This window comes from Malania oleifera, chromosome 4, assembly GCF_029873635.1.
Source record: "Malania oleifera isolate guangnan ecotype guangnan chromosome 4, ASM2987363v1, whole genome shotgun sequence".
NCBI lineage: Eukaryota > Viridiplantae > Streptophyta > Magnoliopsida > Santalales > Ximeniaceae > Malania > Malania oleifera.
The window spans coordinates 112,348,402-112,420,490 of NC_080420.1; the positions used below are offsets into that span (position 1 = coordinate 112,348,402).

At 35.2% G+C, this 72,089-nt stretch overlaps 2 protein-coding genes across 12 annotated transcripts in view; one reads left to right on the forward strand and one right to left on the reverse strand.

Annotated features, from left to right (window-relative positions):
- Positions 1–5,124: 5,124 nt before the first annotated feature.
- LOC131153138 (F-box protein At4g12382-like) lies at positions 5,125–52,221 on the reverse strand. 11 transcript variants are annotated; one of them, XM_058105229.1, is made up of 7 exons: positions 52,108–52,221; positions 41,007–41,141; positions 40,235–40,286; positions 40,044–40,091; positions 39,654–39,725; positions 39,127–39,265; positions 5,125–5,391 (listed from the first exon to the last, which is right to left on the reverse strand). In XM_058105229.1, the coding sequence occupies exons 2-6, from the start codon at positions 41,073–41,075 to the stop codon at positions 39,189–39,191; spliced, it is 318 nt and encodes a 105-aa protein (XP_057961212.1). In that variant the 5' UTR covers positions 41,076–41,141; positions 52,108–52,221; the 3' UTR covers positions 5,125–5,391; positions 39,127–39,188. The 11 variants fall into 11 exon arrangements, with proteins under 11 accessions (XP_057961212.1, XP_057961209.1, XP_057961211.1 ...); XM_058105226.1 differs by having other exon boundaries at positions 40,912–41,141; XM_058105228.1 differs by having other exon boundaries at positions 40,044–40,106; positions 52,108–52,210.
- A 19,215-nt stretch (positions 52,222–71,436) lies between these two features.
- LOC131153140 (E3 ubiquitin-protein ligase ATL6) overlaps positions 71,437–72,089 on the forward strand; it is a 1,546-nt gene continuing 893 nt past the window's right edge. Inside the window, exon 1 of the mRNA XM_058105230.1 lies at positions 71,437–72,089. This exon is cut by the window's right edge and continues 893 nt beyond it. Coding sequence (XP_057961213.1) covers positions 71,533–72,089 — 557 coding nt within the window. The 5' untranslated portion in view covers positions 71,437–71,532.

Genomic DNA, 72,089 nt, shown 5'->3' on the forward strand with positions numbered 1-72,089 from the left:
AATCCTATTTTGGCTGGATGTTGGTATTGTTATTTAGGAGACCTTTAAAGTTTTGTCTTTTGTTTCTCCCTTTGATTATCTTGTAACCACGGTATTCCTCCGTCAAAAGTGAGGGTTTATCAATAAATAAATGGAGGTGCCGTCCTTCTTTAAAAAAATATAAAAATATAAAAATATATAAAAAAAAACAAAAACAAAACAAAATTAACCAATCAAATTTTAGTATGTTTTTAGAACATATCTAAATCGGGTCTTAAACCCTATTATTAAGTCATACCTAACATTATCTAAATGGAATCGCACCTGCTATCTCTTTAATCTCTCTACCTCACTTTTCTCTAGCTCCTACAATGCAATACATCTCTACGTCTTTTTTTCCTTTTTTCTTTTCAACTCCCTTTCGCCTCTCCTCTTTGCCATTGAATAAATCTCAATTCACCATTCACCAATATTGACTCTCTACTTCTATATCTATGCTCCCATCCTCATTTATCCCTTTACTCCTTTAAATTTGGTGCAATCAGCACTCTTTCATGCAACAATATAATCCATTATTGTTGTTTCCAATAAATAGTTTCCAAAGTGAACATTGGAAATTTCTCTCAAGTGTTAGAAGTGGAATGGGATCGTTACACTAATCCCCGCCAAAGCTTTAGGGTAGATACCATATTCCAAAGGAGATAACCTAATAAAATAAGGAGATCAAAAAGAAGGAAATCGTAGAAATCATAGAAATATCGCAGGAGGGAGAAAAAACGTAGGTGAAAAGAGCTATATTAAAAGGAAAGGAAAGAGAAAGAACAAAATACGTTAAGGACATATGAAAAAGAGAGAGAGAGAGAGAGAGAGAGAGAGAGAGAGAAAGAGATATATATATATGAAAACTAAGGTGTAGTCCCAAGAGAGGGGTGAATTGGGTTTTAAAATTTTTCTTTTAAATCTTTTTAATTAATTCTTGACTTCTTTGTTTGATTTAAACACAGCACAAGCTTAATTCTTTATCTAATCCACAACCACACAATCAAACCAACACTTGAATAAACAAGCAATCCTCAAAACTAATATTCAACAAAACATTCACTCTTCCCAAAATTCAGAATTCAAATAAACTCTTAGTTAATTTATCTTTGGGTGTTAACTAATCAACGTACTCTCTTTGAGGTTTCCGCAAAGTATTGATCAATTAACGTACTCCTTTTCGGTTTTCACAATCCCAAATCAAAATTAAACTTTAAGTTTACTTAATTTTCAAATTTACGTAGTATATATGATTAAGAAATTAAATCATCCACACAGTTTATATGTGCTGAAAATAAAGAGAGAAAGGGAAAAAGAGAAACACTGGGTTTTTATGAGGTTCGGCTTATCCCCAGCCTACGTCCTTGCCTTTGGCAAACCGCCAAAGATTTCCGTTATATCATTTCCTTTGTCGGGTAGAACAACACCATTTACACACTCTTTCAGTAGGTTAGAGCCCGCCTCTCCAAGTGATATCCCCTCATTCGGTCACTCCTTCAATTAGGCTAGAGTCCGCCTCTCTAAGCGATACCCACGCTTAGCCAACGATCCAAACACCTTGGAATCGTCAAAATCACTACTAGACAACAAAATGATAGTTGCGTACAAGAACACTCTCTTAAAGAGCAGATTAGTACAAATTCAAAGTTATATACTTCAAAGCAATTCAAATATGAAATTCATATTAAAGCTCACCGAATGGTTCTTTCAATGGATAAAAGAATTCAAATTTGTAGCACAAGATTGGTGATTTAGAATCAGTAAAACCTCAGTAAATTTCATGCACAAGATGAGAGTAAAAGAGCCTTTGAGTGTTGAGAGCAATTGAGGGCGTTTGAATGCTAAATTTGATTCTTGGTTATTGAATTAATTGATCTTAAGGGGTATTTATAGATTTAGAAAAGTATCTAACTTGTTCCCCAAGTTTACTTGGAGTAGTATTCAAGTTTTGAACAAGTTTGAGCTCTAAGCAACCTATTTTTTCAAAAATATGTCCGTTATAAAATTTAAAATCTGCCGCGTGGCAGTAGCCTGAGGGGTTCTCGTCAGTTGTCTATCCATGAATTACATAGATAAAATACACAGGCAGTAGGGTGGTAGTCGCCTGTCACCTTGGGGTCAGGCGCCTGTCACTAAGATTCCCTATTTTAAAAAATGGGTAGAAGGGTGACAATAGCCTAATGAAACCTCGTCAAGCTTCTCATTTTGCACCATCGGGCGTTTGTCAAGACCCAGACAGTAGTCTGACGACTTTCTATCTGTATATTTTAAAAGCCTTTAAAGTGGCAATCTACTGACCATGTTCAGTCAGGCGTCTGTCAAGTAAAAATCCTGACATTTAAATATGTTTGTATTCTCTCTCTTTGCTTCTTAATTCTTGGAATATCAATTTGTTTTCTTTGAAAAATATGATCCAAGTTTTAAAATTAAGGTTTCTAGGTCTCTTCATTCCTAATGAGCTTCAAAATGAAATTTCATAATTTGAAAATACTCAAAGTACTTACAATACGTCTCTTATTGACTCTCTTCATTTATTTGATTTCTCTTTGTTGCTGAGCTTCAATGATCCTTTGAGCTTTTATTCTTGAAGTTTTGTCTTTAATATCAATGCTCTCATGATCTTCAAGCTTTATCTTTGAATTCATGCTTTAAGTATTCCATGCTAAGCTTTCATTTGATTTTCTTTCTTTGGAATACAAGCTTTTGAGTTCCTGAATTTTCAATATTGATCACTTGAGTTGATATGAGCTTTCAATGTTCTTGTGATCTTTTAGTCTTTCCATGTTAGTCTCTTGAGCTTTCAGAATTGATCACTCATCCTCATGAAGTATGTTTTTATTTCAATATTTGAAATATCACAACTTTTAAGAACATTAAATAACCTTACTTTGTTATCATCAAAATCAAAAGTTGTAAGCCTTGGATAGGCCAACAATATATATATATATATATATATAGGCATTATGGAATGTTGTATTAAGTAGTAGGCTAGTTTGAATATTAGGTTGAAACCTTTTTTTTACAGTTCATACACAATTCAAGTTAGACTTGGAGTAACAATCTATCCCCAAATTAAGCCCCAAGCATAGGGTCTCCTTCACTATTGACACTTTATTACAGTAGACCTTGATTCATTTCCTTCTTTCTAAATGAGTTGCATTTGGAATGTTCCTAGGGTCAAATTCATACTTTTTGTGTGCCTAGAAATTGTTTGCTTCAGCTTCTCATCACCTAGTGTTAAGATTGTGTGGCTTAGAATGTGCTTCCTTGTGGATTGAGGCATTATTCACCTTGTTATAATTAGGGCAATATCTTGCCTAGGCAAATGAAATCCAAGCAACAAGGATTGTTATATTTCTACTTGACTCACCTTACTATTCGTATGTTACCATGGCGACATTTTGTAGGTGAACAAGTCTAAAACTTATCTTTTTTTTGCCCACCTTTTTTGAATCGCTTATGTAACACCTCACCTACATGATGTTTATCTTGTGCCTCGTTTGGGTGACCCTCCAGCTAGTCATCACTAGGTGACTAAGTGACAAGAGGTTTGCCTTGTTTGGGTGAGATTGCCTTATGCTTAGGCAATAATCGTCATTTGCCTTGTCTAGTAGCTTTCCATGTAATTTCTCAAGTGACTGTCATGCTTAGGCAATGTTTGGCCCACTTGGCTCGGGCAACCACATTTGCTCATTTCATGGTCGAGTCTTTTACAAAATGCCACCAAGCATACCTCACATCACATTTTAATGACGCGCACAAAAAATTGCACAAATAATAGTTAATACTAAATACTTCATGGCACTCCTTTGACCTAGCTTGTTCAACAAAATTGTAACTTCTTGCTTTATATCGTGATATATATCGAGCTCTAATATTGTTCTTTTGCATTTTCTGTATTTTCTGAAAGCTAATTTGTATTCTAAAATGCAAATTGTTTTTTCTTGAAGTATTGATGTTAAGCTTTTGTATTTTGCAATTAATAGTCTTCAAAAAGCAAAATTGACGTGCAAGTGATCTATGTTTTGATGACATTTTTTTGTTAGATTTTGTTAATGCAAAATGCTAATTTTTATACGTGCTATAGTATTTTCTTATAATTTTCAAGTTCGTACTTCAAAAAATCTTATACAATGTTTGCCATATTGGATATTCTAGTATATACATAGCAAAATAATCATATTTACCCTTAGTGCTTTGTTGCTCAAATGATTAGTTCCAACACTAATTCAATCTCTTGAGTAATGATGAAGCAATCCAAGTTCTATCGCAATTATGCAAAAATGGAGATCAATAAATCATTACAATTCCTTATCACCTTACCTTTGATGGTATGTCATAGGTCTTTATATAATAGTAGTAGGGGCCCTATCAATCATGCATGGGAAACTTAAAAGATTTTCTCCTATCAAAGAATGTGTGTATCAACACTAAAGTAATTTAGAAATTAGTACTAGCAATTAACTTTATCATCCAATGAATTCACATACATATACAACTTTATATATGTCATTGGGCCACATTAGATCTCTTTTGGGAGATGTAAGTCCCCTTTTGGAAACATGTAGTGACATTTCCAACATTCCCACTTGGCCCAACAAGTGGATGATAAAACATAATAACTATATTGGCCACATAAGAACACTTACCCAAATTCCATCTAGTACAGAAAACTCCCACTTAATTAGAAACTATCAATAGCACAATCGTAGCAGTTATACTCTTTAATCAAATACTCTTCCCATGTATTACAATGATTGACATTCTGTAAGTAATGGATGAGGCTGATTTACTCTTTATGAACGAACTTTATGACACTCCCAATGGATATTAAAAATAATAATGCAATTACATTTTATGCATATTTAGATTAATTAGAAGATTGCAGCCACATTAGTCATTTCCCAACTTGTGAAAATAATTTGATTTCGTTTTGACATATGAAATGAAATAAATGTATATAATTAAAAATCATGCACAAATCAAGTGATAAAAAAATCATTACGTCTTAATGACAGTTCCTTGATATTAAATGCCGAGAATAAGGCCACTGTATACAAATAATTCTAAAATAAAATTGACAAGAAATGTTTATAAGAAACCCAATTTTATGAACAAAACATTATCCACGATAAAATATAAGAAGTCATTTAAAAGTAGCATTTACAAGATTAATGAAGGAATTCAAAATGAAATTATGTGAATGGCTAATTATAAGTAGATCCTACTTTACCATATGTAAACCACATCCCTCCCTAAAACTAAAGGTAGAAAAACAAAGATACAGAAACATACTTGAAAACATTACCAATGAGGCAATGATCATCTAAACTTGTTCCATCATCCCCCAGAAGCTCTTCCAAACACCTTTGCCTTCATAACAAATACAACAAAAAGTTAATTTATGAATTTGTTTACTTATCTTAATTCAGAAAAATGAAGGCCAGATTAATAAACCCCACACAGATATTATGAGAAGTTAACATTTAAATAGCAATATATACGAAGTAAGATATGCATGAAGACATCAAACTACCACAGAGTTTGGGCATTTGTATGTCAATCTTATGTGCAGAAGTATACAACTAAGCCAGCAAAGATAGTGAATTATTTAAGAAACAAAGAATACAGTGATCAGACGGATGTTGACAAAGTTTAGCAAGCATTGTCTAAATTTCAGCTGACCCTTCACTCCACTCTAGAACAAGAACAACGCTAATCATTAAGGAACGATCACCAATAAACAATTTGGTCACTGAAAAGATGCAAGAAAATGAAATATAAGTCAAAATGCTAAATTGGACTCTCCATTCCTGACATTTCCATTGTTTGAGATCCTGGAAAACTAAAACCTCCCAGGTCTAATAGAGCAGCTAGGATTGTTGAGGTGGGCTTTTTCATTATCAGCAAACAGAATTAGATGAAATGCAAAGATCTTAAAGTTTCTATTTCTCGTTCCAATCATTTTGTTCCTTCTGTTCAGTTTTATCAGCAGCCAAATGGAGGTCAATGGATCGACTCAAACCTCTAATTTGAAAATTTAATGAACTCAATAATTTATCAAATATAAATCAAATATTAAACCAAACGAGTTAATTATTGACCTGGTTGAAGATACCATGATTTTACAAGAATGTTGATTTGCAAAGGAATATACACAAGGTTTTAGAGTTCCTTTGTTCCCCTATTATGTGCAACGCGTGTTTTTAGGCTCATTATATGCAGTAAAACAATAGAGTTTCTTGCTTATTTCTATAACTTTCAGCTGTTAGATTCTTGAATATATACCTTCTATAGTAAAATAATATTCATCATTAATACAGAAAACCACACGGTAAAACCACAATTGTTATATAAGTGGCACACTCAATAGTGCTACTGCAATTCTTCATGGGTTTCAATATTATGGGGACGTAACAGCAGAAGCTTCCCTTTATTTGGTCAATGATTCTGGAAATTAGGACCATCCATGTTTGCAAATGACATTAGGAGTCAATCCTTCAATCCAGTGAAGCTATCATTGGAACACAAATGTAAGACACCAGGTATGACTGCAATTATTTGCTGTAACTTATTTCTGATCGGAAGAGTCAATGAAGAATATCAGAGGAGTTGAAGTTGTCGAAAAAAGTAATGAGAGAAGAGACGAGGGAAACAGCAAGTACGAGAGGTGGGATGACAGTGTGTTGATGGAGATGGGGATGGTGATGCATTTTAAGTGTAAGCCAACTGGGAGTTTGGTCATGGTTGATATCAATTTATGAATATGAAACAAGTTGTCGCTGCCCGTGACCAGGAAAAAGTTACGATACTTTTAAAAGCTAATTCTCCTAATTGCAGTGAGGGAGCCCTAAAAATAACAGCACGATAAGATGTTGGCCTTACAAGGCTTAAAATCTTGTTATCTTGTTTTGATGCTAACAAACATGTGGAACTTAACGTATTTGTGTGAGTAATGTTATCTCAGGGCTCGTATATGAGAAAACAAGGTCAAAGTGCTCACAATAATCAAATGAAGCTTAAAAGAGTCAAAACATGGATTTAAAGATGATATTTTAAAGTTTGAAGAAAATAAGGACATGGATGATAAGCCAAAGAAAAGTGAGAAGTCAAAAGAGCAAAAGAAAAGCAAAGAGAAAGAGCTCAAAGAAAGACAAAGCATGAAGACTCAAGAACCTAGAATGTGAAAAGTCTTAGAAGTCTTCATGTAAGTACTTTAATGTTTAAATATAGTTTGAAATATTATGAAGCTCTTAAGTTGATTTCTTGGACCTAGATAACTTTTAACATATTTGGAAAATATTTTTATAAGGTCAAAAATTGTTTCAAAAAAATTAGAATCATTTTTGGAATGAAAAACACCAAAAAGAGGATTTCCCAATTGCTGTCATTTTTCATACATCCACATTGAGGTGCAATTTTCTCTATCAAAAACTCCTTATTTTAAAAAGTGTTCAACATGAAAGTTGTAGGATTTTCTCTTAGCTTTCTTTTGACATCAAGAACACCTAATTTGAAGTTGAATAGAAAAAGTTATGACTAAAATACTGAAGCAGGGTTGAAGCTGTCAGCCAACTGAACACTGTTCACAGTGGAACATCAGAAGACTAAACTGGACACTTCGGTCGTCTGACCCTTAAACCTCGATCGTCTGAAGATATCTTCAGTTGACTGAAGATTAAGTTTAGTCATCTGAAGTTTTTGCTAAAGGTTTTTTAAAGAGGCAGAACCACCTCAGACGATTGAACTCGAAAGTTCAAACGTCTGAACACTGTTAACGGTCATATTTTTTAAAAGTGTTTAAATCCAAACTTATATTTCTTGTACTCCAAACTTTTTAAAAAATTGGGAAATACTCCAAGTAAACTTGGGCAACAAGAAAACCCTTTTGAAAGCTTATAAATACATGGTTTTGCAAATCAAAATACACCATGAATTGAAAAATCCGTTTGAGAAGCTAAAAGCACTCTTGTTCTTACAAAGTTCTTTTGTTCACTCATTGCAAAACTCTTTTGCTGAGATATTCTGAAGTGATGATCCTTCCTTATCTGAATTCCTACTGCTAATCCTTATCTAAGAAGGATATTGGTGAATTCTACACTTGGGTTTCATTCTATTTCATATTGATATTTCTACATTAAAGTATATAGTGCTGAAATTATACTAACTTGCTCTTTGTGAGAGTATATTTGTACGCAGATTATATCTTGTTTCTTGTAATTCTTGGATGTTCCAAGGATTGTTTGGATCGTTGACTAAGCAAGGGGATATTGCTTAGAGAGGTGGGCTCTAGCCTATTTGAAGGAGTGACCGAACAAGGGTACATCGTTTGGAAAGGCGGACTCTAGCCTATCGAAGGAGTGTGCAAAGGTTTGTTTCGCCGGTAAAGGAACAGGTTTAGTGAATCCTTTGGTGGTTGCCAAAGGCGAGGACGTAGGTTGGGTATAAGCCGAACCTCGTAAAAATCCCGGTCTCACTCTATCTTTCCCTTGCTCTTTATTTTCAGTACATATACAACTGCGTTGATGTTTTAAATATCTAAATCATACAAACTACGTAATATGGAAGTTAAATAAACTTAAGGTTTAATTTTAATTTGGGATTGCGGAAATCGAAAGGGAGTACGTTGGTTGATCAAACTTTTGCGGAAACCTCAAAAGGAAATACGTTGGTTGGTTAACACCCAAAGAAAAATTAACCAAGAGGTTATTTAAATTCTGAGTTGTTTGGGATTTGAGTTGTGGATTGCATTGGAGAAACCATTTCATATATACAAGGCTTGATTCAAATTTATATACCTGGGCTAACAACAAAAGCTATATTATGATTGAATGGTTTAAAATTTGATATTGAGTAGTTTGTGTTTATATTTCAAAGAGTGTTGAATCTTGCAAATTTCCATCAATCTAAATTGTACTACAGGTAACTTGTGCTTGGCAAATCATTTGGTTGTTTGTTTTCAAATTGTGGTTGATTGATTACTTGAATGATTGAATAGTTGTGTGGTTGTGGATTAAATAAAGGAACTAAGTTCTTGTGTGATTGGTAAATTAAACAAACAAGTCTAAAATTGATTAATCAAGAAGAAGTGCTCATAGGAATTAAAAGAAAGTTTTAAAATCCAATTCACCCCCACTCTTGGGACTACACCTTGCTTTTCATACGACTTTATAGATTTTCTTTAACCGTGGCTGCAGTTACACAATAATTCGGCAAAGTTTCCAGCAGAATATTCTAGTTTTGGAAATCAATTTCTAAAGAAAAAAGTTATGTGGTTTGACTTCGATATCACCATTTCAAATTCCAAATCACTTCCTTTTTTCTTTTCTTTTTTCTTGTTGAACAAGGAGCCTATTAAAGCTCTAACTATACAAGTGTTTTGACACAAATTACTTCTCAATTATTAACACTGCTATATATTAATCAATCAAACTGAACTCTTAACTATTTATGTAAGAGGGCAAGCAGTCCCATACGCTTACCGTAATCTCATGAATGCCCTAAACACTAGGCTCAAAGTGCAACAAGTGAATAGATACAAGCACCCAACCTCCAAGTCTAGAAATCATGAAAAGCAGTAGAGCTGCACAGCTTTATTTCATTAAAAATAATAATAAAATATATAAAAATTGCACTATTTCTCTCAATACCAATGTCATCATTTGTGCTTTTGACACAGAAATTTCATTGAAGATCGAAGAAAGGAGATCAGGCCTGGGTGAAAAACTATGCCTAACCTAGAAAAGAGGAGAATATGGAAGCTCTTAACAGCCAAAAATGTACATATAAAAGATTATATATATATATAAAACAAATTATTTACATTTTAGTGATTTTACATGTATATATACATATATGTATATAATTGATTACAAACATAGCAGAATTACATATAACATATAATATATATAATAGGAGGAAAAAACAAAATTATATCATATATAACATCCTAATATGTACATATGTACACACACACATAACAGATTATATATATAAATGAAACATATATCAAACAGATTATATATATCTGAAAACAATGTTTTAAAAGGCGAAGGCGTAAGCCGAGGCATTTTAACCCTCGAAAGGTGAGGCGTAAGCCTTAAGGCGTTGGGACGTAAGCCTTTTGAGAATTTGTTTTTTAAGATAAAAATTTGTTAAATAAATTATATATATTTAAAATAAAGTAATATTTAAGAAAATCATAATTATAATGTAAAAAAGAAAAACTAGATGTACTTTGTAAAATACTTGTTGGTCATTCAAAAATTGCTAACTTGAATACATGACATAAATCATGACAAGAGATAGTTATACCATTACAAAGTTCAAACTATTTTCATGACATAAGATTCAAGCCCAGTTATTTTGGAAAGGATGAGGTTCAAGAGTTTTAGAAATAAACTCATATTATGACATTCCTTTTGTACAAACATGTAGTTAAAATTTTCTAACCAATTCTAACTTGAGAATCACACACCCAAAATGCACAAGTTTCAACTAAAAAGGTGCAAAAGGTGTGCTTTTTTGTAAAAATGCGTAAGCCTCAGCATGTACTACGTTAGCCTTTTTGGAATTTGGTATTTTAGATTGAGCCTCAAGGTATTTTAAGCATGCCTTGCCTTGAGGCGAGCCTCGATTGAGCCTTTTAAAACACTGATCTGAAAAAACAGAATTATATAACAGAAAACTGCAAAATTGTGTAACAGATTATACAGTACGTATAATATAAAACATATTATACATATAAAATCTTGCATATGTAACAGATTTTGTGTGTGTGTGTGTGGCAGGAAAAAAAAAAAAAAAAGGATGGTCCGTTTAGCTGTGGAAAATATTTTCCTTTTTCCATTTTTTAGTTTTCCAATGAAATATATAAATTTTAGTCAATTTTTAGTTTATTAAGATTGGTATTAAAAAATAGAAAATAAAGAGTTTGTTTAAATGTGCAAAATAATTTTTCTTTTTTTGTTTCTAGATTTCAAAATACTTATAAGAAAGACAAATTGTTTTTAATTTTCCAAAAATCATATAATGTAATATTTCGGATCATGGATTTTGAGGCTTGAATTTGGAATTGTGGATTTAAAAGAAACTATATATATAACCAACACAAATTAAACTCCAAGATCCAAATTCCATGCTCCTATATGCAAAGTAAGAGTTAGAAATCTAGAAAAATAATAAAAACATATTGTCCAAGTTTTCTATATAAATTTGGAAAATTGAAGAACAACTAAACAAGATGGCATTTTTTGTAATTATTTGAAAAATTAGAAATGAAAAATAAAACTATTTTCACAAGCAAATAGTGTCAAAATTGTTAATTATCATTTATTTATTTCACACAAATGTTGTAAAAATGAATAATTAGCTAAAAAAATTTTAAATTAATTTTTTGGAAAAATAGAATGGAAAATAAAAATAGTTTTCCACAACTAAAGGAGCCTGAAGGGTTTTAAGCAAACAAAACAAGAGTTTGAGTTTCCTACACTAAAAGCCATTCTTCCCATCACAGATTTAGGAGGAAGCTACTTCTATATAAACAGAAAAACCAGATTACTTTATTACCTATATACTATACTAATTTCAGCTTCACTTGTGAAGCTTTACCAAAAATTAGTAGGTTTAGGTTAGAACAAGGAGGGCTCACAAAACAAGCACTGTTTAATCTTACACAAGATCCTAAAACTAAGGGTAGAAAATGTATTCTCTTATCTTTTTGGCTTTAAAATTTTTCTGATAGTGATGTCTGTCGAGAATTTGTGGACAGAATGTGTGCTTGCACCCCTGGGAGAAACCATTTATGAGCCAACTGTTGCAGACTCCTTAAGTGGGCTGCTACAAAGGCAGCATTGATGGGTCGAGTAGTTGACTGCTATAGAAGAGGCAGAACTAGAGCCGCTTAATTTTTGAATGCATGGGAAAACCTGCTGGATGAATCAAATGAATTTACTAAAGATGAACATGCAAGCACGCTGCTGGATGCATGACTTAGGCAGCTGAGATACTTTCATGATTGAAACTTTCCAAAGTCAGAAGATACTGCCTAATAGAGACAGGACACTCTTTCTGCAGAAGAAGAAGCTATTGATTGTGACAAAGAGAACTAAGAAAAGAAAAAGTATAAGAAAGGATGTGAGTGAGAAGAAAACAAGAGCCACTGAGAGTGGAATGGGGAATATGCTTGCTGATACACACATAAATTGGCCTTGATAAATTCAACAATAACCATCTCCTGGTTTTCACACATTATTTATAAGAAAGCCTATTTAATAACACAAGAAAATACATATATACTCCTAAAACTACAAACATACCCCTAAAATACACAAATATTACAAAAAGGCCCCAGAAAACATAATCCTCCTACTACAATTAAACTAAACACACCTAGTAAACAACTAAGTAAGCACATTTGGGTTAAGGACCCAGTAATCTATTGACCCTTGATCCATCCAAACACCCGTTTCTCATCCCACATCAGCATTAGTTCAATAGAAAAGAACCCACTAAGTGTTAGTGTAAAGGTTTAAATAAGTAAAACATAAATTTATTAACAAAAAATGAAGCAAACAAGAGAACTATAATTTTAACCTGCTGCTAGATATTGAAGTTTTTTTCAATTGAGAAGCAAGATTGAGAACTTGCTTACAAAAAAATAGAAAAGAAAAGAGAAGTAAAAGAAACAAGATAGAGAACTACTCTAGGCACCGGTGAACTTATGTTTACTTATTAGGCATTAAGCAGATATGGCAAAAGTTAATTGTCTTTAAAAAAATAATTAAATAAGAAAATAAACGAACAAAAGAACAAACAAAAAACTATAAAAAAAAATCAAAAATTACCTGCATGATCAACTCAAGAGATAAGTTCTATCTCAAATCTACCAAAATTTTCAAAGCATAAAGTCAATCCATGAGCATCTATTGGGTATTGGGTGTATCAAGAAAGAGAACATACAATCATCATGAGGATACTAAAACGTTAAAAAAGAAAAAGCAAAATCAAAAGCAAAAATAAAAGTATAAAAATAAAATTAAAATTAAAAATAAAAAAGTTGAAACAATCCAAGAAAATCCCTCTTTAATCCCTTCCCATCATAATTCACCAAACACTTCAAATTCGCTAATTCCCTCTAACCCTTCTTCGCCTAAGATTCACCACCATCGAGCTAACTTCATTCTTCGATGATAAAACAATGTGAGGCCCAAGTTATCCAACAAATGCTGAGTTTGAATGTCTTTCTCAACATATTCTTGAACTGGAGTGGGAATTCCATCTTTTATCTTCCGTTCTTTAGAAACATTATACTCAAAAATATTAATTCCATCTAAACCTTCAAGAGGAGGAGGCGGCACATAAGATAAATCCTTGAGACAATCAAAAGAGGAGGTGGGAGAATATCCTTGCTGCTTCCGAATTTTATCTAAAAGTAAACCCTTCTCACATTCAAAACTACTACTGCCTAGCTATCATCCTCCGAAACATTCCCCCCCCCCCCCCCCCCCTGCCTTTTAATAGTTTTTTTTTTTTTAATCATCAGAAGAACCCTGATTATCTTCAAAATGCTTCCTCTTTCCTCTTTTCAAAACACAATTGCACTTCCATTTGACAAGCGTAAACCTTTCGACTCTTCAAATTCTCCCAATTGACTTCCTTATCATCTGAATTCCCTTTTGAACCAACAATAACGTCCCCATTTTCACCTCCACAAGAATTAAAATTTTTAGGAAGATCCCCCAAACTCAATCCTAGAATCCTGCCTACTATCATTCTTCTCCAGAATAGGAGACTTACCACTCCCTAGAAAATTAGTAGAATTTTTAGCAACCCATGTATCTTACTCCGCCTTCATTTCTTTTTTGTTTTCAAGCAACTGCTTCTCTCCCCTTGGCCACCATAGATCTTGTTTGAAGACAATCTAAGTTCTAAAACACACATCTTTCTTATGTTCTGAGGAAAGATTAGTTCCCGCAGCCTCATAGCTTTTCATAAGGCCTTCTTTTTTACTTCTGCCCAACCAATTGGCCCGACTGCAATTTATTCTGCTCTTGGACCTCCTTAACAAATAGGCCCATCAGAAATTTTAATAGGCCTTTATTGCTCTCAAACAGCTGGCCCATGTCTATATTAATCGTCAGAAACCAAGACCCATCCTACCCAACTTTCATCATCCCATCTTCCATGCAGAAAACCCTAGCCACCTCTGGTCTAGCCTCCTTCACCGGAACCTTCTAAGCAGCATCCATTGATCATGTAGAGTTTTCTCCTTTTGCATCCTACCTCTGCATCAAACACACACCACCTCCAACACGTGCTTGGGGATCAAGCAAACTCCATCCTTAAGAAACAACTGGGCTCCATCATTAGGAATCAGGCAAGCACCAAATTTTGGAATTGAATGAACTCCATTATCATCGATTTTTCCTGATGCTATTTGACTCCAGGATCAATTCTCATTACTCTTTTTGCCATCAACTCCATCAGTGTCTGCCATACAAGAGCTCAACAAAGCGCCAAACTGTTCCCCAAACCAAAACCACCCATTGCCTTTAGATCCTTCAAAGACAAAGACAGAGTATTTTTGCCTCTCCAACTTTGCCTTAATTCCAGGAACTTCCCTGCCCTCATCGCATGAATCACCATCCAATAATCAACAAAACCCACCCAAAAGCTACAAAAACCCTTTTTATTAAACTTCCAGCAAGAGATTGAGAACCCCTGTGAGAACCATTTTACTGCAGCTGAGGAAAATTGGACTCAACTATTACGCTGCCAATTCTTCTTGAGAACAAACAAAACTCCGACTTCCTACTTTATATAATCTCAAATCAAAGGATTTCCCTTTGTTCTAGACTGAATGAACCCCCATCATCAAAGCTATCAGCACATGGTCTACACTGAGAGTAAAGAGAATTATTGAAATTCCTTTGAGCGAGAGAGAGAACTATTACATCTTACTAGCTCCTAGAAAAAACTCACAATGGCATCGGAGCAATATTCAGGAAGCATTAGTGCAGCGTAGGTGATGCAGCTTTCGTTGTTGGAGCAACGTCGCCTCTAAGCGTCCATTGAGCAAAGACCCAAATACTTCAACCCTTCGAGAACTTGGATTTGAACCTTTGAAAGAGAAAATGATACTCCAACAAAGAAGAGGCTTTGACCCTAGCCACGATCAATGTTGAGAAGGCCTGAGATGTCCAGAAAACAAGGTGACAAAGGCTAGGAGCAATGGGAGGTTGGGAGAAAGGTTCAATGAGGATTGTGAATCTGCTAGGGCTCCAACAAAGCTCCTCTGGTTTTCAATAGGGGCAACATCCTTGTTTAACAGCAGCTCTTAAAAAAAGTTCTTATGGTACTAATCACTTACATAAATGCATATATAAAAAAGTGTTTTTTGGCATGTTCCTATGCTTATTGAAAAAAAAAAAAAAAAAGAACCGTTGCTTGGTGGTGCATAGCCATGGCTTCTTCACCTCTATCCCTAATGGATATTAATTTATTAGTTAGAAATTAGCAATGAATTATATAAAAATATGTTTTTTTACATTAACAAAAACTTCATTAAGGCAAGACTAAAAACATTACAAAGTAAGGAGGATAAATGAATTATAGGAAATATTAAGAAACTAATAATGTTATAAACATAAATTAATATAATAAATCATAAACTATTTTATAATATTAGTAGTTAATAGGAAATAATTAAAATATTCTTAAATAATCTTCAATTAATTCTTGTTAGCAGCATCAATTTTCCTGCATCAAAGGGTATTTTTCAAGCAGTTGTCTTCACCTTTTTCGTTTCAGCCACCCACGAGATCTTCTCCTCTCTTATTATTTCTTTTCTTATTATTGTTATTAATATACTTTTTTTTTCAATAGTTGGTTAGTTGTGATGATTTTGTTTTTAGGATTTGTAGGTTTAATATTTGTTTTTTGTGTTTTTGAGTTTTCATTTGCAAGTCTTGGAATATAACAAATTTTATTTGTTATTTATTTTCAAAAAGTATTGTTGCGTGGATTTTAGTCTATAGCTTGGATGCACACTCAAAACTGTATACTTTAAATTTTATTTTATTTTTTTTTGTAATGCATTGTATTGTGTGAGTAGTTTCTAATAGTTGTAGGGTGTAACTTAGAAAACCGTCTTTGTGAAATAAGTTTGTTAAAACAAAAAAAAAAAAAAAAACACAAACGTGTACTTCGCCTGTGTAACACAAAGTCTTTGTACACATAGCTGGTTCCAAGCCCGGATAAAGGAGCAAGGTTTGTGTTAGGTAGCTAACAACCAACATAAAACTTTGTCAGATCTTTTTATCATGTATTCTTACCAAAATCACCTAGATCAAGGGAATAGACCAGGTCAGTATAAAAGGGGGAGGGTTAATAAGTTAGTACAAGAAACTAAGATAAGATTAGCAACTTCAAATGTAGGGACTCTTACAGGAAAAAGCATAGAAATAGAGGAAATAATGTTTAGAAGGAAAATTAATTTAGTATTCCTTCAAGAGAAAAAATGGGTAGGAGAGAAAGCCGGGGAAATTGAAAAATCAAGATTTAAACTTTGGTATACTGGCAAAGAGAAACATAAAAATGAGGTGGGCATTATTGTAGATAGAGATCTAAAAGACAATGTAGCAGATGTTAAAAGAATAGAGGATAAGATCATTACAATCATGTTAGTTTTAGGCCTAGAGATAGTAAACGCCATTAGTGCATATGCTCCCCAAATAGGCTTAGTAAAAAACCTAAAAAGACAATTTTGGGAAGATATGGATAGTATTTTACAAGGAATTCCGATGTCTAAAAAGACATTCATGGGAGCTAATTTGAATGGTTGGGGAGGATAATATAGGATATAAGATAATACATGGAGGTCATGGATATGGAGATAAAAATGAGTCCAGTGATACAATCTTATATTTTGCCATGTCTTACAATTTGATTATATTGAATACTTGCTTTATAAAAAAGAGGAAAAGAACACTTAAAAACTTTCAAAAGTAAGTACAATAAAAGCCAAATAGATTTTCTTTTAACTAAAAATAGGGACCGTTTATCTTGTAAGGATTGTAAAATTATTCTAGGTGAAAATTTCGCTATGCAACATAGAATCTTCGTGTTAGTACATATTAAAGAATGGAAGAGAAGGAGTAGCATAAATCAATACAAGAGAACTAGATGGTGGGACTTGAAGGGAGATAATATAGTAAAATTCGTAGATAAAATGAACAAAGAGTGTGATTGGACAATAAGGGAGAAGGTTGATGCAAATATTGTTTGGAATAAAATGGCGAATTCTATCGTAAGGATAGCAAAAGAAGTTTTAGGTGAGTCTAAAGGAAGATACTTAGTAAATAAAGTTGGTGGTGGGATAAAGAAGTCCAAAAAGTCATGAAGACAAAAAGAAATTGATCTAAGATATGGCAAAATTGTAGAAATAAAGAAAATCTTGAAAAATATAAAGAAGCAAAAAAAAAAAATGCAAAAAAAGACTATCAATGAAGCTAAACATAGAGCTTATGATACTTTATATACTAAGCTATATACGAAAGAAGGGAAAAAAAAAAAAAAGACATTTATAGACATGCTAAAGCTAGAGAAAGAAAATACAAAGATTTAGGTATTGTAAAATGTATAAAGGATGAGAATGATAATGTCTTAATTAGAGAAGAACACATAAAAGAAAGGTGGCGGAGATACTTTGTTAAGTTGTTCAATGAAAACCAAAATGAAAGATTGAACTTGGAAGTGACAAATGAAGAGAAGATTAAAAATAGGAGATTTATTCGTAAAATTTGAGTCCTTGAAGTTAAGATGGTATTAAAAAGGACGAAAAGTGGGAAATCTATAGAACCAAATAAAATACTAATTGAAGTTTGGAAATGTTTAAGGGATAAAGGAATTATTTGGTTAACTAATCTATTCAATAATATTATTAAAATTAAGAAAATGTTAGAAGAATGGAGGAAAAGTACGTTAGTACCTATATATAAAAACAAAGATGACATTCAAAAGTGTAATAACTATCATGGAATTAAGATTATGAGTCATACGATGAAATTAAGGGAAAGGGTAATTGAAAACGGAATAAGATTAGAAACAAAGATTGCAAAAAATCAATTTTGGTTTTATGCCTATCAACAACAGAAGTTATTTATCTTTTAAGAAGTTCAATGGAAAAGTTTAGGAAAAAGGAAGAATGACTTCAATATGATTTTTATTGATCTAGAGAAAGCTTATGATAGAATACCTAGGGAAGTGCACTGGTGGGTATTAGAAAAGAAGGGAGTTTGCAGTAGATATACGGAGGTCATTAAAGGATATGTAAGATAGAATAATGATTAGCGTCAGGTTCATAGGAGGAGAGTCTAGAGAGTTCCTAATCTCAATAGGTGTTCATCAAGGTTCTTCTTTGGGTACTTATCTTATTACTTTAATAATTGATGAAATTACTAGGAATGTTCAAGATGAGATCCCTTAGTATATATTGTTTGCAGATGATATCGTGTTGATTGATGATAGTAGGAGCAGAGTGGAATCTAAGTTAGAACTTTGGACAGCCACATTAGAGTCTAAAGGGTGTAGGATAAGTAGGAATAAGATTGAATATATGAAATGTAATTTCTGTAATGTAAGGAGTAGCAACAGAGAGAAAATTAACTTGAATAATCAAGAGATTAATAGCACCGATATATTTAGATATCTTAGATCTATTATGCAAGTTGAAGGGGGAATTGAAGAATATGTAATACATAGAACTACGACAAGTTGGGTAAAATGGAGGAGTGCGTCATGTGTGTTGTGTGGTCGTAAAATACCTTTAAAATTAAAATGAAAATTTTAGAAGACGGTCATGAGGTCAGCTATGCATTATGGATCAAAATGCTGGGCAACTAAGAAACAACAAATACAAAGAATGAAAGTTGCTGAGATATATATGCTAAGGTGGATAAGTGGTTTAAAATTAAAAGATAAAGTAAGAAATGAACATATACACAAAAATTTAGGCATAGCACCGGTTGAAAACAAGATAAGGGAGGGACGACTTAAATGGTTTGGACATTTAAAACATAGGCCTAGCAAAGCACCTATGAGGAGTGAGCTAGTTCTGGTTTTTGGCATGAAAAGAGGGGTAGGACTAAAATTACTTGGAATGAGGTAGTGAGGAAGGATTCAATAGCTCTTAATCTAATAGAGGAAAATGTTCTAGATCAGGTGAATTGGCGTAAAGGATTCATGTAGCCGACCCCATCTAGTGCGACTTAAGGCTTGCTATTATTGTAGGAAATAATTAAAATGTTAACTAACATAAACATTAATTAAACTATTAATTAAAAAAATATTTAAAATGTTAATTGAAATATTATTTATAAATGCTAATTTATTTAATAATATTAGTACAAAAAAAAAGGGGCAGCCCGGTGCATAAAGCTCCCGCGTATGCGGGGTCAGTGAAGGGGCGGACCACAACAGGTTTATAGTACGCAACCTTACCTTACATTTTTGCAAGATGTTGTTTCCACACCTCGAACCCGTGACCTCTAGATCACACGGCGACAACCTTACCGTTGCAAGCATTAACATAAATTAATAATCACTCACTAATTTTTATGCACTATAGTATATCAATTATATGTTGAAATATAATAATATTGTTCCTATGATAATAATATTATTCATGTATAATTATAATAAATCGAGTATCCAAACACCACTTATTTCATGAGTACTTATCAGTGTTTTAAAAGACAAAGGTGTAGAGCGAAGCATTTTATACATGACGAGGTGAGACATATGCCTCAAGTCTTTGAAGCATAACTGTTTTGGGAATTTATTTTTTTATTTAAAATATATATAAATAATTATATAAATTTAAATATTTTGAATTTTATTAGATAATTAAAATAAAACACGTTATGTCCCTAAAAAATAGCTTAGAGAGTCTGCCTAGGGATACTTGCCCATGAACTACAGGCAACTGCCATGCGCCCATCATAGAGCTTACCTAATTAAAAAATTTCACGGCCTTCAGATATTCAACATCACTTCAGATTGTGTATACCCTGACCCCAAATGCCTGAACATTTTAGCATTTACACCTTTTAAAATACATCTTAGTGTATTTTGGCCTCAAAACATCTTAAAGTGTGCATTGCACGGTTGCACCTTATGCCTCAATGTCACGATCCAAGCTTGTTCGGGGCATTATGTTTGCTTGTTGTTAGATTACCACTTTACCTAAAAGCTTAAGCTGTTAGGTTGTGGGTCAACAATGTAAATCAAGTTTTAACACTCCCCCTCACGTGCAGCCCAATAGCATATGGAGAGATAAACACACTATAATAACACTCATTGTAGGGAATGCAATAGTTTTTTAAATACCAAACAATATATGCGGACGACTAGAACCCAAGACCTCCTCATAACTAACTTAAATACCATGTTAGACTACCACTTTACCTAAAAGCTTAAGTTGTTAGGTTGTGGGCAAACAATGCATATCAAGCTTTAACACTTGTAACCACTCACCCTATGTACTAAGATGGGTTACCATCATCTAAATAGTAGTATAGGGTTTATTCATTGAGTTTGTTCATAGGGAGTATGACTTGTCAATTAGTTTGACGTTTTCTAGAGTCAGAGCTGGAATAGCATATAAATCTCTTTAGGAGAGGGTGAGGGTTCATCAACCATGGTAAAATTCATTATCATTTGTAAACATATTTAGCCTATTTTCCTTCCTCGCTAAATACACATTGCCTACGAAGGTGTTGTTAATGAATTATGTTGCTTCAATGTTTACCGCATGATGATCATTAGCTTACATGCTTGCTTAATGTGTCCGCTTAATTTGCATTTGATGGTTGTGAATGCGTTCTCGTGCGTTATACTTCTAGACTAGTCAAGCAAGAGTACTTTAACTAGTGCCACACAATCCTTCATGAGGTGTAAAGTGTTTGGCCTATGACAATTGGTATCAACACTTGGTCAATTGTTTCATGAATTTAGTTGCCCTCATATTGTGAGATTGTGGGAAGCATTAGTAAGAGACCAAGTCAACCAATACCGAGAGAATTGAAGTTCTAGAGGTGCAAGCTAAGATGGCTAACAATATGGCCATGGAGATGGCTAAACTTGTTGATCACGTTGATGCATTGGAAGGATGTGGAAATTTCAAAGGACTTCCATGCTACAATAGAAGCTTTACAGATTCAGATGACTGGTCTCAATGCTAAGATGAACCTCATGGTTCATGCAATAAGAAATTCCAACTCTATGGGGTTAAAGTATAAAAGAAAAATGGTGCCAAACCTCAAGTGTATATGGGTGCACATGATGCTAAGGAGTTGGAGAACTTCTTATTTGACATGAAAAAATACTTTCGTATGGCAAGGACCGACTCAAAAAAGGCAAAAGTATCAATATCAACAATGTGCTTGAGTGGTGACACTAAGTTGTCGTGGCATACCAAGTACGATGAAATACAGAATGGACAACATATAATTTATTATTGAGCGCACTTGAAGAAAAAGATCAAGGCCTAATTATTTAATAAGAATGTTGAATACAAGGCTCGATGCAAACTGATAGATCTCAAACACATCGGTACTATCACGGAATATGTGAAAAAATCTCTACTTTGATGTTAGATATCGAAGGCATGTCAAAGAAAGACAAGTTTTTCAAGGGATTTGAACCCATGGACAAGGGCAGAACTTCATCGACAAAGAGTTCAACACTTGCCTACTGCATAAGCTACCATGGAACGCTTAACTAACTATACTGGAAAGAGCTCCATAGTTTCCAAAGAGAGTGGCATTGGTGGAAACAACAGAAAGCCTTTCAGGAAGGGCAAATCCAAAAGCAGGGGAGCCAACACCAAGGCATCAAATCCCAAAAAAAAAAAATTCATCGTCTCAGCCATTCAACACACCCAGTGGTAAGGGTAAGACGACATGCTTCTTATGTCGAAACTCTCATAGAGTTGCTAATTCCCCTTATAAGCCATCACTTATGTGAGCTTCCATTGTAAAAGGGGAACAAGAGGATGATGAGGATGAGGAGGAAAACCCAAGGATGGATGAGGATGAGTGCAATGCAGTTACTCAACACATTGAAGAGGCAAGCAAAAGAACATAAAGTTACCCGAGCAAAAGAGTTAATGTTTGTGGACTAGGAAAAGCACCCATGCTATGCGGCTACCAAGGCTACCCATAATTCTGTATAGCAAGTATAAATGCAGAGACAACTCAAAATTAGAGGACTCCAGATGCATGAAAGTGATTAACTCCGTGATTCAACCTACTCTTGGAGTTTCCAAGCAAGTGACATAAAGCTTAGTGCACAAGACATATGAATTTCACAGTCGTGCACAACGGATGATTCCAAGTGATACATGGAATGCAATTCTTAAGGAAAACTAAGGTGGTATTAATTATGTTTGCTAGTTCTTTGTGTCTGATGGGAGACCACCATTGCATGGCACAAGCCATTGCAAAGAAAGGGGATGATGAGAAGTTCCTCTCGACCATGCACTTAAGAAGGGTTTTAAGAAGCGGTCAAGACAGATTTGGCCACACTAGCGGTTGATGAAGACAAAGGCCAAGAGCGGATGCCTACTAACATCCAAACTGTTGGATGAGTATAAAGTTATGAAGACAAACAAGCTACCTCACAACTTGCCTTCATGACGAGGCGTGGAGCATGAGATCGAGTTGTTACCAAGGGTGAAGCTTCCTAGTAAAAGGCCAATACTGAATGGAGACTCTAAAGTTAATAGAGTTGAGGAATAACCTTGCACCATTCGGAGTACTAGTGTTGTTTCAAAGGGAACATATAGGAACATGTGTATGTGTGTGGACTACCGCACGCTCAAAAAAGGTGACCGTGCACATCAAGCATCCCATATCATTGATTGTTTATTTGTTTCATCGGCGAAGCTATGCCAACTACTTTACCAAACTTGATTCACAATCAAGCAACTATCATGTGAGAATAGCAAATGGTGATGAGAGTCGAAGACCACTTTTGTTACTCAATATAGAGCGTATGAGTTCTCGGTGATGTCCTTTGTGTTGACGAATGTGCAGCGACATTTAGCGTTGATAACCAAGTATTTCATAAGTATCTCGACAAGTTTGTCATGGTGTACCTGGATGAAATTGTCGTCTTCAGTTCCACTCTAGAGGAACATGAAGAACATCTATGAAAGGTGTTTGATAGGTTGAAAAAGAACAACCTTTATCTGACGAAAGAGAGGTGTTGTTTCACTCAAAGAAGCATTAAATTCCTGGGGTCATGTAATGGAGCAAGGTCGTACTTGGATGGATATAGAGAAGGTGAGTGCTATTCAGGATTGGAAGATCCCAACAACTATTAACTAGCTACATCCCTTTTTAGGACTCGCCACTTATTATTGGAAGTCCGTGGAGGGGTATTTAAGGAGAACTGAATCGACAAAAATGTCAGAAAAAAGTCATAGGTGGAACAAGATAAAGAAGTTCCAAGGAGCATTTGACAACTTGAAGAAAGTCATGATGTGAGAGTTAGTACTTGCTCTTTCAGACATCAAAAAGCCCTCTTTGAGGTACAGACAGATGCATCAAACCATGTCATTGGTGGAATCTTATTACAAGATGGACATCCTACCATGTACAAAAGTCGTAAGCTTAGTGAAGCAAAGAGGAAACACACAGCTCGAGAAAAAGATGCAAATGAAGATACATTTTCTTCACATGTAGCGGCACTACCTACTGTTAAGGCTTGATGAACAATGTTGGCCTAGAACCTAATAGCTTAAGCTTTTAGGTAAAGTGGTAGTCTAACATGGCATTAGAGCTGGTTACTAAGAGGTCCTAGATTCTAGTCTTGTTGGTCGCATTTAATGTAAGTTTGTTAAAAAAATTATTGTGTCCCCAATAAGGGTGTTACTCATTGCTTGTTTACCTCTCCATGTTTTGTTGATCTGCGCATGCGAGGCAGCGTTAAGGCTTGATATACATTATTGGCCCACAACGGTTGTTAGTCAATTCTTTACACAGCCTAAGTTGTCTCCCAAGCAAACCCATTGGCAAGAATCCCTATCAAAATTTGATTTCTCATTCAAGCCCAAGGCAAAGTGGATGAACCAAGTCGCAAATGCACTGCACAGAAAGGTCGAGCTTGCAGCCTTAAAAATGGTGACACACTTGACAATAACTAACATTACCCAATGTAGGAGCACATTAAGGAGAACCTTGTCAAAGATCTAATTGCCCAAAACCTCATGAAGCTAGTTGAAGATGGTAAAGCACCCCAATTCTTGTTAGAAGGTAAATTGTTGATGACATATGGTAACCAAGTCTTTGTGCTTCAAGCTGTTGATATAAGGAAGACACTGCTGAGAGTGTCACGACACCATGTGGCAGGCATCCAAGATAGCATCACACTTTAGCATTATTGAAGCAGAGGTACTATTGCCCACACAAACATGATGAAGTGGTCAAGTATACCCAAACTTGAGTTACTTGCCAGCAAGACAAGGAAGAGCAAAAGAAGATTACAAGGTTGTTGGAGTCTCTTCAAGTACCAACGAGACAGTGGGAGAGTGTCTCCATTGACTTTATCACCAACCTACCCAAAGTTGGAGACGCAAGGTCTATACATGTGGTTATAGACAGGTTCCAAAGTACAAGACTTTCATATCCACACCAAGGTTGTCAAAATCGGGATTCTATGTAGGATCGTTGGAGGGGTCTGCAGGATTGGATGATAGAATCGGGTAGAGTATCGTAAGATCCTATTTTCAATGTAAAAAATATATATTTAAAATAAATATATATGGAATTTTATGACAATTCTTAAGACTATAAGCTTAATTAATAAGTCAATTAATAATCTTAATTAATAAGTCAATTAGTAAGCTTAATTAAAAAATATTTAAAATAAATGTATATGGAATTTTATGACAATTCTTAAGACTATAAGCTTAATAAGCACAGCTGCAAAAAGAAGAGGAAGAAAGGATTTGATAGAGAGGAGTGCTGACTCTGCTGGCTGCTGAAGTGTTCAATAGAGAGAAGAGGACTGAAGAAAGGAGTTGAACACCAAAGAACAATCAGAACTTAGTTCCGACAGAAGAATCAACTGTCAAGTGCTGAACTGCACATCGAAGCCTTACAGGAGTAGTCGACTAGAGCAGAGGAGAGAAAGAGGGAGACAAGAGTGTTCAAAGAATTCGCTGGTTGCTGCCTTGCTGCTGATCGAAGTATCGAACACCTCAGTTGTTGACTAGAGCTGCTGGCGAGTGCTGAACTGCACATTGAACACGAACAAGACTGTTACAGCCTTACAGAAGTAGTCAACTAGAGTAAAGGAGAGTCCAGAGGGAGACAAGAGTGCTTGAAGGGTTCGCTGGTTGCTGCCTTGCTGCTGATCGAAGAATCGAACACATAAGCTGTCGAACAAAGCTACTAGTAGCTATTTTTGCCCTATATTTCAATATTTTGGGCTTAATGTAAAACCTTTGGGCCCTCTTTTACAGTAAAAACACATACCGGGCCTTACAATTCAAGCCCAAAGAGGGAAAAGACCCATTCCAGGCAGAATTGTAGAATTGTTACAATTCTACTCATGATTCCGATTCGATGATTCCACTGATTCAGGTACGATTCTGCAACAATTCTACTGAAATGCGATTTTCCATGGGAGCTGGATCGTCAAGGTGAGTACAATTCTATAATTCAATTCGCAATTTTAACAACCATGATCCGCACCAAAGTACTATTCAACAGTGGAAACAGCACAATTGTTTTTCGAACATATTATGAAGTACTATGGTGTTCCCCTAAGCATTGTCATTGACTGAGACTCAAGATTCTCAAGCAACTTCAAGTCAAAACTCTTCAAAATCCTCAGTTCACAACTTGACATCCCTTTGAGCTACCACCCGCAAACAAATGGATGATGGATAGATTTAACAAAATACTAGAAAAGTACTTGCATATTTTGTCACTGTCAACTAGAAGAATTGGGAGTGACTACTCAACGTGGCTCAATTTTGTTTCAATGCCCAAAAGAACTCAACAACCAACGAGAATCCTTTTGAGCTTGTTACAGTCCAACAGTCATTATTACCCCACACAATGGATGATTCGTACAGAGGAAAGAGCCCAAGAGCATACCCCTTTACCAAAGAATGGAGAAAGAATGCAAAGATCACTCAAACTTACCTAGAGAAAGCTTCGAAGTGAATGAAGAAGTCGGCAGATCAATGGAGAAGACCATTGCACTTCAATGTGGGTAATTTGGTGCTTGTTAAGCTTTATCCAAAACAGTGGAAGTCACTATGGAGTCAAGATAGGAGAATACTTCACAAATATAGAGGACCTGTATCCATCTTGGCTAAAGGTCTCTTACAAGATTGATCCTCCAACTTGTATAAAGGTCAATCTTGTGTTTCACGTAGCTACCTCAAGCTATTCAATGCCGACACTAAAGATCCAAGCAAAAGTCAATTAACCAAAGCACCTTGAACACAGCACAACCTAACAAAAGAGAAGTTTAAATCATCCTTGCAAACTAAGAGCTCACATGATCAAGGAAGAAGCGGTATGAGTTCTTAGTATAGTGGAAAGGCTTTGGGGATGAAATCAATTGGATGTCAACAAAGACTTGCAACCATTCGTGGACAAAGTTGACAAGTAGTTAGTGTCAAAGTCTAAGAGGACCTTGACCGCATATGTGGGGGAGAATGTCACAAGTCAAACTTGCTTACAGAATTATGCTTGCCTGCAACTGCTTGCCTTGTGTACATAGATGGGTTACCATCATGTAAATAGTATTATAGGGTATATCGTATATTCATTGAGTTTGTTTATATCTTAGTGTAAAATAGCAGTATGACCTCTCAATCAGTTTAATGTTTCCTAGTGTCAGAGCTAGAATAGCATACAAAGCTCTTTAGGAGAAGGTGAGCATTCATCAATCATGGTAAAACACATTAGCATTTGTAAACATGTTTAGCCTACTTGCCTCCCTTGCTAAACACATGTTGCCTATAGAAGTGTTTTTAATGAATGATTCGATGTTTACCATGTAATTCCCATTTGCTTACATGCTTGCTTAATACTTCCACATACTTTGCATTCAATGGTTATGAATGTGTTCTTGTGGCAAACTGCGGTATACTTTTGGCTGACTAGTTAAACGAGAGTGCTTTAACTAGTGCTGCATACACTTCACAAGGTTTGAAGTGTTTGGCCCATAACACTCAAGAATGCCTTTAAAAATACAGGACTACTGATAATCATGACTTAATTTTTAGACACATCGTACTTGTAACTTTTAGCAATTTTTGGTTCAAAATTATTATCAACACTTATCAAGTTCAACACTTTTTTCAGTTCCACACTTCTCCATAACTACTCCATGGACAACTAACTAAGGCGCAAAGGACAAGTATAAAGATGAAGATGCTAAATTTTCAACATTATCTCAAAATGATGTGTTAAAAAGAAGCAATGAATGGAGCACTATTTGCATGGATATTGGGCGCACTAATAAAAAAAAAAGTTAATGGTTAACTACAAAGTTTAATTGATCTTACAACAATAACAACAACAAACCTTAAGTCCCACTAGGCGGGGTAAGCTAGATGAATCCTTTTCCGCCAATTCACCCAATTGAGAGCATTTTGATCCTCTAGCTTAAGAGCTATTAAATTCGTCTTCACCATCTCATTCCAAGTTATTTTAGGTCTACCCTAACTCCTACATTTTTAATACCAGCAACAATAACTAACTTGTTGCCCCCAGGCATATGGTCAAGTGGTAAGGACTTGTCCCAGAAGGCCGCTTGCAAAGGTGGATCTAGGGTTCGAAACCTACTGCTTGCACCACACATCCGGATTTACCTCTTACGTGTTGGCTGTGGGCACGGCTAGCGTAGGAGTGGGATTAGTCTGGCACATAAGCCCAGGAAACCTGGCGTATCTATAAATAAATAAATAAATAAACAATAACTAACTTGTTCCTCCTTATAGGTGCTATACTAGGTCCATATTTCAAATACCCAAACCATCTAAGTCATCCCTCCCTTATCTTGTCTTTGGCTGGTGCTATGCCTAGTTTATTGTGTCTATGTTCATTCAATAATTTACCTTATAATGTTATTGTTGGAAAGTTTCAAATCTGTTTAGTCAACTTTCCTATTTTTCTAAGAGAATCTCGGCTGTAAATGTGTGAATATCCTAGAATATTTAGTTTCCTTAGAAGTTAGCATCTTTGGCTCTTTCCTTCTAGGTTCTTTCCTTCTATTCTTTTGTTGTACATCTATTTATATAGACTTGTACCTATGTTATGATTAATGAGAATTATTTCCACAAGAAGCTATCTGATTCTAGATAGTATCAGAGCTAGGTATGGCTCTTGGCCTTGTGTAAACCCTAGTTTCCCTTGGCGGCTCCAATCTGACCCTAATCTCTATAGGTTTTTCTTCCTTGTTCAACTCTGCCCTAATCTCTTCTGTTGCAGTAGCCATGGCTAAAACTTCAAACAAAGCTAAACTCGAAACCAAAATTGAAACCAGACCTACCCATTCTGAACCTTACTCTGTCCAAATTACCAATATACGATTGAATGAGGCCAACTTCCTGCGGTGGTCACAATCTGTCAAGATGTATATTCGTGGAAGAGGAAAGATAAGGTACTTGACTGGTGAAGCTAAGGAGAGCAAGAAGACAGACCCATCTTATGCTATATGGGATGCTGAAAATTCCATGGTGATGGCATGGCTCGTGAATGCTATGGATGAAGAGATTAGTGCTAATTACATGTGCTATTCTACTGCAAAGGAACTCTAGGACAATGTGAGTCAGATGTACTCTACCTTGGGAATTACTCTTAGATTTGTGACCTAAAGCAGAAGATCAGCGATACTTATCAAGGAGATGGCAGTGTAACAAGGTATTTCAATGTTCTTAAAAGGCCTATGGCAAGATCTAGATTTATTCAATGATTATGAATGGAAAAATCCTGTTGGTTGCAATCACAATAAGAAGATGGTGGAGAATGCAAGAATTTTTAAATTCTTGGCTGGACTTAATGATGAGTTTGATGAAGTAAGGGGAAGAATCCTAGGGAGACAGCCTCTACCCCCACTCGGGGAAGTATTTTCTGAAATACGATGAGAAGATTGTCGGAGTGTGATGATGAAGAAAAAGGAGGATGAGACTATGGAAAATTCTGCTCTACTTGCTGCCAATAATCCTGCTCCTCATGCTGCTGGTAACACAGATTTGGCTACTGCCAATATTTCTGCACAACGGCCTTACTCTAATCAAAGGAGGTTGGAAGATAAGCCTCAAGTATGGTGTGACTATTGCAATAAGCCACACCACACTTGAGAAAATTGCTGGAAACTCCATGGAAAGCCGGCAAATTGGAAGAGCAACAAATCTGGACCCTCTGGCAGCAATCATGCAGTCCCTAAAGCCAATGAAGCTAATTTCCTAAGTGCTGAGTAGGTGGATCATCTTCTTTAACTGCTGAAATCTACTTCGTCCTCCGGTCTTCCTACTAATTCATTGGCCCAAACAAGTGATAACTCTAGTGCCTACCCTTGTTGCTTAAATCTTGCACCATGGATTATTGATTCTAGTGCATCTGATCACATGACCAGTACCTCACAATTGTTTCAATCTTATTCTCCTCGTTCTGGTAATAAAAAGATTAGAATTGCAGATGGAAGTTTTTCATCCATTGCTAGAACAAGTTCTGTCCAAATCTTTGAAAAAATAGAAACTCAAATTTGTCCTTCACATCCCTAAACTTGCTTGTAACCTGCTGTCTGTTAGTAAACTCTCGCGGGATTCTAACTGTTGTGTCATTTTCTTTGACTCCCATTGTGAATTCCACGACCAACTCTCAGGGAGGATGATTGGTAGTGCTAGGATGATTGATGGACTCTACTACTTCGATGAAACTTTATTCAACAATAAACAAGCTCAGGGTTTGAGTAGTAGTACTAGTTCTATTTCTGTACATGAACAAATAATGCTTTGGCATCTTAGACTAGGACACCCTAGTTTTCTCTATTTAAGACATTTGTTTCCTAGCTTATTTTAAAAACTGGATTGCAATTCTCTTCATTGTGATGTTTGCCACATATCTAAAAGTCACCAAAGGACCTATCAATCAAAAGCTTATCATTCTTCCAAACCTTTTTATTTAATTCATAGTGATGTTTGGGGTCCCTCAAAAATCACTACTACTTCTGGTAAGAAATGGTTTGTTACGTTTATTGATAATCATACACATTTGTGTTGGGTGTACTTATTGAGTGACAAATCTGAGGTTGAAAAAATTTTTCAAGAGTTTTATAATATGGTTGAAACCCAGTCCTAAACGAAAATCAGTATCCTTAGAACTAATAATGGTACTGAATATTTTAACAAATGTTTAGGAACGTTTCTTTCAACAAAGGGTATTCAACATCAATCTACTTGTCGTGACACCCCACAACAAAATGGCATTGTTGAGAGAAAAAATCGCCATTTGTTAGAGGTTGCACAAGCCCTAATGTTTTCAATGCAAGTTCCTAAATATCTATAGGGTGATGCTATTTTAAATGCATGTTATCTCATTAATAAGATGCCTACTCGAGTGCTAAAATACATCACTCCCTTAGATTGCCTAAAAAAAATGTTTCCTAAATGTCAGATTACATCAAACCTACCACTAAAAGTGTTTGGATGCACTGTTTTTGTTCATATACCTACCAACCTTCGACCCAAGCTTGATCCTAGGGCAAAAAAATGTGTTATTCTTGGATATGCTCCTAATAAAAAAGGGTACAAATGTTTAAATCCTCTAACCAAGAAAATTCATACCAGTATGGATGTTGTTTTTATTGAAAGTCAGCTCTTTTTTGCCATAACTATCTTCAGGGGGAGAAAAAGGAAACTGAAGATGAAATCTGGCAAACCTCTAAGCCTCTTTCAAACGTTTTCCTTGACATTGGCATCCACTCTTTAAAGGGTCAAGAAACCGATACTTGCGAAAATAATGGAAATCCTAGTCTACCTATACAAGGCATACCTGATTCACAAACAGGGGGAGAAGTACTATCAAATATTCCCTCATCTGAGCTTCGTGTTTATACCAGAAGAAGAAATCATCGGAATAATAGAGCTCTTTCTTCAAATCCAAAGCAAGGCCAATCATCATCACCTACACAATTTGGTCCTCCTTCACATACTCCAAGCACTTTTTCTTCTCCAAATCCTTGTTTTGATAATTCTCCTGATCTTGACCTGCCCATTGCCCTTAGGAAAGGAGTTTAAACTTGTACCACACATCCTATTTCCAACCATCTATCCTATCATAGACTCTCCGATTCTCATAAGGCCTTTACTTCAAATGTTTCTCATCTGTTTATTCCAAGAACCATTCAGGAAGCACTAGATCACCCGGAATGGAGATTGGTTGTTCAAGAAGAGGATGCACTAATTGCTAACGACACATGGGAAATTGGTGACCTACCAGAGGGGAATACGACTGTTGGTTGTAAATGGGTATTTACAATAAAATTCAAGGCTGATGGGAGTATAGAAAGGTACAAAGCAAGACTTGTGGCGAAGGGGTTCACTCAAACATTTGGAATTGACTACCAGTAAATATTTGCTCCTGTAGCCAAGATGAACTCAATCCATGTGTTGCTTTCTCTAGCAACTCACTCTAACTAGCCCTTATATCAACTAGATGTGAAGAATGCCTTCTTAAATGGAGACTTAGAGGAGGAAGTCTTTATGGATCTACGGCCAAGATTTGAAGGGAAAGGTGGCAAAGGCAAGGTGTGCAGATTGAGGAAATCATTGTATGGACTCAAACAATCTCCTAAAGCTTGGTTTGAACACTTTGGGAAGGTAGTAAAGAGTCATGGCTACAGCCAAGGTCAAGCCGATCATACTATGTTCTATAGACACACAAGTGAAGGTAAAATGACTATCCTTATTGTCTATGTAGATGATATAATTATGACAGGTGATGATAGCAATGAGCTAGAGAGGTTAAAGAAGATCCTTGCTCAGGAATTTGAGATCAAAAACTTAGGCAACTTGAAGTATTTTCTTGGTATGGAATTTGCAAGGTCAAAGAAAGGAATTTTTGTTTCCCAACGCAAGTATGTGCTTGATCTACTTGGAGAAATAGGTCTGCTAGGGTGCAAAGTAGCACAAACACCTATAGAGTTGAACATAAAACTCCAACCAGCTAAGGCTGAAGAAGTGATCAACAGAGAGCAATACCAAAGATTGGTAGGGAAACTCCTTTCTCTCTCTCATACACGTCCTGACATAACCTTTGCAACAAGCGTGGTAAGTCAATTTATGCACTCACCAAGACCCGAGCATTTTGATGTTGTGTACAGGATTCTAAGGTAAATAAAAGGGACTCCAGGTAAAGGTTTATTATTTAGAGGACATGGGAATTTACAGGTTGAAGTATACACTGATGCAGATTGCGTGGAAGTATCACTGATAGAAGATCATCTTCTGGCTATTGCACCTTTGTTGGAGGAAACCTAGTAACATGGCACAGCAAGAAACAAAATGTAGTGGCAAGGAGTAGTGCAAAGGCAGAATTTAGGGATGTTGGTCATGGAATTTGTGAAGCACTATGGATCAAAAGGTTGCTGGAAGAATTAAAGGTTACTAATTCACTACCAATGAAATTGTATTGTGACAATAAAGCTGCAATAGCCATCGCTCACAATCCAGTTCTTCATGATAGAACTAAACACGTGGAGGTAGACAAGCATTTTATCAAGGAGAAAATAGATGAGGGAGTAATCTGGCTGCCATATATCTCTACAACTAAGCAAGTAGCAGACATACTAACAAAGGGACTGCCGAAGAAACAGTTTGAAAACTTCATTAGCAAGCTGGCCATGGAAAATATCTTCAAGCCAGCTTGAGGGGGAGTGTTGGAAATTTCAAATCTTTTTAGTCAACTTTCCTATTTTTCTAAGAGAACCTCGACTGTAAATGTGTGAATATCCTAGAATATTTAGTTTCCTTAGAAGATAGCATCTTTGGTTCTTTCCTTCTTGGTTCTTTCCTTCTATTCTTTTGTTGTACATCTATTTATACAGACCTGTACCTATGTTACGATTAATGAGAATTATTTCCTCAAGAAGCTATCTCATTCTAGAGTTATACCACTAATCCACCTTAACTCCTGCATTTCAACAACTTCTACTTTTTGTACATGTGTTTTAGTTGCCCAACATTCTAAAATTGCATTTCATATATCCTGTCTTATTCCTACTTATCCAAAAATATTTAGACTCTAAAATAGTTCTCCGAAGTTTTAATTTAGATTCCAAACCACTCCTACTTCATCAATCAAGACAATATCATTTGGAAACAACATACACCAATGGATCTCGTCTTGAATATTTCTAATGAGTTCATCAAACACTAAAGCAAACAAATAAGGACTAAAAGTAGAACCTTGACGTACACCTATTGTGATTGGAACTTCTCTAGACTCCCGTCCTATAGTCCTAACGTTAGTCTAAATATTCTTAATGACCTCAGTATATCTACTGCAAACTCCCTTCTTTTCTAAAATCCTCCAAAGAAACTTCCCTATGTACTCTATCATAGGTTTTCTCTAGGTCAATAAAAACTATGCAAGTCCTTCTCCTTTCTATAAACTTTTTCATTAATCTTTTTAAAAGATAAATAGATTATGTTGTCGATCTTTCAGGCATAAAACCAAATTGATTCTCTAAAACTCTTATTTCTAGTATAATTCTTTGTTTATTTACATTTTCTATTGTTACATCATATAACTTATAATCTTAATTTTGCGATAGTTGTTACACTTTTGAAAATTTCCTTTGTTTTTATGTAAAGGTATTAACATGTTTTTCCTCCATCCTTCGGCATTTTCTTGGTTATTAAAATAGTGTTCAATAGATTAGTTAACCATATACTTTCTTTATACACTAAATATTTCCAAACTTCAATTGGTATGTTACTTAGTCCTACACATTTTTCACTTTTCATCTTTTTTAAAGTCATCTTAACTTTAAGGACTCTAATTTTGCAAATAGATCTCCTATTTTTAGTCTTTTCCTTATTTGTCACTTCCAAGCTTAAGCTTTCAGTTTGGTTTTCATTAACCAACTTATTAAAGTATCTCTACCACATCTCTTTTATGTCTTCTTCTTTGATTAAGACATTAACTTTCCTGTCCTTTATACATTTTATATCACCCAAATCTTTGCATTTTCTTTATCTAGCTCTAGCAAGTTTATAAATGTCTTTTCTCCTTCCTTTGTATCTAGTCTAGTATATAAAGTATCACAAGCCCTATGTTTAGCTTCACTAATAACCTTTTTTGCAGTTTTTTCATGCCTCTTTATACTTTTCAGGATTTTCTATATTTCTACAATTTTTCCATGTTTTATACCAATTTCTGCTTGTCTTTACAGCTTTTCGGACATCTTGATCCCACCACCAACTTTCTTTGTTGCCCAAGTATCTTCCTCTAGATTCACCTAAAACCTCATTAGCTATCTTTATAATAAAGTTACACATTCTATTTCACTTAGTGTTCGTATCTACCTTATCACCTATTGTCCAATCACTCTCTTTAATCATTTTATCTTTGAATTTACTATATTTTCTTACTTCAAGCTCCATCACCTAGTCCTCTTGCATTGATTTATGTTGCTCTTTCTCTTCCATTTTTTAGTATATATATCTAATACTAGGACTTTGTGTTGTGTAGTCAAACTTTCACTTTGGATAACTTTTTACAATCTTTACATAACAGACAATCCCCCTTCCTAGTTACAAAGAAATCTATTGGGGTTTTATTTCGCCCTCTTGAAAGTTATTAGATGCGCATTTTTATAAAGCAGGCATTCAATATAACCAAATGGTAGGACATGGAAAAATCTAAAATTGTATCATCAGCCTCATTTTTATCTCCACATCCATGGCTTCCATGTATCCTCTCATTATCCCATATTGTTCTTTCTAGTGTGTCCATTTAAATCAGCTCCTATAATGTCTTTTCAGACATTGGTATCCCTTATATAATACTATCTATATCTTCCTAAAATTGTCTTTAAAGGTTTTCTGCTAAGCCCACTTGGGGAGCATACACATTAATGACATTAACTATCTCTAGGCCTAAAGCACACTAATGACATTTACTATCTCTAGGCCTAGAGCTACATTGATATTTATGATCTTATCTCTTATTCTTTTAACATCTACTATTTGTCTACAATGATTCCCACCTCGTTCTTTTGTTTATTTTTTCCCATGTACCAAAGTTTAAATCCTGATTACTTAATTTATTTAGGTTTCTCCCCTACTCATTTAATCTCTTAAAGGCCAATTAAGTTAATTTTCCTTTTAATTATTGTATCCACTATCTCCATGTTTTTGCCCATAAGTGTCCCTATATTCCAAGTTGCTAATCAAATCCTAGTTTCCTATGCTAACTTCTTATCCCTCTCCCATCTAGACTGACCCAATCTACTCCACCCTTGTCCATTTCTCACTACACTCACGAGGTATAAGTGCAAACCCTTGCTTGTAGAGAACTCCCCGATGAATATTTGGTAAGGATTCATGTTATAAAGAACTAAGTTTTACGCTAGCTGTCGGCTAACCTACACAACCTTACTCCTTTATCCGAGCTTGAGACCAGCTGTGTACAAAGTTTGTGTTACACAGGCGAAGTACAAGACTCGATAGTTTCGAATTTTTTTCTTTTATGCAAAGTTGCAAACTTATTGCATAAAGACAAAAAAAAAAAAAAAAACCAAAAAAAAAAAAACACTAAAAACCCAGATACCCTAAGCAATCCAAACTAAAACAAAACAAATTTAAGCCTTAAAAAAAAAATTGCTAATAAAATCCTATCCTAAGTCTAGCTCACAATTTTCTAAAGCACACCCTTGAACCAAATCTAAATATCATTATACATCACAATGAACTTAAAAATCTAGGGCATAAAAATTTAACTTGTGAAAGAACAGTAGACTAAAATCAAAAACACGTGCAATAGTACTTTTGAAAAATTTTTGTATAATCCAAGAGTTGCAAAAGGTTTTTGTCTTAATATCCAAAAAATGAGAAATTAAATTCATATGTTAAGCCTATAAACCGAAAAACACAAGGCTTAAACCAAAAAACACAACTTACTCTACTAACTAACAATTAAGAACAATTTGAGAAAATAAAATAAAAATAAAACAGATCAAGAGAGGAAGAAGATTTCACCAGCAGCCAAAAAAGAAGCTAAATAAATCTAATCACAAGAAGTAAAAGAAATGCTTCAATTGAAAATCCTAGACAACCTTCATGAGAATCCAATTCAAAGCTTGGGTCCCAAGCAAAAGAACCCTTGGGCTAATGTACGGAAGCTTGGGATCAATTTCAAGCAAAGTTGGATGCCCCAATATAACACCAACGACAGCCTGCAGTGAAACACAGCAGGAAGTACTCTGTGATGCCAGAAAATTTAACACCAACAGCGAAAACATTCCATGCCAAAATCAATTGATCGAAATATATGGAAAGCAACGAGGGATTTCTAGAATTCTTCAATCGAAATTCAAGATTCGGCAATGGAGTTGAGGAATCACTGCTGCAGATGCTTGCCAGTGTGGTCCACGTGATGCTCGCTGAAGGGAGAGAGAGAGAGAGAGTTGAGCCCCCGAAATTTTTGCTTGCTTCTGTGCTTATTGTTCAAGAATGTCCAAAAATTTTCAAGAATGCAAAGCATTCAAGAAGAACCCAGAAAAAGCAAGAAACTTGAAGATGAAGAACGTGAAAAACCAGCAGCTAGATGAATTCTTTAAAATAAAAAACTACATAACTCTCAAAACAAGATCAGAATAGATTGCTTCATGAAGAATTCAATCGCCCAAGTTTCAGCGGTTGTCTCTTTTCTGGCATGTTGATTGTGATTATATCAACCCACACTCCACAGGCTTCCAGCTGCATCCTCTGAATGTGGATCTCACAGCACTTCAAGAACTAGGGAAGGAGCTTCCGAAGACAAGTTAGGATTGGGGAAGTTCAGGGACATAATGCTTAAGATGTTATCCAACGATCTTGTACAAGCCTTGAAATCAAGACTTGAATTCCTAACTCTCTCAAATACAGCCTGCGGGGGGAGGATTGTCACATGCTCCTTCAGAACCTTAAATAGAAAGCGGATTGAGAATGAAAAACAGAGAACGAAGAGAATAAGAATCAAGAAAGGAGAAGGAAGGAGATGCTGCATACAGAAGAGACAGGAGACAGAAATCAGGAACAGAACAGAGAGTTAAAGAAGTGTAAAAGAGAGGGAAACTAGACAGGACTGAATAGAGAAGAGAAAGCAGGAGGTAGGGGACAAAGGAGGGGAGGGGAAGAGACTTCTAGAGAGCAGAAATTCTGAAAGACAATTTTTTTTTCATTTCTGGAGAATCAATTAAGGTTTAATTGATCTAGTCATGTTTAAAATATAGACATGCAACAAATACTAAATTATTATTTAAAAAAATGAACAAGAAAATTTAAACATAATTTAGTCCTTTCAATTATATAGATTAACATGTGAAAGCATTAGAATCTCAATCAAATGATAGCTTATGGGAGCACCAAATACACAGAATTCCAGAAAGGCCAAATATAAGAGAAGGTCAAACATGCAAGTGTGAAATATTATATATAATTTGCAAAAAAAAAAATTCATTTCTTTTCTCCTTTTCTTTGTAATCTCCTCAATTTTCCTCCTCACTTTATTCTTTTGCATCTGCTATACATTGAATAGAATCTTAGAATTCAATATAAAAGATATTGGGTTAATTAGGAGGGCTCAAGCTAAGCACATGCTTTCATTTGCATGTAGGAGGAGAAGGGTTGGGAAAGAGCGAGGAAGAGATCAGATTCCAGCAGGGGTAGAATATAAATAAGTGGGGATGGCTAGATTTTAGTAAATTTCCATTTCACATATTATGGAAGTTCTATTTTTTGTTTTGGTTTTTTTATATTTGCAGTTCTTTTCTGGGAACAAAATTGCTGGTTTGGCTCTCCATTGTGTAACTATAACTATGCAAAGATGTCCTGGTAGTTGGTTCTTTATGGCCTGACATGATATGCCATGCCTTGCTAAATAATGCAAGTGAGCTAGACATTAAAAAATATTCTAAAATTTCAAAATAAAATAAGTCAAAAAATAAAAATTGCGTGAACATACCAATCTGCAAATCCAACAATGTTCCAATCGCTAAAAAAATAACAATGGTTATTGCCGTATGGACCTCATTAAAATGATCATCATCATCACGCATGCTCCGTTTGGAAATCCAACCAGTCTAAGAAAGCGCCCTCATTGAGAACTTAAGCCCCATCCAATAAAAATAGTAACCCTTGTACTTACACTAGACATAATAGAGATCAGACAATGAACTTGCCACCTAGAATTTTTGACTAGGAAACCCAAAGAACAATTAGAAGCTCCACTGCAAACATAAATCACAGAAGATTCTTAGGGGGGCAAAAAGAGGGAGTGGGGGATGGATACTAAAATTTCCAACTCATGACAGTGTTAATTACAATAATTATCTTCCTTAATTGGTATTTTGGGGTGAACGATACATGATATGATGCACATTCCATTTGATGCATAGAAAGTAAATAATGCTAAAGATAAAATTATGATCGATTGATCGTGGTATTTTATGAGCAATACATAGAAAGTCGTATTCCTTCCCCACGGTCAAGACAAAAACAGCATACAGCAGGTATAATATAATGCCTCCTTTGTCCTCTCTCCAATTGGCATTGGTGTATGTAATGTTAACCCAACTCCAGCATTCCCACCATTCACATATACACTGACAGATTCCATGGCAGAAAGGAATTCAAAAATCAAGAAACGCCCCATGATTAACAGTATACTCTCTTGAACGTCAATTGGCTCAATAGAAAAGAACATGGAGAGAGAGAGAGAGAGAGAGAGGGAGAGAGAGAGAGAGGAACAATATTCACATAAACGCCCCCCTCCCAAATATAGTTGAAGTCAAAAAGACTAATAGCATGCTTACTTGATATATGCTTCAATCTTGATGGTGCGATACTTGAAAGAACACAGAGAGAAGTCGGCCCATCAAGGGAAAGAGAGATTGAGAAGAAGAGACAGACTGTCCAGGTGTCGAATCAGAGATTGAGGGGAGAGATTGTTGTCTGCAGGGTCACATAGGAAAGAGAGAATCAAGAGACAAAATTGGGTTTTGGCTTGCAGAATTGCTGCAAAAGTGGGATTTCGTTTTCTATTTTTGGTGGCAATTTTTGGTTGAAAAAGGGCAACTAAATACAGTAACATTTTATTTTTTGACTTATGAAATCACTAAATTAATTCTCAGTGTAAAACTTGCATTAAAGTTAAGCACCAAAACTTTTAGTCAGTATTTATTTTGTTTGACTGCATCATACAGGTCCATAAATGTCTGTGTTTTTAAATTTAAATATCAGAGTATCTTGACTAATTTAAAAGGTGGGGGAATTGAGAGTTGTCAAAACAAAGAGGTGAATGCAGTGTGGAGTGAGAATGTAAACAGACAGAGGAACTTACTCTCCTGAGCCACTGGATAGGGCAATGATAGGGGCAAGATCTTCCCCTTCAATAAATGGAAATGCTGTGAACCTGCACATGTATCAAAAAGCATAAGACATTGTCACAATATGAGGGTCAGTTTATCATCAAATTAAATTAAAAGATGCCTCATTGCATTCAAAGACGAGTCAAATGCCCTCACTTCAAGCATTGAACCAGTTATACACACAATGCCATCAAAAGATGTAAATCAGCCTTCCTCCCTAGCACCGAAGTTCAGCAATAAGAATAATGAATCAATCATATAGAAAAACAACTTCAATCTCCCAGTAAAGCAAGGTAAAAACGACAGTCAATATTGGAATCTGTTTTACAAATAAACGAAGCAAACTGGCACAAAATGTATACCTTGGTTCAATCCATGTACATTCCTGCGACCTATCGATAGCCTGCGGACTAAATACAGTATTCCTGTGATATGTAAGGGTCCTAAGGGAATAATAACAATTCTGCTGACCACAAAGAAAATATATCCTGTCTGCCAACTCTGTTTCTTCTCCAGCTGACAATGAGAATGAGGAAACACCAAGAAAAAATACCTGATTTCCTAAGCTGTTCAGCTTGACCCATGTCCTGTGCAGCCAATAATACCTGAAAACATGCAAATGCTCACTATAACATACCAGTAAAAGCTCCCCATCAGACTCAACCAATTGCAACCTGTACCAAAATGAGATGCATCTAATTGATTCCAAATTTGTAAGCAGATTCCAATCACATTATGTAGCATTGAAGGCACCCAAAATACCACCCCTGAAAACGCAATAGAAAGTACCTTGGCTGTAAACCACATCCTCAATTACCTAGGAAAGCTTATTGAAAGTATACATTTCCACTCTTGATCACCATTGCAGTAGATGCAAATGACAATCAATTGATCACTTTTTGAACTTTGCAACACAAAGTACATGCAATCTTGAGCTGTTGGAATAGAGGAGAATGTGGCTCTGTTGAAGGTGATGCTTAGTTTGGGTAGTCTAATAATCTCCCCACTAAAAGGATTGTAAACAAATGGATCTGTAAATTTTTGCACAAGCAACCAGCCATATTTTGAAGCACAAATTGATGCACCAAAAATATCCCCCCTATCTTCCTGCGTCATTATGTGTTTAATACTGCAAGTAACATTCACAGATGCAAGGTGGAATTTACAAATACTCAGGATATTGCCATCCCAAACCCATTTATGGGTCATTAGGCATGGCAGTTTATTTACAGGTATAACTTGGGAAAACTGGACGCGTCGCCAGCCACTGCAAACAGCACGAACATGGATTTGGTCTGACAAGTGAATTTGCTCCATAATCATACCCAGAATATCAATGGAGAGGTAAGACGATGTCCTTCTATCTGTTTCTTTTTCCTTGCCATCACATTCATCCAACCTTTTGTGCACTTCTTCCATGAAGCCTAGTAGCTTATTGAATACGAACTGTATATTGATTGCTACAAAAATCAGGAACCAATTAAATCAACATAGAATAAAACACTGAAAATTAACATGTCACACTACATAAAGGGTGCTTTATGGTACAGGACATGATTGCTCGATGAACTACTGAACTTTTACACAATATTTTCTGCACAACAAAAATGTTCATCAAATAATTGCTACGCAAGTAATGCAAAGAGAATAAATGAACTGCCATAATTTATAACACTTAATAATTTTTCAATCATCTCTGGCATTAGATATGGGTTTTCATTATGAAAATTACTTCAATGGACCAAAGTATGCTACAAAAATGCATGTCAAAGAAAAACACCAGTACTCCACAATGAACAAAGAGTTTTTTACCAAAATATTAATAAAAAAAATAAAAAACACAATAATGAGTGAATTGGGGAAAAATTACAAAATTATACCCAACCGACTTTTGGAAAGTCGGTTTGGGCTTAAAAAAACAAAAAACAAAAAAAAAACTTGCGGCCAGGTTGTGTCGTTGTCAGCAATAAAAAAAAATTTGACTTGTCAATGCATTAATGAGGGGAGAGAGGAGACAAGAGAGAGAGGGGAGGGGGTACTTCGCAGGGGGGGTATGATTGCAAGGGGGGCTGTGGGAGTGAGCCTGTCAGGCGCAAGCACGGGGGGAACAAAGAGAGGAGAGAGAAGAGGGGGGTCAGATTGCACATAAAAAATAAAAAATAAAAAAATAAAGGGGTGAGGGACATGTTAGGAGGAGGAAAGAGGATATAAAAAAAAAAATGCGGCCGGGTGAGTCGGAGTCCTCGTTGTCAACAACAATAAAAAAAAAAATGAGGCTTGTCAGGGCATTAATGAGGGGAGAGAGGAGAGAGGGGAGAGAGGGGAGGGGGGTAGTTCACAGGGGGGGCGGGGGGGTTCTGATTTCAAGCATAAAAAAAATAAAGGGGTGAGGGACAGGTGGTATCAGGAGGGGGAGAGAGAAGAGAGAGAGAAGAGGGGGGGTCACTCAGGTTAAAGGGGAGATGGGATGGGGGGAGAGAGAGAGAGAAGGGGATGGGATGGATGCAAAAAAAAATTATTTATTATTGTCAAAAAATGTTTTTTTTTTAAGGATGGGACAGGAGAGAGGAGAGAGAGGGGGGCCGGCTCTGCATGCATGGCATGGCCATGCGTACGAAGCAGGGGTGTAAAAATTTTTTTTTTTTTTTTAAAGTGAGCAAAATGACTTTTGAAAAGTCAGTTTGGTAAAAAAAATTTTAATATTTTTTTTAAAGGATGGGATAGTTGCATGCGTGGGTGTGTGAATTGTGTCCAAACCGAATTTTGGAAAGTCAGTTTGGTTCCTTCCATGCATGCGCGGACGACCCCCCCTCCCCCCCACGGCTCCGGCCGGGAATTGGTGGTATTGTTGTTGTTCCCGATACATTGGGGGTGGGCTGCTTTGTGTGGACTATACTGATGCTGATACCCCCTATATGGCATATGGGAAGAAGAGGCCTCTGCGTGCCAGATGGAGGTCTGTGCCGATGTGAACTGCGGTGTTGATGCTCCCCAATCACCTTGCATCCATTGGGATGGTTGGGTGGGACCCCCCCCTCAACTCGAACACGACCCGCCACGGCTCCAGCGAGGTCCACTACGACCTCTCCTATGTGACACCTGCTCAGTAACTGCAACATCATCATCCGATTCGGGGCCCTCCGCATCAGCACGGGGAGACCTGTGAATTGACCGACGAGCTTCCTCAGCGACAAACTACATACATGCCTCCACAATCGGTCTAGTGGGACATGTCGGGACATGGTCTAACAAGTGGATGCTCCCCATCATGTGCTGCTACAAAAAAATATATTTTGAAAGTACCAATAAGTTAATGATAAAGTCAGGGTCTGTTCCTTACATGCGTTCAGCAATTTTTTTCACTCACCACTGTCATGTGTAAACTGAGGGTTCTGCTCACGCAACGAATCGTGATGGACTGGTACCAGTCATTATATCCGTCGTTCGCTTGTGGATGCCTAGGAAGTGGAAACTCCCTAAGTATGTAGACGGCATTGTCCAGTCTGTGTTGCCACATCTGGATGGTATGCTCGTACTTATTGCGCCAGTTGATTTGATGACTGCCGCGCTGGTCACAGTCGTGTAGATCCGAATTATGGTTGTCAGGGTCGTAACCTATCTAAGTTGGACAAGGGATCTACTGCCTCAGCCCAAACTGCCGCATTACACGATCCGGCAAGCGCCACTCCATGATCTGAAAGCAAATCATAGGAGTACGAACTAGCCAAACTTGTACACCTATGAGGCATATAGGGGGTAGATTCACGTAAACATCTGCAGTGTTCGGCATCCATATAAACTGCTAACAATGAATTTAGGTCAGAAAATTACTACGAATAGTAAACGTTCCGAACCCATATTGAATGATTCAAATGCAATAAATATAGTATTACATGGTCCTCACGCATCATATCAATGTCATACCGATATGACCACAGAGTATGCTAAGGGATGTGCGCGGTGTCACGGTCCGACTATTTTCACACCGTTGTGAAGGGCCGTGCAGCGCTAGCTAAAGCACGCTTGCTTAACTAGCCAGCCTATCGTTTACCAACATTCATCCACGAAGCACTTTCATTAACATTCATTCAGATAGCAGCGGAAACAATAATCAATTCATGAAAGTCGTGGTAAGCAAGCAGTAAACATTGAAGCAAACGTAATTCATTAACAAATCCTCCATTGACATGTTGTACTTAGCGAGGGAGGCAAGTAGGATAAGCACGTTGACAATTGCTAGTGAGTTTTACAATGACTGATGAACACTCACCCTCCCCTAAAGAGGTTTTTATGTAATTATCATCCTAGCACTAGGAAACATCAAAGTGACCGAGGAGTCTACTGTCTTATTTGGCTTACAAAGACTCTACTAACAGAAAATAACCCTACACTAGTATTTACATGATGGAAACCCATCCTAAGCACACGAGATAAGCGGTCACAGGTAAGCATAATGCCCTGAACAAGCTTAGCTCATGACACGCGGCATGACATGAAGCTCACCATCTGACCGCAAGTGGGAACAGGCCATCGTCGCCATCAGAAGGCAGATGTGACAGGCCAACTCTAATTGGAGCAAGAAAGGGCATGCGCTCCCATGCCCAAACCTACAGAAGGAATAGCGCACCTCCAACTGATTGCGCCTGCCCACGAACAATCTAGCACATCTCTCTATACAGTCATACAAGGGCAACACTACCCCAACCATACGTTGATGCCCTCTCCAAGTCACTCAGCAGCGGGAGGAACATCAGCGACACATAGTATTGCAACTTGTTCACGAACAACAAGCCGCACATTAGACGTAGTATGTACCCTCGAACGTACTGTAATACAGCCTTCTCAGATGCTTCATCAGCAAGATTAGGTAAGTTCCCATCCATCCATGCCATAGACAAGAACGCACCGTTTCATCTGCTCCGGCCAGTGGGGGGTTGCATCCAAGTAAACTTTGACACAGCATCTCCCAATCTTGCTACATCGTGTCCATAACAGCGTCGCCATCAAGGGGTAATCTTGTGATGATTGCAACATCCTGCAATGTTATCATCGTCTCGCCGCAAGGAAAATGAAATATGTGCGTCTCAGGCCTCCAACGCTCCAACAATGCACTAATTAAGTGATGGTCTAAGCGAATGTACCGAATCTAGTACAGTGGATAGAACCCTGCTCATTGAATCCATGGAATACTTCTAGGATGGGCATGCCACATAGTCTCTAATGTGCGCACACACTGATGCCCTTTAAAGGTGTCAGAATAATCCTCCTCTCATGCCCTGTACAAAGGATGTACAGTCCCCAATGTCAATATAGATGAATCAAGTGGACCAACTCCATCTCTGTGTTAAATATAGAGGGGAGTGTGCAGAATAAATATTTATCAGTTGGAGGGCAGATGGAGGATGATATGAATTAAATCATTTGGAGGATGATATGAATATATATAGACAAAAAAATTTACCAAACCTTAAAAGTCGGTTTGGTCACTTTTTAAAAAAATTAAAAAAATTTTACCAAACCGACTTTTGAAAAGTCGGTTTGCTCACTTTTAAAAAAAATAATAATTTACACCCTTTACGTACGCATGGTCATGCCATGCATGCAAAACCAGCCCCCCTCCCCTTTTGTCTTCTCTCTCTCTCTCCCCATTCCATCTCCCAGGCAACCTCCCCTCTTCTCTCTCTCCTTTTTCCCCCTCCTGACACGTCCCTCGCCCCTTTATTTTTTTTTTCTGTGCAATCAGACCCCACCTCTTCTCTCTCCCCTCTCCCATCTCTGTTTCCCCCTGCGCTTGCGCCTGACAGGCTCACTCCCCCAGCCCCCCTTGCAATCAGATCCCCTCCTGCGAAGTACCCCCTCCCCTCTCTCTCCTCTCTCCTCTCTCCCCTCATTAATGCACTGACAAGTCAAAAATAAGAAATTTATTGCTAACAACGACATGATCTGGCCGCAAGTTTTTTTTTTTTTTTTTTTTAAGCCCAAGCCGATTTTCCAAAAGTCGGTTGGGTATAATTTTGTAATTTTTTCCCAATTCAGTCATTATTGTGTTTTTTGTTTTTTTTATTAATATTTTGGTAAAAAACTCAATGAACAAGCATAGTTACAATCATCTACAAACTTCCAGCTAGATGCATGGACATAATGTCAAAAGAGAGAATGTATTACCATATGTAAGATTGCAAGATTGCAAAATAGAAAGGTTAAAGAATTTAAAAATATAATATCTTTAACATTTTCATCTTAATTACATTTTCTTGTAAAGCAATTGCTATTTTTCTTGCTCCTGCATTGTTTAATTAACAGTTTAAATGTCTTCATCGATTTTAATTTCTTTGGCCCTCGTCTTCCCCTTGTTGGGGTCACTTTATTCTTTCACTTTTTTCCAAGTTCTTTATTATTTATTACCTCATCTAGCCCATGTGAGTGTTTTGCTTTATCACATAGTTTTGTCAAACGTCATTGTTAATGGTCATTTGATCATTTAGCATTATTAGCACATGCTAGAGTTATGTTAGTATGTGAGAGTGAGGGTACAATGGTTATTGGTATTGTATTTGACATATATTATAAGTAGAGGGAGAGACCTAACATTGAGGTAAGGTCTTCCATTTTACCCAATTATTCAACATTATATCAAAGCAAGATTCAACCTACACCCTAATTGCATGATGCCGCTAACTCAAACCCTAAACATCATAATACCACGCAACCTACTGCTGTAGAAGGGTTGTCAGCATTACCAAAGTTGATGAACAGGTTCAGCAGTTCCCAGAAAAAGCTGCAGTAGCCATAAAAATCCTGGATGCTGTTGTCCTCTCAACAACTAAAGAAATACCTCATATTTTCCAAAATTAACCACATAGCAAGCCACAGAACATGCCGATCTGCCAGCCCTCAAAATTTCACAGCCAGAGGAGCCTCCACGTGCCGCCACGCACCGGCGCAACCAAAAGATGGCAATGCCGATCCCACACGCCGGTGCGTGAGACACTCCTGAGCAGCCATTTTGCTCCAATTTTCCTCCCAAATTTCTTGAATCCTTCCTCACACCATAATACCAAGTTGTTTGTCATCTTTTTTGTCCAAAGATATCACCTTTTCTAGTTGCTCATGTGCGGCATTTCGAGATTGATTGCTTGCTAATGCCTGAAGTTGTTGGTCAATGTTTATAGAGTTCATTTAGGCCTGAAACAGTGGTATTGTCGTGTTCTTGATTCACTTTTATCTTTCTTGTCCATTGTGCGCTTGTGATTTGCTCTAGTTGTCCAACATTGTATGTTAGGATGGTGCCCATGAATTCCAGGAGGATGTTGTTTGCTGTGTACTTCTGATTTTCTACTGTATAGAGGTTGTTTGGCACTGTTAGAGCTGTGTGTTGATTTCTTGGGAGCAGTGGCAGCATTTACACATTGATTTTGTAAGGTTGTGGCAGTGCTATGTCCAGTTGTTGGCGACTCATCCGTGGTTGAATCAGCGGTTGACTCATTTTTGTTTGGTCCAATTGATCTAGAACTCACTTGTGATGTTTCGGTTAGTCCAAAAGTTCCCTTTGGAATCCCAGGAGCATTTTGTTCACTGTGTATTTCAAATTTGCTGCTGTATCAAGGTTGTGTGTGTCTTGGTATGGCGTTCTCAAATCCCAAAAGTGTGTTTCCATCATTAGGCATTTGTTTAGACAAACAACATACTATTAACTATCGCGGAGGAACAATATTGAAGGTTCCTACTATATCAAACATCCCAAAAAGCATCTCATCATATTGCATCTTTTGCTTAGAAGGGTAATCCTACCTGGTACCTCTGCCACTAGTCCTTGGATTATCGACTATGCTACTACTGACTATATTACAGGTGTAACCAACTTCTTTTCTGCCCTCCAGTATCCTAAAAATCTACTTCAAGTTACCCTTATTGATGGTTCCATAACTACAATTAGGGGGATGAGAACAGTAAATCTACTCCCTTGATCTCTCTTTCTTCCTTTTTATACATTCCTAAGTCCCCTTTCAATCTCATGTTAGTTAGTAAGCTTACAAAGGCACTAAATTGTTCTATAACCTTTTTTCCTGATTTTGTGACTATTCGAGATCAAAAAATATGGAAGATAAATGGCACAGGACATGACTAGTGAGGCTCATGGACTATACTAATTTGAGTTGTTCTTTTCTCCCTTGTACAACAGCTACTACGCTGTGTAAATCCATTGTCGACTTGATCATCCATTTTTGGACAAATTAAAATTAGCTAGTTACTACCTTGGGTTTTGTGTCTAGTCTTGAGTGTGAGTCTTGTCAATTGGCAAAACACTATCATGTCCCCTTTGCTTCCCAAGTAAACAAACAGGAAAATAATCCTTTCATGCTCGTCCATTCTGACATTTGGGATCCTAGTCGTGTCACATCAAACTTGGGGTTTCAATATTTTGTTTACATTTGTCGTGAGTACTCCAACATGACTTGGTTGTATTTAACGAAAGATCAATCTAAGTTGGTTAATATTTTTTGTCTTCTGCTTTCAAATAAAGACTTAGTTTGATATGATACTCCATAGTAATAATGCTAAGGAGTACTTTAGAACCCAATTCAATACCTTATACTACTAATTCTAGTATGATCCATCAATTATATTTTGCCTACACTCCACAACAAAATGGAGTTGCAGAACAAAAAAACAGACATATTCTTGAAGTCACTCATACCCTATTGTATCAAACAAATGTCTCCAAAGTTTAAAAAACAGACATATTCTTGAAGTCACTCATACCCTATTGCATCAAATGAATGTCTCCAAAGTTTTTTGGAGTGATGTCAAGCTTCCTACTTGCTCTCTTATTAATTATTATCCTCTGTCCTTGGTGGTAAAATCCCATATTCAGTTGTCTTCCTTAAGGCTCCTATGTTCTTCCCTCCTTCTCATATATTTGATTGTGTGTCTTACTGTCTTTTGTCCATCAATTAACTCCAGGAATGGATAAGTTGGATCGCCGCGCTACCAAATGTATTTTTCTAGGCTATTCATATACTCAAAAGGGATATCGATTTTATAGCCCTACTTAACATCGATTCTTTGTCATTGTTGATGTCACCATTTTTTTAGTCTACACCATACTACTTTGATTCCTTGAGTTATGCTAACCTTAACGAGTCCCTTCCTCTGTCTTGTCTTCCAGATCCTAACTTGATATTTGTGCCCAATCCTCCAACATCTTCATCCATTTTGAGTTCTTCTGGTTATTTGGATCGTTCCAATCTGCAGGTATACACAGGGCAACTCAAGGGAGGAGAGCCTCCTCTAGTTTCTAATTCTACCCCTTTAGTTCCCTTGTTAGATGATCTATTTCCCAAGATGTTAACCCTCCCATTGTTGTTCGAAAAGGTAAATGAAATTGTACCCAACATCTAATCTCTAGTTTTGTTTTGTTATGATTTCTTGTCACCCTCATATTACTGTTTTGTTAGTACTTCTTATGTTGCTCTTACAAAATCTATTACTGAACCCTTATCCCATTCTAGATGGAGGAATGCAATGAATGAAGAGAAGCACGCACTACAGGATAGTGATATTTAGGAATTGGTACCTCTTCCTCCTAATAAGTTTGTGGTTGGTTGTCATTGGGTGTATACTATGAAAGTCAATTCAAATGGTTTTGTGGCCAGACTAAAGGCCCACCTCGTTGCTAAGGAATATATTCAAGTGTATGGTTGGGATTATTTATAATCCTATTGCTAAACTTGCTTCTATACGTTTGTTCATCTCCCTAACTACTACTTGTCATTGGCCTCTACATCAGTTAAATGTGAAGAATATTTTCCTACATGGTGATCTTCAAAAGGAGGTTTACATGGAGCAACCACTTGGGTTTGTTGCTCAGAGGCAGTCAGGCATACTATGTTGGCTCAAAAAATCATTATATGCTTTAAAACAGTCTCCAAGAGCATGATTCGGACGATTCAATGTTGTTGCACTTGAGTCTGGCCTCCAATGGTTTCATCATACTCCATGTGGCAGGATTTTGCTTATAATATGGACAATATTGTGTTTATAGGAGATGATGATCAAGGCATCTAGGATATAAAGCTTTTCCTCCAGACTAAATTTTAGACCAAGAATTTGGGACCATTGAAATACTTTGTAGGTGCAGAAGTATCAAGATCTCGTATGAGAACAATCTTGTCACAAAGAAAGTATGCTCTTGATCTTTTAGATGAGACTAGGCTATTAGGATCCAAACCTATTGATACACTGGATCCCAACAGTAAGTTAGTGTCAAATATCGGTGATTTGTTAACTAACCCAAGATGGTTCTGGAGACTCGTTGGAAAGTTGAATTATCTTACAGTCACTCAACCAAATATATCCTTTGCAACAAGCTTTATTAGTCAGTTTCTTGATTCTCTGAGAACAAGTCAATGGGATGCAATAATTTGCAACTTGATATATCTTAAAGGTGCACCAAGGAAAGGTCTCTTATATCAAGATCGGGGTCACACTCATATCTAGGGATATATAGATGCAGATTGGGTCAGATCACCTTCTGACTGAAGATCCACAACCAAATACTATCTTTTTGTTGGTGGTAATTTGGTCTCTGGGAAGAGTAATAAACAAACTGTGGTAACCAGGTCAAGCGCTGAGCCAAAGTAGTAGACTATGGCTCACACTACATTTGAACTTGTTCGATTGAAGAACATGTTGAAAGATATAGGTTTTCCACATTCTTAGACTATGGAGTTTATACGTGATAATCAAGATGCAGTCCATATTGCCTCCAACCGGGTCTTCCATAAGTAGACAAAGCACATTGAAGTTGATTGTCACTTTGTTCTAAAGAAACTTGTACAAAAGCTCATTACAACCACTCATGTGAAGTCTGATTTCCAATTTGTTGATTTGTTCACTAAGCCTTAGGAGGTGCTTGTGTATAGTAACAAGCTAGTTGCATATAATATACATGCTCTAGCTTGAGAGGGAGTGTTAATGGTTATTTGGTCGTTTAGCATTATTAGCACGTGTTAAAGTTACGTGAGAGTTAATAAGGGTACTATGGTCATTGGTATTGTATTTGACATATATTACAAATAGAGGGAGAGAGACCTATCATTGAGGTAAGGTCTTCCATTTTACCCAACTAGTCAACACTTGTTAAATCCTTTACACTTCCTAATAATCACAATTCATACCCCTATTAACTAAACACATATTTGACCACTAGATCGACATTAGTTAAAGAAGATGCACTCAAATAATATGTATCTATTTCTTTTATTTTTAACTTCATTGATCATTCACTACAAGAGATCAAAACTATATAATTCAAATACATAGCCTATCTGGTGATAGAAAAGGGCAATCTCCAATGGCCGTTTAGGTTAATAGTTAAAAGTTAAAAGCATAGTTTTCAAAAATGGCAGCCATGGCAAACATTATCATGTTATGTAAGTTAGGTAACAAGTAATGGGCAAGTGTAAATGAATTTATTTTTTCGTTACATTAGCAAACTTGTCAAAAGCATATGGATTGACATGTTTTAATGAAAGAATCTGACCTACTAATGCTGTAAATGACTCTTCGTAGATTTAAACCAATTCAAATATAGCATATACTACAAGTATTGGATGTTATTTTGGTTTTTAGTTCACGTTGGTGAGAAGTACGAATTCAATACTTGTCACCACTTTATTGATTATAAGAACAAATTCAACTAAGAACTAATAAATATAACAATGTTCATGATTCAAAAAGTAAATTTTTTTCCACAATGGCCATTATGGAAAAGTGATGAACTGTATTGACCAATATATTTGCAAATTGTGCAGGCCTATGAGATATTACTCACTCATAGCGTCAGAATTCAAAGAGACGCTGACACCATTCATGAAACTAAAGTGTTTATTTGTAAATAGTTGCATTGGCCGGTGTTTGCAAATCTTGTGCATTACATGTCTAGATTCATAAGTTGTCTGAGCATATCTTTGTAATTACGAAGAATTTCATCTACAACTCGTGTTCCTGAAGGACTCCATACAATGTGATTCGCGTAACCAAAAAAGAAAAGGAAGGGGACACAGAGTACATGTGGTGAAGCAAGCATGTGCATCTAATTTCCATATACAAAATAGCCAAGAGCTCTCATTCCAGTAAAAGATAATCGAGTAGATGCGCATAGAGTTCACTGCCTAAACAGTTCGCGTAATGGTTTCGGTTCGAAGTCATGCCGCCGCAAAATCCACAAAGCATCCAATGATGATCATATCAAGGGATTTACGATTACACAATCCAAGGTTAACGCGTGCGAATTAAAACATAAGAAATCGCATTTTACAAGTTGAGTACCTAAATTTCAATGGCTGGTGAAAACAAGAGCAGTAATTGAAGAAGAAATATACAAAAGAAAGCAAAATGAGAAGAAATTTCATAAACCCCAACCTGAATTTGTGCACTGCTCTCGACTCCTCCATCAAAATAGAAATCACGCCCCCACGGTCATCGCCCAAATCAGGAGAGAGAGAGAGAGAGAGAGAGAGAGAGAGAGAGAAGCAAGAGGGAATGTTTGAGTTAAGCTGTTATATGGGAGAAATCAGGCCCAATGAATTTTAGCCACGTGGCCAAAGGGGTCCGTTTGAAACAAAAATTTTATTTAGGATAAATAAAAAGAATATTTTTTTATTTATTTTTGTATTAAATCTACAATAAAAATATATATAATATAAATAAAAATCATTAAAAAAAATGCATAAAATTAAATATTTATTTATTATCTTATTTTTCTTGTTAATCAATTATAATGAAATGAATTTCTTTGAATATTTTATTAAAAAAATTTTAATTTTCAAACAGAGCCAATTTCAAATTTTGAAAATTGAAACTTTTCCCCAATTTTTCCATTATCTCACATTCACACACTCTCTCTCACTCTAGCTATCCACCATGGTTTTAAATTCAAAATTTTTTTTAAAAGATGAATATAAATTATTTTTACTTTTAAAAATATATTTATGCTCCGTTTGAAAGTATGAAATTTGGACTTTAAATTTAAATTTAGGTAAATTTAGACTAATTTTAATATAATTTTATATTACATCTTATTCAAATCCAATACAACTTTAAATATGAAACTTTTCCAAACATAGGGTCAGCATGAAAGACGCTAACTTTATTTAGTACTTGAAAATATTTACTTACCTATGTTTGAGAAGATTTTAGATTTGCAATTATATTGAATTTGAATAAAATATAATAAAAAATTGTATTAATTTTTTTTCAAATTCACTCAAATCCAAATCCAAAACCTGAAATCCATGCTTCCAAACTTAACATTAACGTTTTTAAAATTTTATAAACGTTCTAAGATTTACAAAAAAAAATAAAATTTGCTTCCCCTTATATTTTAGGAGGAAAAAAAATTGTGGGATATAAATGTCTCAAGAATAAATGTCAAGAAAAACCTACAAGAATTTTAAAATTGATTTATGAGATTTTTAAAATTTAATGGAAGGTTAATATCTTTTTGACAAATTATATTTTAAAGGAAAGTAAATATCTTTTGTCTTATATTTAATTACTTTAATTTTTAAAAATAAGTTTCATATTATGTTCGTATTTACTAATTGTAGCTTTAAGAAAGACATGATATCGAAATATTTATTCTTAATAAAGTATTTGACACTCACACTTATTCATATATTGGGTGTATGTATGTTTAATAATTATAATATATATCATTATAATATGAAAATCAAAAAATCAAAGTTAAATTACAAAATATAATATTTTAAAAATAAAAAAAAATAAAAAATTATTTATTTTTTTCTTAATATATTTGATTTTTTTTAACTTTCAAAATGACCTTGTGCTTTTCTATTGGATGAAACCGTTGCCTCATTTACTTGGCTTTTTGAGGCATTTTTAGAGTTAAATAGAAGGTCCACAACCAAAAACAATTTTCACATATCGAAATGCATTTAGCATACCTCAATAAATGGTATAGAATATCTTTCTAGCCTCAATGCAAATCCAGAGTGTAAGGGATCATTTGAAATTGAAAAAGTTCTTTCTTTAAAACCATACTTATCTGAAAAAATACTAACAATAAATATGTTAGAAAGTACTTAAAAGGCATAAGTATTGTTTGATTGTATTTAAAAAAGTATTGACTAAAAGTATTTATAAAATAAGTAGTATTCGAATACCACTTTTAATAAGTGTTTTTTTTATTAATTTGTAATTAACCTATTTAATTAAAGTTTTAGTTATTATCTAATTCAAAATTTAATAAATATGTTGACTTTTTTAGTTCGTTCCCTGTTTTAATGCTGACAAAACACTTGGATCTAATGTGTGTGGCTAGTACTTGACCAAGTTAATTATTCAGAACACACACATGGAAGAGGGAAGTTGAAGTCAAGATAGGACTTAAAGCGTATACAACTTGGCGTATTCCATGAAAACTGAAGAGCAAAAAAAGAAGACATTTGAATTTTATTATAGATGCATTTTTTGTTTTATAATTTGGTCTATAATAATTGCACTGCATACATGATGGGAGTGACAACTCAATAACAACCATAGATTGACCATTAGGTTCCACAACCCTTTAATTAAAGTGTCATAACTTGTTCACACAGTTTTGGAATAATTTAAAAGCAAAGTAGGGCCAAAATTAATATCACAAAGACTTCGATCGACCAATGTTGCACTTTTAGGCTTAATTAAGAAGTCTCGACCGACCGACCCCTCATGTACTAAATGAATCGGTCGACCGAACCTGCCACGTGAGGCATGTGCGGTGAAGCCTCGGTCAATCGAACCATTTACTACTGAAAAACTTCGGCCGCCTGACCTTGACTTTGGCCTGGCTCTTAAGCCTCGGCCGACCGGCCTCTGAGCTTTAGAATTGGCTCAGCAAACCGACCCTGTCTTCTCAGCAAACCAGTCCTTTCCCTCAACCAATTGAACCTACGAAGGTTCGGCAAATCGTCTTGGTCAGCCAACCGATTGCCTCCCATAGCCAAATGAACCCAAAAATTGATTTCAAAATTTTGTGTCTATTCGGTCGATCGACGCTGAAGGTCAGCCAACCAAACCTCTCGAGTTCAATAATTTTTAACTGCAATAATGAAGGTTAATTTTTAATCAAACTTTTCCAAAAATACCATTTGTTTCCCTAACGGATATATTTTTTGAGAAAATTATATATATACTCCTTCATTTGTCTGATTAGCCAAAAGATTAGCAATAGATTAGCCAAAAAAATCCTCTCAAAATATATTTGCTATTTCTTCATCCCCAAAGCCTTTAATTCATACTCTCTTTGTTTTCATTCAAAGAATTATTTTTTAAGAGAGCTTTAGAGTTTCTTGAACCTCTTTCATTTGCAAATCGATTGCATTTGAGGGTTGTTGGAGGAACAATTTATTTAGGCATTCATTCTTTGAAAAGGCATATACTCTCACTTACATCTTAAGTTTGGTAATCTTTTTGAGAGTAAGCGTAGAGATTTTTTTTCACATATTTTATTAATAAATATTTTTGGAGAAACACATTCTTGTTTGGTAATCTTTTTACACATAGATTTCAAAAGCTTATACTTGTTTGTGCAAAATCATTTTGAAAGCAAACCCTTGGTTCTCCAACACCTTGATAGAAAAACTTTTGGAGAAAATTTTTGTTAGGGTTTATATCTTTGAGCATTCATCATATTTATTTTACTCAAAGATTATATTTGAGAAAATACTCATACTCACATCGAGTTTTACTTCATATCATACGTGAATGCTTTGTATTTATTGTTGTACATTATTTGCTTAGTATAGAAGCACGTTTCTTGTGCACAAATATTTGATTACTATTGTATTCCCGACGTATGGTCGGAAGAAGATTGCACTAACCTGCAACGTGCATAGGATTGCTTAGACCAGATTAAGAAAGTACCAGATGGTTTAAACCTGATTAAGAAAACAAGGAGCACCTTTCTAAGGTGTGATTGTAAAGGTTTGCATCAACCTTGTAATCTAACCTGGGGTATTCTCTTGCCCAGTAAGGAAAGACTATTGTAATCGGTGACGCTCCACCCGTAAGTGAACAAAGGTAGTGGAATCCTCTTACTTGTTAACTTGAGGTGAGGACGTAGATAATATTGGTTAAACCTTGATAACAAATATTGTGTCATTCTCTCTTTCCAGGTACTATTTAATTTTTCACACTTATTTGTTTATATTTTAATTACTGTGAATAATTGGAAAATACTGAGATTGCTTTTATTGTTTAAATATCTGCTCAGTTAAATATTTGTGGTTATTGGGATTACTTAGAAAGACCCTAAGTAGCAAAATACCGATTGACATTTGGAATTAACCTAGGAAGATTTTTAATACCCAATTCACCCTCCTCTTGGGAATGCACCAATTACATAAGAATATTCTTGTTAATTATAACATTTTATTACTTTTAATTGACAACTAAATTAATATTTAATTTAAATTTTTAGCTAACAATCTATTAAAATTTTTAAACATTGTCTAATTAACAAATTAAATAAAATTTATAATTAAAATATCAAATATTACTTTTTGCAATATTGACATTAACCATATGTTGAAATTTTTAATTAATTTAAACCTTTTAGTTACACTAAAAGTTATTAACCAATTTTTTAATTAAAAATGTATCATATAATGAAAATGGAATTTACTATTAATTAATATGTATCATAAAAATAAAATGCCACATCACTTATGATTTTTCCTAGTGATGAATAGAAAAAATAAAATTTAAACAAGAGGTTATTCACCACTGCCCTATGATATATGATCACATGTCAATGATGCTTCCTTTTAGAATAGATGGTAATTTTTAGTAGTGGAAAGGGATCCTAGGGTTCTATTTTCATTTTGTTCTACAATCTTTAAATGGAGCAATGTTACTTTTCATGGGCTTGTGACCATTATGGGCTCATGTGACAAGAGGAAGAGAGGAGATCATATATGTGGTCTATGTTAGTTCACTAGTTTACCCTCTCTTTTATTACAATTTGAGCCTATAAATTGATAGACTTGTAAATTTTAGCACTTTCTTTCAAAATATTGACCACCCCGAATTTGTGTATTTTGGGGGCAAAACATGACATAAAAAATAATGACTTCCTCCTTTTTCCCTTTTTACTTCTAAAAAAGCTTTTAATCATTTTTTGTTCATGCGTGATTGATACTTATCAATGGATGAAACCAATTTTATTGTTGTCTCCTCATTTTGTCCAAGATATCATATAGCAAAAACTAAACCTTTTTTTTATTGCTACCTATATTTCAAGATTTTCAAAAATCATTACATTTTTTTATAAAAAATGGCAAGAGGACCTTGTATGGACCTCTCTCTCTCTCTCTCACACACACACACACACACACCTAGCCTCTCCTGTCCTTTTGCTAAGCTCTGAAACACTCCTTAGGAATTTTCTTATTAGCAAGCATACATAAACCCGTCTCTCTCTCATTTTCATATCTCCATCTCTCATTCTTGCATCTCACCACCAAGCAAAAAAAAATGTTTTTCACTATGCTGATTACATCATTCACACATCCACTCCTCGAAAGATAAACAACGAGTTTTTCACGATGTTGTTTACATCATCCATACATCTGTCTATGGAAACAAAAAGACAAACTACGAGCCTTCAAAATGATGCATGAATGATCTCTTTTCCATCAATCCATCTAAATTTGATCATGGCATTCTAATACATTATTTTAAAGTTATAGATAAGGCTTATTCACTGTTACATTTTTGTGTTGCTTAAGGATTTCTTTGGGCTAAAGATTACATTTGAAAATGTTGGGCTTTTGTGGAGCCTAATTGTGTTAAATTTGGATGATGACCCAACCTTTATTTAATGAGAGATTTCTATCCTAAAACTTAGTCCATGGAGCGAAGGCTTGGGCCGTAATTTTTGGGCCCATTCAAAATGAAACCCTACGCGCAACATATAAAAAGATTGCTTTTGGATGATTAGGTTTTGGTGATCAAACTTCGCAAAAGAGTGAAAGGGAGAGTATTGTATCGCTATACTCTCTGTAATATTTCTCTCTGATAATAGTGAAATCCCTGCAACTCCGTAGACATAGGCAAAATTGTCGAACCAAGTAAATATTGTCTTGTGCGTGTGATTCATTTTTCTTTGGCGTGTATTCTTTCTCTATTTTCTTTCTCACAGGTTTCAGAATTTGTTTTTTAATTCCCAACAGAAAAAGGAAAGAAAAGAAAAAAATTTTTAAAAACATTGATTTTTATTATATTTTTTATTTATATATGTCATATACTATTAAAATTAAAATGTATTCTAGTATGATAAAAAAATTAAGAAAAAATAAATATTAATGATGCGTACAACTAAATTTTTCCTTACTTATTTGTTATAAATTTTATTTTCTCTCTCACTTTACATTGCAACCACATATGGAAAAATAAATTCGCCGTGTTTTATATTGAAATCATTTATGTTAAGAGCACAATATAAGGCATTAATAACATTAGAGTTTACTTGTAACATCTTGTGATCAATTTCAGTCATGTCTTTTTCTTCCTTAGGTACTTGTTTTCCATCGACTAGTTTTGTAAGAATTAAGTCACCGTGTGTGACAACCTTCCATGCTTTCTAATCCATGGTTTGAAGGTAGATCCTCATTCTTTGTTTCCAAAATATATAATTGAATTCACAAAAGATGGGTGATCTAGTTGAGGATTGACCCTCTCCAAAGGGAGATACTCCTACGTGTACCATCTAGATCTTCATATAGCTGCTAATTAAGATTTGCTGTAACCCCTCTCTGATACCAATTGAAAGTTAAGGAGTTGTCCCAAAAGGAGGGTAAATTGAGTTATTAAATTTTCTTTTAATTCTTTTTATGAATTCTTAATCTCTTGTTGATTTATTAAACACACAACAAAAGTTTAGTTAATTATTCAATCCACAAACCAACACTTCAACACAACACAAATAAACAAAACTCAATCAATCAAACAACCAAAGTAATCAATCAACAAAATACCAAACCAAGATATAGTATGCAGCTCTTTGTCAATTTCAGCTTTGTTTGTAGCCCTGTGTATATGATTGTTTCAAGCCCTATATTGAATGAAAATTGCTTGATCTCTCTTAACTAAGATTTCTACAAATGATTAAACAACGTACTCCCTTGTAGGTTTTCGCAAAAGTTTAATCAAAATGTACTTTCTTAAGCTTAAGAGTCTTCTTATTAATCTTGGATTTTGTTTTTTCAGCAACCTACACTCATACACACCACACAATATATATATATACTGAATGTAAAAGAGTAGAGTAAGAGTGAGATCAAGATTTTTACGTGGTTCGGTTTATACCCAGCCTACGTCCTCGCCTTAGGCCAATACCACCTAAGGATTCCACTACTGCACTCCTTTCTGGGTGAAGCAAACTGTTACAAGCAATACCCCGCACTCAGTCACTCCTTCAATAGGCTAGAGCAACACCTCTCCAAGCGATACCCCATGCTCGGTCCAACAATCCAACAATCTTGAATCGTCAATACACTGCAAGAATACAAGAAATAATCTCTATGTACAATAAAACTCTCACAAAGAGTAAATTAGTACAATTTTAAAGCACTAGTATACTTAAATATTTAAATATCAAAGTGAAATAGAATGAAACTCAAGTAATATTTCACCAAGTTCCTTCTCCAGATGAGAATCAACAGTTAGAACTCAGTGGGGAATGATCACCACTTTTAGAAATCTCAACAAATTAGTTGTACAAGGATGAGAGCAAGAGAGAGCAACAAGACTTTCAGCTTATGAGCAAATTTTGAATTTATTGGTAAGTTTAATTTGCTAAAACCATGTATTTATAAGCTTTCAAAAGTAATTTCATGTTGCCCAAGATTACTTGGAGTATTTCTTAAGTTTTCATAAATTTTGGGGTACAAGAAACTTTTATTTGGATTTTAAAACATTTAAAAAAATTAGTTGTTAACAGTGTTCAGTAGATTGAAGCGTCGGGTTTAGTCTTTTAAAGTCCTTTAAACACTGAAAAATTTGAACTGGATATAGGGTCAGATGATTGAATTGAAGGGTTCAGTCTTCTGAGGGTGTACTGCCTCTTCTGTGTTCCAGCAGGAAAATCTTTAGCAGACTAAACTTATTTTTCAGTCTTTTGAAGAAATTCTTCAGTAGACTAAAGTTAAACTTCAGTTGTTTGAAGTAATACTTTAGTCTTCTGGAATGTTAGTTCAATTTTCTGGGCAATCACTTTTCTGGTTTTTCATTTTAGTTTTCAAAATTTTTTCGCTCTCTTACTTTGATTACTTATAAAAAATTTTCTGAAATTTGAAATAAGATCTCTAAGTCCATAATTACCCCTAAAGAGTTTCAACATATTTCCATAAGATATTTAAATATGAAGTACTTACATCATATTTCTTAAAACTTTGACATTATAAGCATTTAAGTCTTCGTGCTTGTCTTTCTTTTACTCAATTTTGTCTTCAAGTTTCAATATGCTTTAAGCTTTTAGCAAGTTCTATTTAACATTCATGCTCTCATGATCTTCAAACTTTATTAGATCATCTTTGAATTCATGTCTTAATATTCTTTAAGCTTCATTTGATCATCTTTCTTTGGAGTATAAGATTTCAATGATCCTTGTGAGCACTTAACCTTGTATTCACATACTTGAGTCCTGAAATATCATCACTTAATCAAATATGTTAAGTTTCTATGATTTGTTATCATCAAAACAAGATTTTAAACCTTATAAGGCCAACAAGAGTTTGAACGCCTTAGGCGTGGTTAAAATTTTAGCAGGCTTTATAGGAATCTGGTAAGGGGATTAAGTTAAGTCAGAATTTTTATAAAATTTAAACCGATTAAACTGGTATATATATATATATATATATATATATATATATATATATTTATTTATTTATTTATGAGTTCAAAGGCTATTTTGAAAACCAACCATTCAACAGGGATTTTACAAACTTTAGATATATGGTAAAATATTTTTGAATATTACAAACGGTGGAAAATATGAGTTATTTTACGAACTAAAAATATTGTGTATCTTTGGTTGTCTCCTGGACTGTTTTCAAATATTAAAATTGTGTGGTAGGTGAATGATTTTATGGTTTATCGTGAAACCAAATTTGAGAATGGTTGTGAAACATACTGAAATTGCTTATGAATAATGTAGGTGTAGTAACCGGGAAAAATAAAATTTAAAAAAAAATAATAATAATAAAATAATTAAATTAACAAGTAAAATGAATAGTATGATAAGGAAAAATATATATATATATATATATATATAAATATTGAAGCATGTATGTGTATATATATATATGTGTGTGTGTGTGTGTGTGTGTGTGTGTGTGTGTGTGTGTGTATATAAGTAAGTTATTATGATATGCATTTAATATATAGGTTAAAGGTATATATATATATATATATATATATATAGAAAGTGTGAAAGCTTCTTTAAGAAGCTTAACTTTAATTAATGATTACTATATAAAAAATATAACTCAAATTTCTTCAAGAAGCTTGCTTAGATTTTTTGGAAGTGCTTTCTCTCTCTCCTACGACTCTCTCTCTCTCTTCGATTTCGGGCTAGTTTTACGCCGGATCGACAAATCGAAGCCACCACGACGGTCCTGACGAAATTTTTTACAAGTCTGCCGGAGCGGATCGTTAGGAAAACGAAGTTGGATTTCATCCCAAATCCAAGGTAAGACTTTATATTCAATATTTGGATTTTTGACAGTTGAAAAAAGTGATATACGCATAAAAATACTAAACTTTAATACTGAAAATTTTCAATTCCAGGGGTGTTGATTGGGAACGTTGTGAATCATCCCTAAGTTGAGGTAAGACTTTTTAAGTCGAATTTGACTTAGTGGAGGTTATAGAAAATGTTGTACGTACGAAAATACTAAATTTTAATTCTACGAGTTTTCATTTTCAGGGTATTGAGTTGAGAACCTTGTGGATACGGGGAAGATTTTCTTAGGGGCTTTTCAGGAATCAGGTAAGGAGATAAACTAAGTTAGTTTTGTTTTGAGAAAATGCATGTATATATATGTAGCATCTAGTTTCAGGAAAAAATAAATATATTTAAATGTATGATTTATATTTGGAAAATACTATTTAAATGATGATATGTTGAATACGTAGAAAATTTGTTTAGTGTGGCATGAGTATAAAAATGTTGTGAAATACTGTTTTCTGGGAATGGGGACGATATGAATTTCTATGATGGAAAACCGGCGTACGGGCCGAGATATTTATATATATATATATATATATGTGATTTGCCAGCGTACGGGCCGTGCTATGTAAATATGTTTGCCGGCGTACGAGCCGTGCTATATGGATGAGATTTGCCAGCGTACGGGCTGTGCTACGTGATTTGCCGGCCTACGGGCCGAGCTATGTGGATGAGATTTGCCAGCGTACGGGCTGTGCTATGTGGTTTGCCGGCGTACAGGCCGAGCTATGTGATTTGCCAGCGTACGGGCTGTGCTATGTGATTTGCCGGCGTATGGGCCGAACTATGATAAAATGTGTAATTCCGGCATACGGGCCAATGATTTTCATGAAATATGCATATGTGAAAAATCATATGATTGATTTGATAATTATTGATATGAGATATCCATGTATCACGATTTTAGTATATGTATATGATATCAAAACCTGGTTGGCTTGGTCTAGGCTAGCACTTGCACGGTACCGTTACTATGTGTCCATGGTCTTCGTGATCATGATATCTGTGTTAATGCCGTTATACAGAGTGGTGTGAGATTAGATGGTCAATGTGGTTATTTTCAAGAAGTGTGCTGTTATCGCGCCTGGTGTACGGACCAGTCTGGGTAGACCCATCGGACCTACAGACTACTGTTTGACTTGGTAGTGGTCGGCCAACCATTGTTAGGTCCCGCCTTCGGGCCACACAACCCAGTCATGTGGGGGTAATACATGACAACAGCCAGCTAACCTACCAGAATTGTTTTTATGTTATTATTATTATGATATGAGATGAGAAATGTTTATGAAAATGCAATATGTTCTGCTATGTTTTGATATGCATATGTTTTCCTAAATTTGATAAACAGTATTGAATATGTTATGTATGGTATATGTAGAACACAGAATACTCATGTTGCCACACACTGGTATTAGTTTATTTCCCTTACTGAGAGGTGTCTCACCCCTAAATCTTATACATTTTTCAGGAGCCCCTGATAGGAGAGCGGGAAAAGCCCCGCTAATCTAGATCAATTGTTTGCCCTCTTTGGAAGGGTAAGTTTTTGGTAGGGACAGTTAGGTTTTGTGGGGATTGTCCCTAGATTTCATTTTTGAGATGTATATACTGTGAGATAGTAATTGTAGTGACTCTGGTATATATTATGCACATTATGATGAGATGTATATGATTTTATACTTTCTACTGCGTAGGCTTCTGCTGTATGTTTTGTTATATCTCTGGTGCCCATGGGCCCAGGTGGATTGTGACCTACTGAGCTGGAATGTATGATGTGATGATAATTTATTTATAAAAAAAATATATATGTGAAAATTAGCAGGTCGTTACAATAGGGATGTGATATGATGGCCGGGAGCCAGGTTTTATATAATGGTCGGGGGCTAAGTTTTATTTGACGGTTGTGAGCTGAGTGTAACTGACGGGCAGGGGTCGGGTGTTTATTAAATGGCAGTTGAAATGAAATGATTTATACTACTATTTTATTTACTTAAATTGCATAATATGCTTTAGGAACCCTGGGGACCAGTGTATTGTGAGCACGATACCGTTGCTACTGATTGATTATTAGACCATGTGAACCCACACTGTTTTGAATAGAAGTGTAGGGGGGTCTCAGCCAACTGCCTGCGTGAGGTTGAAGTAAGGGCGTCGAACTTGCAGCTTGGCTGTGGATGCCTGCAGATGTACTTGTAGAAGATGATGTTTTGACTTTGTTTTGGGCTGATCACCGAGGCTTAGTCCAACCTTCGGGCCGCACAACCCGTGCCATGGGGGAAGTAAATGACGTTAGTCATAGGGAGTTGTCTTATATGCATATATGTGGATTTATGTAAATGATGTTAAATATTTATTGAATTGGTTTATACTGTGGAAAGGAAAAAAGATATTTTCAACTGTATGGAATGACTATATGTTTTTAAATGATATTTTTGGTTAAATGAGGAACTGGTTATTTTCAGTATACACTAAAATTCATGCTAGTCACACACTTATTTTAACTTAGTTTTCCCTTACTGAGAAGTGTTTCACCTCAATATACAATTATATTTTCAGGACCATCTTGAGATTGAGCTTAGCGAGCTCTGGGGCTGGGCGGTAGCTTGTTTTATTTGTGAAGGTCTGTAAGATGTTTTATGGGTTCTACTTATGTTTAAAGTCCCTGATTATGTTTTATGGTTGTTGGGACTGGGTTGACTTTGTATCGTACTATGGTTTGTAATAAGGATATTGGGAGACTCCTATGTATGTCAAAAGTTTAGAACTTGGATATTATATTTTGGAGAATGTATTACTTTTTCCGCTGCAATTATATTATGAATATGATATCAGGTACGCATAGGCGTTACTTAAGTAGCACCCCAAGCCCCACTTGGTGGCTCGGAGCATTACACTTTCAAATGGATCAAAATCTTGCACTCAACGAAAGTGATGGCGAACTTATCTCAGATCCTTCGTCACATAGGCGACTTGTTGGAAGATTAATTTATCTAACCATCACAAGACCCGATTTAGCTTATTTAGTGTATGTACTAAGTCAGTTTATGGACAAGCCACGAATAGAACACTTGGATGTAGCGCACAAGGTCTTACAAAACCCTTAAGAAAGCTCCAAGTCAAAGAATTTTCTTATTTGCTTCTAGCGAAATTCAGCTCTATGCATACTGTGATGCAAAATGGGCACGACACAGGGACACTAGATAATCGATCACTGGGTATTGCATCTTATTCGGAAAATAGCCCATTTCCTAGAAGACCAAGAAACAAACAACAGTTTCACACTCCTCAACCGAAGCAGAATATAGGTCTATGACCTCCACATGTTGTGAGGTTACTTGACTATAGTCTCTACTCTCAAACCTTGAAGTAATGCATTCTCAACCAATCAGTTTGTACTGTGACAACAAGGCTGCTATACACATAACTTCCATGAACGAACCAAGCATATCGAGATAGGTTATCATGTGGTTCGAGAAAAACTTCAAAGTGGCATCATCCAAACAATCTACATGCATACAAGCTAACAACCTGCTGATCTTTTTACCAAAGCTTTTGGATTCGCACATTTTAATTATTTACTTAGCAAGTTGGGTGTCATAAATATCCACGCCAACTTGAGGGGGAGTGTTGAGGAATGCCGCACTCCACGGCAAAAACCAAGGAACCAAAGCACAGCTGAAGTCACGTAAATTTTCCTATAGAAAAAAGTCAGCAGATCATTTCTATTTTGGAAATGAGCGTACAGATTGATTTTCTTTTAATTACATATTCCCCAGTTCTTTGTATGAATAACGAGGTATACATAAATTGAAAATACATCAATAGTAACTCATTCTTTGCTATCTTTTATCTTTATTTTCTTCTCGCTTCCTTTTGCTTTAGTTTTATCACAAGACATACGTAACACCACCATCATGTGTCTTGTTAGAATACTACAATGAAAAGAACATTAGCTTTTAAATTTAAATTATCTCTAGAAATTACCCCATTAGACATTTATATATATGTTTATGTTCATTTTCAAGTCAGAACAATTTGATAATCATATTAAGTTAGCATCTACCAAAGTCATGCCCAAGTCATGTTCATATTTCAGTCAATTCCATCTCCTATCACTCTTTCTTTCTTTCTTTCTTTCTTAATTTCTTTCCATATTCACCCTTCACTTTTAACTTTTTTGATTATACATTTTTTTCTTTGGTCTCCTTTCAAGTTCCTCTCGATTGGCGTCCAAGCGAAGTCGCTGGAAACCAAAAACGCTGAGCTGCTAAATGCTGACTGATGCAGAAGGGACTTCCTTGAAAGCATTCCAGTCAGCAAGGAATATATATATATAATATTTGCTCACAATATTGACCTTTCTTCAGCCCTCTCTTCACTAAGAAAAAGAGAAGCATATAATTTTGGGGATTTGGTAGTTTTCAAAAAGGTTGTATGAAAGGAATCCACTTGAGGGAATAGTTTGAATACAATTAGATAGGATTATTTGTTATGTGTCACCCTCGATCATACTAATAAAAAAAATTAATTTATTGAAGATTTAGAAAGTCTGAACTATACAAAGAGAGATAAATATTTTGGAAGATTCGATAAGAGGACAACTCAAGAAAAGATTAAAGAGATAAAACATATAGTCAAAATTATTGATTGGTTTAATTTTGAAAAGAGGTGAAAGGAAGAGAATAGAAAAAAATAAAAAAATAAAATTGACACCTTTTCGCATCTTGGTTTAGTTCATATGTAAGATGGAGATAAGAGCTCGGGGGGTCGGGAAAAGCGAGGATAAATTATTAGGGTGTGTCAATGGGCCGATGGTAATACTTTCATTCTTCATATTTAGTGTCGCCTAGGGGATCCAAAAGACTTGCCTAGATAGAAGTTTCGGATCATAAAAAAATTATATATTTAACGTATTAATAGTTTGACCCACTAATTTTTTTTATTATATTTTTTCCTTGGATACATTTATATTTGTTAAACTAAATTAATAGATTTCAATAGACAGTGCATCTATTATGCAAGCTCAAGAAAATTAAAATTAAAATACATATAAACATATATATATATATGTGTGTGTATATATATATATATATATATATATATTTATTATCGTTTATCCTCTATTATAAAACTTTGCTTCTATTTGTGCCATAATATAATTATTCATAAGTTGGGGGGTCGAAAAATATTTTAGTGGGACAATTTAAGCTCCATTGCTTTTGCTTATTATATAATATGATGATGGTCAATGGTCAATGTTCTTTCATCACCCAAGACCAATAATTTCTTGTAAATCCCCATCAGAATTTCCCCTCCTTCCACGCACGTGACTTGGATATGACAAGGCATGCTCTGCTCACGTGGCACTTAAGGTCTAGTTTGGGAAAAAAAATTAGGATTTGTCTATTTATGATAAACAATTTTTACTTTTTAATTTCATATTTTTTTAATAATTACAAAAACATTTAGGGTTTCGAGATCTTCATAAAAAATTAGAAAATAATAAAAAGATAATTTGGTATTCTTTTAATTATTTAAAATTCTTAAATAAAAATCAAATTATGTTTCACAAGTAAATAAGTTTTACATACTTACCGGTTTGTGCTCACATCCAATAAAATGATGCCATATCAGATTACATTTCAAAAGGAATGAAGGCGAGAAAAGTCAGATTTATCTTGCCTTTCAAAGGGGGCGTGGCTCGAGGCTCTCTAAAGTTCAACCACAACTCTCTAGATTATTGATATATATTTTTTTCCACCGAGATACCATTTGACAGCATTTTAAAAAATATTTATAACAATTATTACTTAAAATAAAAAATGCTTTGTGCAAAAATCGTTGTTGTCTTTCTTTTTTTTTTTACTTTTAAATTTTTTAAGTGTTTATTAAAATAGTCCTAACAAATAGTTTTTTAAGTAGGTTATGAGAAGTTAAAAAAAAAAAAATACTTGTCATTTAAAAATAGACTTTGCTGTTGGCAATTTTATTTTGGTATTATTATAAAGAGCAAGTAAAGTGAATTTTTACACTTTATTTAAATGTTATAATTAAATCTAAGACCGTCCAATCAAAATCATGAGAAAGTTTTAAATTACAATCTCGCTCCACAAGAGCGCGCACCAAGGCATATTACTCATATATTTCAATTTCAAAAAATCATGTTACTAATATTATTGTAAATAAATATATTTTTTAACAAATAATTTAACCAAAAACTCGCATAAAGTAACATACCCATTTTAATCATTTCAAACATTTCATGCAGCTTATAATTTTTTTACCAAACACTCTACACCAATTACTTTTTTACAGAGGACCCAAATAACTTTAACAATTATTTGAAAAGTTTCTTTCTATCATTTTCTTTTTAAAAGTCACAAGAAAACTGAATTAAGCCTAAATATTATGCATATTTTGCAAATTTAAATCATTCCTATTTATTAAATCAAGCTGAGCTAATATAATATAATATACCCGTAATTTTTCTCTTATCCATTTGATGATGGAATATGCATGGAGAATCAAATTCTTCTAGAGCAATGGCGCATGCATGGCAAGTCATAAAGAGAAAACAAATAACAGCCGTCCGCTTAGACCAGCCACCTGACCCATTCACATTAAAACTTGATGCCTACCACTTGCTGAATTTAGATTTTAATGTGATATTTTTATTATTATTTTTAGTCAATTATTTTAATAAAAATAAATAAAAAAATTGAATTTTAATAATTTCTTTTTTCCTTTTTCTTTTTTCTTCACCGCAAACGACTATTTACCAAGATGGATTGGATATTAAAAATTATGAATAAAAATTTTACAATTTTGCAGGTGAATTAAAATTTTATAATTTTTTAAAATAAAAAATAGATATTTGAATTTTAACGATCTCTATTTAGTAATTACAAAGACAGTTTACCAAAACAAATATTGTGCTAACTATAAATTGAAACTAGCACGCAATCTTTGTTTCTTAGTCAATTATAAAAGCCGAACTCCATCTGCCTACCTAACCCTAGGGATGCTCGACAATCAACCTAAACTTGCTTTGAAAAAATGATTAGAAGGAAAATAATTTGAAAGTGTAAACAAAACAATAAATTATTTGTATTGTATATAAATGGATGGATGCTCATGGTATAAAATTATGCCAAGTAAAAATTCATTTAATTAAAAATAAAAATATTTATTTTTATAAATCATCAAAATTACATATTATGATTATTTTATTATTAGAAATAGACATTATACGAATCAAGTATGACTTTAGATTTATGAGATTTTTTTGTTGTTATTTACTAATTTGTCATCCATGCTTAAGAAACAATATAAAAAAAATAGTCTCTTTAATTTTATATATTCTATATTATTATATTTAAAAATAGTATAAATTATTTATTTCATAATATAATAATATCACATATTAGTGCAATATTTATAATAAAAAAAAATTAAAAATCACAATAACGGGTGTAGTATTAAGTTATTAATGGTGTAATTATTTGGTTATAACAACATCAACATCAACACAAGTACTACATTATAACAATAGTATTAACACATGCTACTTAGTTATATATTATATTAAAATAATTATTATTGACATTATATGTCATAATAACATTATCTTATTATATGTAATATTATAATGCAATAACATACTGCCATCAAATTAATACTTCTTTAACATTATCAAAATATAAAATTTTAACTTATTATTTATTAGAGGGAGCTTATGGTTTGGATCTTAAATTTATAAAATTCTAGACAAAAATTAGTATAAATTATATTAAGCTAGTATACTTTTAGAAATATGAATTTTGAACGTTAAATTTATATTTTTGTCAATTTAAACAAAATACAACAACAACAATAGTAGTGACAAAACAAGTTGAAATCCGACAGATGACACGTGACTCGCCTATTTAAATCAAATTTAGGTTTAATACAAGTTAATCCGTTTATTAATTTGGCAACTCGGAGACCAGTTTATTAAATGAGTTAAGTGAGTTCGGGTTGGGTCACCCAGTTTATAACTCATTTTAAAAAAATGAAAGAGTATTTAAAAAAAATGTCATTTTATATTAAATATTTAAACGAGTAACCCGTTTATTAAACGGACTGGTTTGAATTTACATAATAATCACTCGTTAATAAACGAGTCAATCCGAATACAGCCTATTAACCTGTTTTGCCAATCCTAAACAATAACAACAATAACTAGTTAACCATGCTTATTAAATATCTGCTTTTTTTTTAAGAAGCAATATTTATCAAAGTGGCGACGGACGCGTGACAACACGCTCCTTCTAAAAAGTTGCTCCCAAGATGGCCATTAAAGCCATTCACGGTGTGTCCAAAGTTCACCAACCCATTCAACAACTTCAGCAGAGCTGAAAACTCCCATCGCTAGAAGCGCGCGTGGTAACCACACGCAATCCATGATCCCCGCCAGCATCGCTGTGGGATAAAATATTTGTTACACTTAAGAGTTGAATTTGGTTTGCCAAATGCTTCTTTATTTATTTGGTTTGATAATTCAGACAGCTACCATTGCGTCACTTTAGACATTATAGGACGACACCAAATCTAGTGAGGTGAAAGCACGCCCATTGATGCGCCTCTATTAATTCATCGGAGTAAACTCTCTAGGAGAAATTGAATCCATAACCTATATTCGACTCCCTTATACAAAATTTTGGATTAATTTGTAAAACATGGAATAGTATAATAAAAAATATTTAAAATTTAAAAATAGTTATTTTTTTATCTATTTTGTTTATAAGTTTGAAAAAAAATTACATTATTATTTAATTTAATATGACAGTGCACTTCTTTTAGCAAATTCTTAATTTTTTATAAATTATATAGTACTCTGTCACGAGCCTATGATGACCACAAACTAATGTAGACCTAGAGATACATATAGTAGTGTAAGAGTTGGGAGTGTGAGATTATATCTTAAAAATTAAAATTAAAAGAATTGAATTAATACCTAATAAGTATGAACACATGAAATTATCAATAAATTTAAATATTAGATGTTAGCGGATCAATGGATACCAAATAGATAAAATATTAAATTTGCCAAACGACTTATTTAGAGGCGAATAAAAAAGGTTTAAACCCTATTTGCTTCAATTAATGTGTGGATCGCTTATAAGTTGGTTTAAGCAGGTTGGGTTTGGTTCGGATTAACGATTTTTTATCTATTTTGACAGGTGTAGTCGTAAATATTTTAACAAAGAATATTACTAAAAATAACACTTATATAAAAAACTAATGACATTATAATTTATTATAATTTTTAATAGTTTTAAAATTTCTTAAAAAAATTTATAATTATAATATAATGATAAAATAATTTTTACTTTTTTAATTAAATCATAGGAAGGATTTAAGAAAAAATTCCAATTATGAACTTGTGACAAGTATATTTTTCGTTTTATTTTTCTATATTTTATTTCTAGTAATAAATATTCGGTGAGTAGCATGTTAATTAATATTCCAAGGCGAATGATGTATTTCTGCGTCTCAAGTGTGTTAATAATATTTCGTTGAGTTAAAATAAAAAAGTCCTTCCACATGGCAAGATATGATTGGTACGGTGTATCCAGTTGTGCGGTAACGGGCTGACTAATATTTCCTCAACCGGTGGCCAATTGCCAGTCGTCAGTCGCCAGTGCCAATCGCAGGTTGGCAGTTGGCAGTTGGCAGTCGCCACGGAAGACAGCATCTAGAACCCGTCAGGAAGAGGAGGTCCTTCCACTTGCCCACGTGGGAGCCACCCTTCTCTGACCACTCCCCTTTGACATCACCCCTCACCTCACACACGACACACTCTAAGAAGGTCCAGAGAAGCTCCCATTGGGCCCCAATCCCACGCCCAAAAGTCAAAGCCCAAAGTCCCCTCACTTCCGGCCCACCCCAAACCCGCCCTTATATCCCGCCCCTCTCCTCTCCCCACTCCTCCCAACTGTGTCATGCCATCTCCCGGTGCACGTTAGCACCACCCCCCCAAAACCAAATACAAAAGGAACCAATTCAACTGTACAGGCATGACCAGTACTGTGGTACACGGTTCAAGCTCCGCCGCGAATCATGGCGTCGCCGGCGCTTCCTTCCTCGCTCTCTTCCTCGTCCTTTTCCTGTTCTTGGAGACTCCGACAGCCCTTGCGCAGTCCGGCGACTCGCCCGCCACCGACCCCTACATGGACGCCAAGCTCACTCCTTCCATGGCCATCATTATTGTGGTGCTTATAGCCGCGATGTTTTTCATGGGATTCTTCTCGATCTACATCCGCCACTGCTCCGAGAACCGCGGCGGCAGCGGGAGCGTGCGCGCGGTGGTCGGCGCCGTGACCGGGCTGTCGCGCCGCGGCGCGCGCGGGCTGGACCCCTCGGTGCTCCAGACGTTCCCGACCTTCGGATACGAAGAAGTGAAAGGGCTCAAGCTCGGGAAAGGCGCGCTGGAGTGCGCGGTTTGCCTAAACGAGTTCGAGGACAATGAGACGCTGCGGTTGATCCCCAAGTGCGATCACGTTTTCCATCCCGACTGCATCGACGCCTGGCTCTCCTCCCACACCACCTGCCCCGTGTGCCGGGCTAACCTCGC

Bases quoted from the DNA above. Each gene is read 5' to 3' on its own strand.
- LOC131153138 (XM_058105218.1), bottom strand. From the start codon at position 41,100: ATGGAAGAAGTGCACAAAAGGTTGGATGAATGTGATGGCAAGGAAAAA. The intron at 40,356-40,498 runs GTAATTGAGGAT...ATTTTGGTACAG, and splicing joins CTTTCAATAAGCTTTCCTAG to GTTGCAATTGGTTGAGTCTG. The intron at 39,266-39,653 runs GTAAGTTCCTCT...GTGACCCTGCAG, and splicing joins CTATCCAGTGGCTCAGGAGA to ACAACAATCTCTCCCCTCAA.